Genomic DNA, 72,089 nt, shown 5'->3' on the forward strand with positions numbered 1-72,089 from the left:
CAAATGACAAGTGGACGGGCACCAAATTATGGAAAGCCTCAGCGCCAAGTTTTTGATTAGATGTGCCATTTAATGCAGGTCAGCTGCCCTTAGGTTGGCTGGTTGGTTTGGGTTCTATAATCTTGGCCCCAAAAGAAACAACCACTCTCCAGGCAGGCAATCACTACAAGAAGAGATTCCGAGAAGGTAATGCTGGCTAAGCAGGGACCTGGAGCTAGAGAGTTGGGAAGGTTGTCTTTTTTTTTTAATGTTTATTTTATTTTTGAGAGAGAGCACATGTGGGGGAGGGACGGAGAGAGAGGGGGACAGAGGATCCGAAGCGGGCTCCGATGTGGGGGGCTGGAACTCACGAACTCTGAGATCATGACCTGATCCGAAGTTGGACGCTCAACCGACTGAGCCACCCAGGTGCCCTGGGAGGGTTCAGTGTTGATCTAGGGAGCTAGTGTCCCTCTGGACGCAGGTCAGCAGTGTGAAGAGAGGGGTTCTTTCAGAGACTTCTGGCAGTAGTATTGTGGTAGGTCGAATAATGTACCCCCAAAGATGTCCAGTTCCCAATCCCCAGCATCTGGGGATATGTTATATTACTTGGCAAGGAGGAATTAAGATTGTAGACAGAATTACGGTTGCTAATTAGCTGACTTTGAGATGGGAAGATTATCCTGGATTTATCCAGGTTGGCCCAAAGTAATCACAAGATTATAAGTGAAAGAAGGAGTCAGGGAAGTCTGTGTTGGGGTGATTTGGTATGAGAAAAATTCAACCCATCTTGCTACCTTTGAAGACAGAAGAAGAGGGTCACAAGCCAAGGAATGTGATGGGCTCTAGAAGCTGGAGAAAGCAAGGAAACAGATTCTACCCTGGAACCTCCACAAGGGAATGAAGCTGGGCACCTAAATTGAATCAGCAAAAGTAAATGCAGTAAGGAAGATTCAGAAGATCAAGGGCCTTCCTTTCTCTGGCTTCACATTTCTCATCAGCAAAATGGTGGATTTTTAATAGATCAATGATGTTCAAATCTTTTTTAGTCACTGTGATGGGTAATCGTATGTATTGACTTGACCGGACCCCAGGGTGCCCAGATATTTGGTCAAACACTACTCTGGATGTGGCTGTGAGGATACTTTTGGATGAGATTAACATTTAATTTGGTAGACTGAGTGCTTGCTTCGGCAGCACATATATTAAATCGGTAGACTGATAAAATCGGATTGTCTTCTCTGGTGGGGGTGAACCTCACCCGATCAGCTGACAGCCTGAATAGACCAAAAAGGCTGACCCTTCCCAAGTAAGAGAGAATTCTTCCTACCTAATGGTTTTTGAACTGGGACATTGGCTTTTTCCCTGCCTTCAGACTCAAACTGAAGTAGCTGTTCTTTCTACGCTTCACGCCTGCTGGCCTTTGGGTGAGAAGTATATCATTGGTTCTCCTGGTTCTCAGACCTTTGTACATGTACTGGAACTAAACCATCAGCTCCTGTGGGACTCCACATTGTCAACTCACAGATCTTGGGACCGATGAGCCTCCATATTCATGTGAGCCAATTCCTTATGATAAATCTCTCTCTCGCTGATATTGTGATTTTTTTTATTTTAGAGAGAGTATTGTGCAAGTGGGGGGAGGGGGAAAAGGAGGGGGTGAGAGAGAGAGAGAGAGAGAGGGAGAATCCTAAGCAGGCTCCACACTCAACACGGAGTCTAATGCAGGGCTCCATCCTATGACCCCGGGATCATGACCTGAGCCAAAATCAAGAGTCAGACACTCAACCAACTGAGCCACCCAGATGTCTCTGATATTGTGATTTATAATAAGAAATATATATTTGGTCTTTGTCCCCATTCCTGACACAGGGCTCCTGAAGCTCCTGAGCATTAGTAGTATCTTTTGTTCTAATGAGATGACTCTGGTTGGGGTCCTGGATTAGGACTGGTCACCAGAAAGACCAAGCCAAGATTAGAAGCTTGGAATTTTCAGTCCTGCCCAACTCTACCCCCCACCCCCACATCCTTCAGAGAGGAGAAAGGAGCTGGAAATGGAGTTAATTATTGATCATGGCTACATGAGGAAGCCTCCATAAAATCCCAAGTCAGTGAGCACATCCACATACCAGAAGGGTGACACATCCCAACTCCACAGGGACAGAAGTGCCTGTGCTCAGGACTCTCCCAGACCTGGCCCAATGTATCTCTTCATCCGGCTGTTCCTCTGTGTCCTTTTATCATATCCCTTAATAAACTGGTGAATATAAATGTTTTCTTGAACTCTATGAGCCATTCTAGCACATTAATCAAACCCAAGGAAGGGACTCTTTGGAACCCGCAATTTATAGCCTAGTTGTTAAAAGCACAGTATCTGAAGTGGGATACGAGCAGTCCTGTGAGACTAAGCCCTTAACCTGTGGGATATAATGCCCCATCCAGGTAGATAGTGTCAGAATTGAGTTGAATTGTAGGACACCCAGCTGGTGTCACAGAGAGTTGCTAGGTAGGGGAAAACCCCACCATATCTGGTGTCAGAGGTGTTGTGAATATTCTGGGTGATAGTAAGGAAAGACACAGAAGGAGAAAAGGAAAACTGTAGTTTTGTCCAATTCTCTCTCTCTCCCCCTCTACCTAGAGAACTTGGCCTAATACAGCCACCAAAGCCCAATATAAATAACAGATACCAGTGAAAATGCTTCAGCTCTGACACGGTTGAGTGGGTCTACAGCCCCATCCATTCAGAGCCCCTGTCTCCTTCTGGGCCCCAGAGCTTTGATGAAAACCATTTGTCTCAGGTCACCACTTAGCTCTTTTTTTTTTTTTTTTTTTTTTATTTTTTTTAACTTTTTTTATTTATTTTTGCGACAGAGAGACAGAGCATGAACGGGGGAGGGGCAGAGAGAGAGGGAGACACAGAATCGGAAGCAGGCTCCAGGCTCCGAGCCATCAGCCCAGAGCCCGACGCGGGGCTCGAACTCACGGACTGCGAGATCGTGACCTGAGCCGAAGTCGGCCGCCCAACCGACTGAGCCACCCAGGCGCCCCACCACTTAGCTCTTAAATTTGATGAATGTGTTTCGTTTTCTCTTAAAGAAGGATATAAATCGAAAAGTAAAAATATCCCAGTGTATCCTCTTGCCTTGATGTCCATTTATGTTAGTTTCCTATCACTGTTGTAACAGATTACCACAAACTTGGTGGCTTCAAACAACAATTCATTATCTTATAGTTTTGTAGGTTGGAAATCCAAAATGGCTCTCAATAGACCAAAGTCAAGGTAATGAATTCCTTCTGCAGGCTCTAGGGAGAATCTGTTCGCCTGCCTTTCCTGTTTCTAGAGGCCATTTGCATCCTTTGCTTCGTGGCCTCTTCTTCCATCTTCAAATCTCTCTCACCCTCACTCCCATTCTCCTGTCTCCCTCTTTGACTCATAAGGACTCCTGTGGTTACATTGAGCATGCCTGAAAAATTCAGGATAATCTCCCATCTCAAGGTCATCTGATTAGCGACCTTAATTCCACCTAGAACCTTAACTGCCCCTTGCCATGTACCAAAGCATATTCACAGGTTGTGGGAATGAGGGCATGGACATCTTTGAGGGGACGTTATTTTGCCTACCACACTATTCCTTAACGGTGGCCGTTGATAGTTTTTTTCAGAAACGTTTTATGTATATACAAGTGCTGATTCATGTGCAGTGCTCACAATTCATGCACATATGCAGATGTTTTTAAACGTAACATGGTTCTGTAACTTTATTTTTTCTTTGATTAAAAATATATTTTGAGGGGCGCCTGGGTGGCTCAGTCGGTTAAGCGTCCAACTTCGGCTCAGGTCATGATCTCGCGGTCTGTGGGTTCAAGCCCCGAGTCGGGCTCTGTGCTGACAGCTCAGAGCCTGGAGCCTGCTTCCGATTCTGTGTCTCCCTCTCTCTCTGCCCCTCCCCTGCTCATGCTCTGTCTCTCTCTCTCTGTCAAAAATAAATAAACATTAAAAAAATTTAAAAATATATATATATTTCTTTTGAGTCTGTCGGGTTTTCCATGTATAGTATCATGTCATCTGCAAAAAGTGAAAGCTTGACTTCATCTTTGCCAATTTTGATGCCTTTGATTTCCTTTTGTTGTCTGATTGCTGATGCTAGAACTTCCAACACTGTGTTAAACAACAGCGGTGAGAGTGGACATCCCTGTAGCAACGTGGATGGAACCGGAGAGTGTTATGCTGAGTGAAATAAGTCATACAGAGAAAGACAGACACCATATGTGTTCACTCTTATGTGGATCCTGAGAAACTTAACGGAAGACCATGGGGGATGCGAAGAAAAAAAAAAGAGAGGTTAGAGAGGGAGAGAGCCAAAGCATAAGAGACTCTTAAAAACTGAGAATAAACTGAGGGTTGATGGGGGGTTGGAGGGAGGGGAAAGTGGGTGATGGGCATTGAGGAGGGCACGTGTTAGGATGAGCACTGGGTGTTGTATGGAAACCAATTTGACAATAAATTTCATATATATATATTTTTTTTAATAACATCCTTTATAGAACCACCCAATATTTTTATCCACTTAAACAGAAGAGGGTTACTACTTTTAACCATAAAGGGCATAGGTTACATTAAAATTATCCATCAGAGATGGGTCTCAGCCCATAGTAGCGTCAGCAGGCCATCAGAGTCTCATCCCACAATGCAAAGATGAAAGTTACTCCTCAGGGTGCAGCAAAGCAGAGGAATCAGATGCCGGTACTCTGATGATGCAGTACATCTGACTCCAGTGACTACAACAATTTCTTCTCTGCCACGAATTTTTCTTTTTTTATTTTAACATTTATTTATTTTGGAGAGACAGAGACAGAGCATGAGCAAGAGAGGAGCAGAGAGAGAGGGAGACACAGAATCCGAAGCAGGCTCCAGGCTCTGAGCTGTCAGCACAGGGCCTGACGTGGGACTTGAACCCACGAACCAGGAGATCATGACCTGAGCTGAAGTCTGACGCTCAACCGACTGAGCCACCCAGGCGTCCCTAATTTTTCTTTAAAATTAAAAAGGAGGGGCACCTGGCCAGCTCAGTTGGGGGGGGGGACGTGTGACTCTTGATCTTGGGGTTGTGAGTTTGAGCCCCACTTGGGGTACAGAGATTACTTTAAAAAAAAAACTTGAAAAAATGGATAAAATCAAAAAGGAAATATACACATTGTTAAACTAATTGAGAGTATAAGAGGATGTATATTGAAAAGGAGGTCTCCTTACCACAGGGCCACAAAACTACTGCTACTAATCATACCTTGTATGGCCTTCTGGAAAATTTTAAGCATAGAGAAACACATATCTATGTGTGTATCCTTTTGAGGGCATGAATAGAAAGCGAATCAATCATCCCACACTTATTTCTCTGTGAAATTGGCTTTCCAAAGAACTTTTCACTTTGACTTAATTATAGATTCACTTGTAGTTGTAAGAAATGAACCCAGGTCGGGGCGCCTGGCTGGCTCAGTCGGTAGAGCATGTGGCTTCTGATCTCAGGGTCATGAGTTCAAGCCCCATGTTGGGCACGGAGCCTACTTAAAAAAAAAAAAAAAAATGAACCCAAGTCTGTCTGAACTTCGAAACCACTGTTTCTCAACTTTGGCTGCACAACACTGGCATCTGGAGAGCTTTAAAAAATACTGATGCCTGGGTTCCACTGCCAGAGATTCTGATGGAACCGGCTCAGGTTACAGCCTTGGCATTGGGAGTTTTAAAAGCTCCACAGGTGACGCAAATGTGCAGCCAGGGCAGAGCTCTTAATTTCTACAGTCCCCAGTCTCCAGGGCGGGGAACAGGGTTAGTGCGGGTGAGATGGTGAGAACATCTGTTCCCTGAGCTAACTCAGCCCAAGCAAGAACTTGGAGCCAGAGGTGTATAATTAGGAGAAAAGCAGGTTCTCCTCAGAGTGCCCAGACACATGGTAGGGTCCCTGTGGATGTGGGACAGGGGGTTAAGCCAATTATATGAGAATCTCCCGTGACAGAGTGATCCCAGTTGACATCTGACTTTTACGGACCCCTTGCCCGCCCCAGGCGGTCACGCATTTCCTCTATAACTGCTCTTCGAAAGCCTCGGGCAAGGCCTCCTTTTCCAAAGTGTCAAGCCCGAAGAGCTTGAAATATGGAAATAAAATATTTTAAACTTTCCGTTGAAAACAGGGAGGCATGCTCCATATGAGAATAAGTGGGTCTGGCTCAGGGTGAGGTCCTGCGTCTGTGCAGGAGGGTCGGGAAAGGCAGCGTGGAGGGCAGGGCCCAAAGTACCGACCCGGCCAGTCTCCCCGGAGGTCGTAGGCAGGGTTGTTTCCTCTTTGGAGGGCTTCTGCACCTCCGCCCGGCTCCCAGCCTTCAGGAACCCCCTGCAGGAACGCTGAAGCGGCCCTCCCTCTGCCAGAGACGCACCGAAATAGGAACCTCACCAGCGTGGGCATTAGAGGTGCCACTCTCACAATCACAGGACAGCCCAGGAGAGGCAGCGACAGGGTGACTAGATGCGTACTTTGAGGAGTACAGCTGGCCCACACCGGGGACAGGAGCCACCATTTCTTGACTGTTATGTGCCAGGCGCAAGCGCTTGCCCTTGCGATAGGATACTGTTCCCCGAGGAGACGATTTTCCCTGTCCCCTGGCTTTTTATTTCCCTTTGATTAGGGTATAATTTAGATTCAGTAAAATTCACCCTTTTTAGGTGCACGGTCCCGTGAATTGTATCACAGAATCGCCACCAGAGTAAGATGTGGAATGTTCCATCACCTCCAGAAGTTTCTGCACACCCCTTCCCAGTCAATGCCCTAGCCCCATCTGGAGCCCCTGGAGACCACTGGTCTGATGCCTATATTTCAGGGACCGCAGCTCAGGGCCCAAAACTTGAGGCAAAAGACACTCATTACCCCATATTCTGAGTTCAGAGGACCAGCAGCTGTTAGGACCAGCCACCAGCCCCCCCGATCTCGCTGGGGAGAAACCAGCTCTCTGCCCCAGTGCCCAGCTGATATAAGAGGTCTAATTTGGGGCTTCACAACGTTTTCCTTCCCCAAGCAGAGAGAGGAGACACTCTAAGAGACCTGCTCATAAAAGTAAGGCTTGGAAGTGACCCAGCGTCTCACTAAGACGGGGTTTCCCTGAAACCTGTGAAGAGAACGCGCTGGCACTGTACTTGCTGCTGCCGGGGCAGAGAGGAAGAAGCTTCTGGAGCAGTGGAGGCCTGGGGGACTGGCAGGCAGGGCCAAGAATAGGCCCCTGGATGTCCTGATTCTTGCGTATATGGCTTATGTCTGCAAGGCCAGGAATTGTCCCCAAAGGATAGATCAGATTGACCCATGGTCTGGCCAAAAACCAGCATAGTACGAGGGCAATGAGTTTCACACCTCAACAGAATGTGGTATTATGCCTCCATCAGGGGCACAGCGCAGTTGAGGGCTATCTACTGGGAAATAGGAAATAAATAAAATGAAACCATTTTACATATGAACCCCAGTGAGTTGAGACACCTCAATAAACTGTTACACTTTCTTTTTTAAAAAAAATTTTTTTTTAGGGGCGCCTGGGTGGCTCAGTCGGTTAAGCGTCCGACTTCAGCTCAGGTCACGATCTCGCGGTCCGGGAGTTCGAGCCCCGCGTCGGGCTCTGGGCTGACGGCTCAGAGCCTGGAGCCTGCTTCCAGTTCTGTGTCTCCCTCTCTCTCTGCCCCTCCCCCGTTCATGCTCTGTCTCTCTCTGTCTCAAAAATAAATAAACGTTAAAAAATTTTTTTTTAATGTTTATTTATTCTTGAGAGAGAGAGGTAGAGAGAGATAGAGCATGAGTAGGGTAAGGGAAGAGAGAGAGAGAGAGAGAGAGAGAGAGAGAGAGAATCTGAAGCAGGCTCCAGGCTCTGAGCTGTCAGCACAGAGCCTGATGCAGGGCTCGAACCCACGAACCGTGGGATCATAACCTGAACTGAAGCGGTACGCTTAGCCAACTGAGCCGCCCAGGCATCCCAATCTGTTACACTTTCAATGCCTCTATTAATCCTAAAAACACCTTATAAGGTAAGTATTCTTGTTATTCCTAGTTTATGGATGAAGGAATTGAAGAACAGAGAGGGCACGTAGTGTGTCCAAAGTCACAGAGCAGATAAATAAATGACAGGACCATGACTTGAAGGCAGGTCCACTCAACCCTGAGACCTATGTGCCGTCCATGACATGTGTGTGTCAAGGACGTGGGGAGGAGAAGACGTCATCATGCGGTAACAGTGAGATTCCAGTGGAGACTCAAGGGCGTCCAGTGTAAGTGTTAGGTCTCTGTATCCTTCCCATTTGGTGACTTTCCTCCCTCTTTAGCTACCAGGGGCCTGCTTCTTCAGCATAAATCTGCACAGGCTCTGGTTCATTCCCTGCTTTAAGATTCTGTCAAGATATACTTCCCGGTGCCTGGGTGGTTCAGTAGGTTAAACGTCCCACTTTGGCTCACATCACTATCTTATGATTTGTGAGTTCGAGCCCCACATCGGGCTCTGTGCTGACAGCTCAGAGCCTGGAGCCTGCTTCAGATTCTGTGTCTCCCTCTCTCTCTGCCCCTCCCCTGCTCTCTCTCTCTCTCTCTCTCTCTCAAAAATAAACATTAAAAAAAGATAAACTTCTTGTCACTTCCAGTTGGAACCCCTCAACTCACTCTGACCACACACCCTAACCGAAAGCCACCTCCTTGCTTGGGACTCTACAGCTGTATCCGTCCCTCATGCCTGTTGCCACTCTTTATGGGAAGACTCCAGCTTTACTTCTCAGATCGTCACTGTCTGGGTGGCCCCACTGCAGTAAACTGGGCCTTGGCCCTCAGATCTAACATAAAGGTTTTCCCTTCCGTATGAGGGCATAACTCAGTATGAGTCGACAGGTTGAAAAAAAAAAAAAACACATGTGGTACTCAGTTTATGTACAGCACAAAACTCTCTTCCGTGATAGAAAACAATAATCTTAAAAATATGGTTACGATAGGGGCACCTGGCCGGCTCAGTCGGCAGAGCCTGCGACTCGTGGTCGCAAGACTGTAAGTTCGAGCCCCATGTTGGGTGTAGACATTACTTAAAAATAAAATCTTAGGGGCGCCTGGGTGGCGCAGTCGGTTAAGCGTCCGACTTCAGCCAGGTCACGATCTCGCGGTCCGTGAGTTCGAGCCCCGCGTCGGGCTCTGGGCTGATGGCTCAGAGCCTGGAGCCTGTTTCCGATTCTGTGTCTCCCTCTCTCTCTGCCCCTCCCCCGTTCATGCTCTGTCTCTCTCTGTCCCAAAAATAAATAAACGTTGAAAAAAAAATTTTTTTAAATAAATAAATAAATAAAATAAAATCTTAAAAAATATATATGGTTACTGTAGCCCTAGAAGAAGGGGAAAAAAACTCCACCTTAAGCTCCTCGCTAAGTGCCTGCTGCACGACTTATTAAAGTGTTGCAGGAATCCCATTAATGTCAATATGAAAATTCCTTTCTTCAGAGCATTCGTGTAAGAATAACAACAAACACTCAGCATTCATTTACGAAGATTTTAAGCTGCGAGCAACACCATCCTTTAAGCCAATCCAGTTGCACGGGGGCTCGCAAAGCCATGCTAAGATCGTCTCATCAGGATTCACTAGGCCCGAGGATTTTCTGTGTTAAAAGGTGGGTGCCAGGAAATGCCATAAAACTTTGTTAAGCTGATATGAATTAGCAAAAATGCTGCAGCCACTGTGTATAATCTTTGTTTCTTTGGTGAAGATATTGGCCAAGCCACATCTTGATGCTGTGGGTCTATTTTCTCCAGCTACTTGCATTTTATTTGATTGATTGATTGAGATGGGGCGGGGGGATGAGAGCAAGCAGGAGAGGAGAGGGGCAGAGGGAAAGAGAGAGAGAGAGAGAGAGAGAGAGCGAGCTGGACACGGGGCTCCACCTCACGACCATGAGATCATGACCTGAACCTAAGTCAAGAGTCAGATGCTTAACTGACTGAACCACCCAGGCGCACCACTACTTGCATTTTAAATGAACAAGATGGTTTTATTAAATGATGATACTTTCTAGGCAGTTGAGATATCATAGAATGTGGCATCATTCCAAAAAAAAAAAAACAAACAAACAAACTGTAGAAACAAAAGGACTGCAAATGAGTCAACACTCAAGTTTGTATAGTCCAGGACCCTGGTATTGATAGCGACCAAGAGACCAATGATAGAAAAGAATGTAATCAGACAGCTTTAGACTCAGGAATTCATGCAAATATTTTTTTAAAGTTATCACAAGTCGAGCTTAAACGATCAGGTAACAGAATTGCCAAGAATTACGCGCACTTCTGTGCTGCTGGGTATTAACTGCTTTTGACGCACTGTCTCACCTTGATGTCTGCCTTCTGGATACTCACTGATGATGATTTGTCTGACTCTGAGATAAGTCTTAGTTGGTTCAGGCTGCCATAACAAATACCATAGACCGGGTGGCTTCAACAACAACAAACATGTATTTCTCATTGCTCTGGAACCTGGAAGTCCCAAATCACGGAGACAGCATGACCAGATTCTGGTGGTGATTGGTGAGGGCTCCCTCCCTGGTTATATCCTCACATAGCCATTTCTTGGTCCATGCACTATCACCTTGAAAGTGAAGGCTTCATGGAAACCCATTTGAAAATAAATTTCATATATTGAAAAAATAAAATAAAATAAAATAAATAAAATTAAAAAAAAAAAGAAAGTGAAGGCTTCAAAATATGAATTGTGGGAGGACACAAATATTCAGTCCATGGCAACATACTACTGTCCTGTTTCCACCTACAGCTTCTTTGTTCTCCTCGTCATATGAGTGCTGGCCTTGGTGAGTAACCAGCTTGCTTGAACCTCCTTCCCAGTGTAACTGAAGGTAAATGGACACTGGAACCTTTGGAGAAGCATTGGGGGAATATTCATTACATATGATTTCCATAGCACTGCAGAGTGCTTCCCCAAAGGTACTCATCCTTCCCTTCAATTGCTGGACTCTGGGTCTGTGAACTGACTTAGATCTCGAAACTGGACGAAGGATCATGATTTTCTGTTGCAATGGCTGACACCGGCCTTTTGCTCCCCGCATTGAAATTTCTAGGGCGTGTACAAGTCAACTATCACCCTAGTTGGCCACACTCTCGCTTGTCCCTAAGAATACCATGTCTATTCACCATCACTACAGATTACTGCAGGTCAAGGCATTCTGGTTGCTTCTCCAGTTTTGTGGCCTTTATTAGTCTACTCAGGCTGCCATATTAAAGTACGACACACTGGGTGACTGAACAACAGGAATGTATTTCCTCACAGCTCTGGAGGCTACAAATCTGACATCAAGGCGTCACGAGGTTTGGTTTCATCTGAGGCCTCTCTCCGTGGCTTATAGATGGCTGCTTTCTCCGTGTCTTCACATGTCTTCCCTCTGTGGGTGTCTGTGTCCTGATCTCCTCTTCTTGTAAGGACACCAGATATTGGATTAGGACCCACCTCTATGATCTCATTTTGCCTTAATTATCTTTTCAAAAACACTATTCAAACTGTATCCAAACACAGTCGTTTGAGGTACTAGGGGTTAAGACTTCCACACATGAACTTGGGGAAGACGCAATTCAGCCCACGACAGGGCCTATTTTGATAATGACTTCGATCTTGCCTAGGCCAGTTAAGTATCAATGACTTCGATCTTGCCTAGGCCAGTTAAGTATCGTCATTGGCTCCTGCCAGAACCTTCATTGACGTAAGGGGGCCCAGCTCCACCACAGCATCTCCTACTGTCAGTCCTGGTCTACAGACGACGACAACCACCATTGACCTTCACAGGGAAACTGGTGCCCCTGCTTACTGGTGCCTTCCTGGTGAACGACTGTCTCCTGGGCCCTCCAGGGAACATAGCCAGGTAGCAGATTATCTGGGCTCACATTGTAACTTCACTATAAAATTGCCACATCTGTGACACCTTGAACTTTCTGATTCCTTCCCCAATATGTAATCTGTTCTGGCATGTTCACTTCATTGATTGCAGCCATTGTTTGTCCGCCCCATTCCCCTGTTCTCCAGCTTCAAGCAGGACTGGATCCACAGGTCATTGCCAGGACATTAAACCTTGAACCCTGGGAGAGTGCTCCTATGTCAGTGAGTTCTCTCCTCTCCCCCTTATGTTTCTCCCCCTGGGAAAACCTGACAGTCCTAAGATAGGGGCATCCCCAGGCCCAGACCCGGACCCAGTGCTAACCGTTTCCTGTTACACTCGATGGATAAGGAGAGGTCAGCTGGGAAATCACTATTTATGGAAAACGTGAGGGTCTCCCTGGGCCCCTGAAGAGGAACCATGGACCCCTAAGAACCTGAAGGAGAGGAAGGTGGCCCTTGATATCATGATGATGTAGGACATGTCTGTGAGAAGGCTTTGGTTGCGTGACCGGATTCAGTGGCCTCTGGTCCTTAACTGAGCTCCTTACCTTCCCATTTGCTCCCGTCGGTTCTCTTACTGGTTCCACCACCGGCCCCCAGTTTTGTAGCCTATATTAGAGCACTCGGGGGGAGTGCTCTTCATGCCCACGCTCTTACTGGTGCCTCATAGACAGTCCCCAAATCCGTTCTGCCCTGCTTTCGCTTCAGCGGCTCCCCTCTTCTCCAGCCCCAAGGCACCAGCCCCAATTCCGATCTCCTGCCCCCTCTATCCGGCGATTGCAGGGGCCCCGGCGCAAGTGCCCGGCTGATTCAGGAACCTCTTTTCTCTTCCTGCTGTTGGTGTCTCCTTCTGTCTCGTGGCAGCTGAGAGCATGTTGTCATATAGTCAAAGGTAACAATTAGACTTCCACGGAACCACTCCTTTAGGGCCCAACCGCTTGTCCTACCAAAGGACTTGTGAATCTTGAAAGTTCTGCCTTGGGATTAAAGCCTGCAGTTTTGTCTACTCTCTAATTTGGGTGGATGACGACATTCCTCCCTCGGACTAAAGACAGACGATTACTGAATGAGCCACCAGGGGGCAAAACTGCCTTAGTTTAGTAAATTCTAACTGTCTCCCTCTCTGTCTCTCTCTTTTTTTTTTAATGTCTTGAGAAATATCCACGTTTTTAATTTTTTTAACTTTTATTTATTATTGAGAGACAGAGAGACACGGAGCATGAGCAGGGGAGGGGCAGAGAGAAGGGGAGACGCAGACTCCGAAGCAGGCTCCAGGCTCTGAGCTGTCAGCACAGAGCCCCATGCGGGGCTCGAACCCATGAACAGTGAGATCATGACCTGAGCCGAAGTCGCTTGCCCAACCGACTGAGCCACCTAGGCACCCCACTAACTGTCTCTTTCTTATGACAAAGTATGCAACATTTGGAAAATATAGATAAACCAAGAGTAGAAAATAAAAATCACCTGATAGCCCATACCTCTGATAACCACTCAGAACATTACATTTTGTTTACATTCTTTTTCCCCTTTACCTAAATGTAAATAAAACTTTTTAAATGTACTATTTCTCTACATACTATCTTGTTTCTACTCTGTAACAAAATCTTGTAAAAATCTTTCCTAGGTGTTATATATCCTTCTATGGCATTATTTTCTATTTAATTATCAAAAAAAACACCTATCTAACATCATTGTGGTTAAATTTTTGTACATACAGAAGGGGAGGAAAAATTTTCCCTCTAACTTTCTAGATTATAAGTTCAGAACTCTCCCTGATAATAAAAGATAGAGGGGTGCCTGGGCGGCTCAGGTGGTTAAGCATCCGACTCTTGATTTCAGATCAAGCCCTGATCTCACGGTCTGTGAGTTCAAGCCCCAAGTTGGGCTTTGTAGTGACAGTGTGGACGCTGCTTGGGATTCTCTCTCTCCTTCTCTCTCTCTGCTCCTCCCTTGCTAGTGCTCTCTCTCTCTCAAAACAAATAAATAACCTTAAAAAAATAAAAGATTAACAGAAGAAAAACAATTTAAATAATATGTATATCCAGGAAAATGGACTAATTCCCCCAAATGGCCTAAGCTACCACTTTAAATACTATCTCCAGCTAAAGATAATGATGTTGGAGGCAGGAGGTGCCAGTTATGGGAGGCTATGAGAAAAAGCACAGTAAACAAGGATAAGGTTATTATGCAGATTTAAGTTGCTGTCTTTTCCTTTGGTAAGTTTCTGGAGATTCAGAGTCATACCCTTCCTGGTACAGCGAAGGAGAAACCCATTCAAATGGAGATTTCTAGAGTGCCTGGGTGGCTCAGTTGGTTGAGTGACTCTTGATGTGAGCTCAGGCCTTGATACCAGGGTCGTGGGATCGAGCCCCATGTTGGACTCCACGTTGAGCATGGAGCCTACTTGGAGTTCCCTCTCTTTCTCTCTCTCTCTCCCTCTGTCCCTCTCCCACACACACACGTGCTCCCTCTAAAATGAAAAAAATTTGGGGGCGCCTGGGTGGCTCAGTCGGTTAAGCGTCCGACTCCGGCTCAGGTCATGATCTCACAGTGCGTGGGATCGAGCCCCTTGTCGGGCTCTGCGCTGACATTGCAGGGCCTACGGGCTCTGCGCTGACATTGCAGGGCCTACTTGGGATTCTCTTTCTCCTCTCTCTCTCTCTCTCCCCCTCCCCCTGCTTGTGCTCTCTCTCTCAAAATAAATAAATAAACATTTAGAAATAAGTAAATGTAAATGTCTTTTATGAAGGGGTAACTTCTTTGTTTTCAGAGCCTCTCCTATGTCTGCAGCCTCTCAAAAATAATCAGCCCAAAATAAATATGCCAAAGAGGCAAAATAATTGGGGACAGCAAAGTCTGCTCCCCTTCAACATCATTGATAAGCCCTTCATTGTAAGTTATCGATGACTCTAAGAGGGATTGCCGGCTCAAAGGCAATGCCAGGCTTTTAGGTTCGGGACACACATTGCCAAGTTACTTTCCACAAAGAGGGTGACAGATACTCTTTGCCCTGTCATTTGCAACGCTGTTCCTATTGTTAAAACAACAAAATTCAACCCAGTAAAATTTAAAGATCTAATTGGCTTTATTAAACTACTTATGAATCGGACAGCATTCCATCTAGCAAACAGAAAGGAGATCCAGAGGGCTACGGAACGGGAAAGGTTTTTAAAAGTAAAGAGGGAGCAGGGGAAAAAAGGAAATTATTATAGCAAAGAATCCATTGTTTTAGGCAAGGTCATCCTCCTAAAGGAAACGGAAAGCGTCTATCAGTAAATTTCCTAGTGCTGACCAGGAAATTCCCGTGTTGACTGGCGAAAGGTTACATTCCTAGGATGGTTGAAGCTGCAGTCGGGTTGGGTATTAATCCTGGGTTTACTGACTTGGGGCCTTAGTTTAGTGGCTCCATTATGGCCCTGCGGTTTTCTTTGTAGCACTATCTTTCGAAATCTCTGCCAATGTGACAGGCAACATATTACATCATAGTTGGTTTAAATTGTACCTCTTCAACAATCAGATGTAGAACAAATATTTATTGAGCGTTGATTCGGCCTCACGCTCCGGACACTGGAAACCCAGGGAATAAGACACCAATAAGCCCGCAGATACGGGTTGCAGAGGAAATAAACCGGGTAGTGTGTAATAAATAGAATGTAAGGGGCATGCTCCTTAGCTACTGTTGGGAAGAAAACAAAAATTCCTTTCCACCTCCTAGGTTCTTTGGCTGGTCTATTAATTCAATTGATGTAAAACAGATGTAAAAGTAGATTTCCAAACCGAGCAAGCCAGCCTACCGAAGAGAATCTCTCTTAAAAGAGGGTAGGGAGGCCACGAAGGAGGCAGAATTTATGCGCGTCCTCAGTGGGTGAAACTGTAAACGATAAACTTCTCAAGCCGGGTGCAGCCCTCAGCCTGGACTTAACTCCCTTCACATTCTCCACTGTGAAAGCCAACCCGGGAACAAATTTCAGTCCCACATTTACATATTAACCCAACCAATCCCAGTTAACCTTGTTTCAATCCCTGTTTTGCTTTGAGGACCTACAGGAGAACTAGGATTGGCACTTAGCCGTTGGAACTCGGCCCCCTCTTAATCTTCCTGCGAACACGAATCTAGTGTCTCTACCGGAGTCTGTGTCTCCCAAATTGCAATTTTAGTTGCCCAACTAAATGCCCATTTGCTTATATTCTCAGTGGATTCTTTCTTGGTTGAGACAGATTAGCAGGAGAAAAAACGAAAGTTTAATAACATGTTCTTTAACAAGAAAACCCCAGGCCCAAGTTGGTGTCACGTAGACCGAGTTGCCGAACTGGGGGTGAATACCTAATCTAACTGCAGTTTCAGCCTCCCCCCAGAAATGTGGTCTTAAACAGTCAGGAATTTTTCGGTCAGCACCAAGGAGTCAGCGTCCTGATTCTCCAAAGAAAGGTGAGGTAATCTGCATAAGACCCCTTGCTTCTCCCCCCCTCCCCCCCCCCCGAAAGTAAAGCCACCTTGTCTGGAACAATCTTTTGGGGTTTTTTGGCTTTGTTTTTTCCCTAGTGACTTCTTGCCCCACCCCCCTGTTAAAACCTTCCACTTTGTGGGACTCCTTGAAGCGCCCTCTATTTGCTAGATGGGATGGGGCCCAATTCATGAATCGGTTAATAAAGCCAATTGAATCTTTTAAATGGACTTGGTTTTTTGTTACTAACAATGTGTATCTCTGGTGTATGTGGGAAGAGACCCAGGAAACCAGGGTAACTCTACAAAATGGCTGAAGGCATCACCTTAACTTCCGCCTTCAGCTGAAGACAAAAGGGGGGAGTGCCTGCTGGCTCAGTTACGAGAGCATGTGACTCTTGATCTCAGGGTCGTGAGTTCAAGCCCCACATGGGGTATAGAGATTACTAAAAAAAAAAAGTAAATAAACTAAAAAAGAGGAAGATGTTGGGGGTGGGGAGTCAGTTTGGGGAGGCTAACAATGGGGAAAAGTACGGTGGGCCAGGGTAAGTTTGTTAAGTTTAAGTTATGCAGATTTAAATCGTTACCCTTTCCACTGGTAAAAGTTTCTATAGGTTTCGAGCCATCCCCCTCTTCCTGGAACAGAGGAGGAGACACTCTTACAAATGGAGATTTCTCCTATAAATGGAAATGTCCGATACAAAATGATGAGGGGGATAAGGCAAGCTGATACCCCACAAATGCCACCCCCGCCTTGGGATATGTGTGATATTCCTCAGGCACGCCTGGCTGCCCAAGGACAAAGGAAAGGAAAGAAAACGAATGGTTAACTGATAGAGATCACAGTTCTGCAGGACAGAAATCTCCATCAGTTTACAAATATCTCAGTAAACTACAAGCAAAGGGCAATCTTATCAATAGCCTAATCTCCAGAAATCTGTGGACTCAGTTTCCTGGAGCCCCAACATCACCCTCCCCTCCATAGTGAGGTGGGGAACAAAGGCAAGAAGGAAATGGCAGTCAAATTAAATTTCCTTATAACTTTCAGCCCTTTGACACATCCTTGAGGCAAATACGGAGTGTGACCTTTCTCCGGGAACCCCCTACTGTCTTAATGTTAATGCCTAACTAGAGGGAAAAACAATCTTAGCTTGACAATAGCTAGGCCTCCAGTAGCCTGGGAGTCTTCTTTAGCATATGAAAATCTCTGGAAACTTCCCCTAGGTTTTAGGTCCCCCAACTCCCAACTATAGAACCAGTCTCTCCTCATGGTCCCAGGGCAGCTCTTCCGGCCCACGGGTCCTGTCCCCGTGCTTTCATAAAATCACCTTTTTCGCACCAAAGACGTCTCAAGAATTCTTTTTTTGGCCGTCGGCTCCGAACCAACCCCATCACCCCAAAAACCTCATCACAAAATGGTAACTTATAACTGGGTTTGGGGAGAATAATAAATATGCCAAAGAAGTGTATTTTGGGGTGGCGAAATGTGCTCCCCGTCACTGCTGATGAGGTTAAACGTTGCCTCCCCTTAGGCTCTTCAGCTACCCTGTTTCTTCTATCGTGAACTGGGGTGTGGTGGGGAGTGGGGGTAAAGGGAAGCTGACAAGAAGCTTGCTGCCATGATAAGGATGTCCTACATCTTGGAAAGCACACACTCCACTCCTCGGCCATTCTCTCTGGGCTGCAACAGTGAAATGCCGAGGTGGCCTGCCTCCTGTCTCACCGCAAAAGCAGACACAAGTGCATCAGGCCCAGAATGGGTACACCCCCGACACACACACACACACACACACACACACACACACACACACACACCCAGGGTAAGCCACTGCTTGTGATGAGGGATGGCCAGAAGGAAATGATCACCCCAAGCCCCTGAGCAGAAGCCCCGGGCTCTCTCTTCATCCTCACACGGACTCACAGGTGGGAGGCTTCAAGCCTGAACATTTATAATTTTAACGACAGCGCGTGATGTGGAAAGGTTGGGGTTCAGAGGTCAGGAAAGAATTCTTGAGACATCTTCGGTGCAAACAGGCGGTTTTGATGAGGGAGCATAAGGCAAGCTGATACCCCGCAACCCGCCTCCCCCTGCCCAGGTGGGATATATGTGACTTTCCTCGGGCACTCCTGGCTGCCCAAGAACTAAGGAAAGGGAAAAACCAATAGTTAACTGATAGAGGTCACAGTCCTGCAGGACAAGTCTCCATCCGTTTACAAATGTCTTAGTACATTACAAGAAAAAGGCAATCTTGTCAATAGCTTAATCTCCAGAAACCTACAGACTCCGTTTTCTGGAGCTCCAATATCACCCTCCCCTCCATAGTGATGTGGGGAACAAAGGCAAGAAGGAAATGGCAGTCAAATTCAATTGCTTATAGCCTGCAGCCCATTGACACATCCTTGAGATAGGCAGAGTAACATTTCTCCAGAACTGCCTACTGTCTTAATGTTAATACCTTACCACCCAGAAAACAACCTTAGCTTCTGGACAATAGCAAGGCCTCTGGCATCTTAGGAGTCCTCTTTAGCATATCAAAGCCTTCTGGAGGCCTCTCTTTTACCTTCCTCTCTCCCAATTCCTTAGTATATAATCAGTCCCTCCTCACAACCCCAGTACAGCTCTTTCTGCCCCTGGGTCCTATCCCCGTGCTTTAGTAAGATCACCTTTTTGCACCAGAGACGTCTCCAAAATTCTTTTTGGCTCTCAGCTCCTGACCCCCACCACTCCAAAACCCCATCAGTTTTATTAAAGTACAGGCACAGGACTTGTGGGCAGAAAGAGCTGTACTGGGGTTGTGAGGCATGGCTGATTATATACTTGCAAGTTGGGAGGGAGTTAGGGATAGCCTAAGTCTTTAAGGAATTTGGAAGCAAGGTTTCCAGGACCTTGAGGGGTCATTTACTAGTGTCTAGTAAACTGTTAGTCATGAGACCCTTCAGATATATGTCAGTGGGCCGTATGCTTGGAGGATAATTGTTCACATATATGGGGGGGGCGTGTAGAGATAAAGGAAGTTTCCAAAGGGTTTTTATATATTATGGGGCACCTGGGTGGCTCAGTCGGTTAAGTGTCCGACTTCGGCTCAGGTCATGATCTCACAGTTCGTGGGTTCAAGCCCCGCATCGGACTCTGTGCTGACAGCTCAGAACCTGCAGCCTGCTTCGGATTCTGTATCTCCCTCTCTCTGCTCCTCTCCTGCTCGATCTCTCTCTCTCTCTCTCTCTCTCTCTCAAAGATAAATAAACATTTTTTTAAAAATTAAAAAAAAAGAAGACTTAACAGGATCCTGGAGGTCAGGATAATGTTAAGCTAAGATTGCCTTTCGCCCTTAGCAAAGTGTCAACATCGAGCAGTCTGCCTGTTTCAAGGACTTGTCAGTGGGCTGTAAGTAGTAAGGAAAGTGAATTTTTTGTCTTGCCTTTGTTTCCCACATCAGTGCACACTCCAACTGTGGAAAACTCCACTGGGTACCATAGTCCTCCCTCTGCTCCTGTGGTTTTAGTGGGATCACTGTATGAGTTTCAGGTGGACAGCATAAAGGCTTGGCCTACATATATTGCGAAATGATTACCACAATAGGTTTAGTTAACATCCATCATCTCATATAGATACAATAGAAAGAAATGGAGAAAAAAATGTTTTCTTTGTGACGACAGAACTCTCAGTGTTAGCGAGCCCTCCTGCTCATCTGTAGACCCCAACAGTTACAATCAAAAAGAGACAAGACCGCTTAACTCATGCTTCAACTAGAACCCATTGCGCTTATTTCTTATTGCATTTTCTTGGGGCATTGACAATGACTGGAACATTCCAACCGCCAGACCAGAAAAGCCCCGACAGCAGCGGAATGGATGCCTAGAAGACCACACCCAACACATCCCCTTCCCTGCCCTCGATCATGGGCTGAATACATACGGACCGCACCCCCACCCCCATACCTCCCTCCCACCCGCCGATGTTGGCACCTGAAATACATTTCTCTCTTTCTCTTTTCCAAACCTTTGTCTCTTGAGTTAGTTGGCTTCTCTCGTGACGAACTTGCCAGAGTTTGGCAACAATTTGGCAAACTCCACCAGGAGCTGTGGTCTCGATTTGTCCAGCACCCTCAGGATTCTCTGGGCCAGAGCAGTTGGCCCCACAGCGCAAGGGCTCACCTGTTCCATTTCCAGAGTTAGTAGCCATGATGGACCAGTCGGTAAAATTAGGATTCACTCTCTTAACAACTTCCCTATCGCACAGCTGTGTTAGCTGTAGTCATCATGTTGTATATTACATCCCTGGTACTTACTTGTCTTATACCTGGAAGTTTGCACCTCTTGAGCACCTTCCCCAAGGGCACCTCCCTGCCACCACCCCTGCCCCTGGTAACTACAAGTGTGATCTCTTTTTCTGGAACTTGAGTACCTTAGTTCTTGATCCCTGTCTTCTGGGTGGGCAGAGGAAGGGTTGTTACCATGACAGTAGGACAGCAAGCCATGGAGCCCTGCATAGAAGTGACTATGACTATGGTGGCTGATTCAAAGGGGTCACCGAAGTCGAAATACAGTGTCAGAACCAAGGATGAACAGGTAGGTAGGTAGGTAGGTAATGAAAAACATCAGATGTTCATTTGTTGAGCCCAAGTGGGCAGCCATTCAGAATCGGAAGCTTGGCTTACTGTTGCAGACCTCTGTCTCCCTCCACACCCCCGGATGACTGCTTCCTCCTCCACCAGGATTTCAGCTGCTTTATAAAGGGGTACGGAGGGGAACTTGCAGGGGGGAGGACTTCAGCTTTTATGACTGTTGGCAACAAGCATCCGAGTCCCCAGCAAAGGGCGCTGGTCACAGACGTGGCCAAGGGCTTGAGGTGTCCGTGTGTGAGGAGACACAGGGGGAGGAGAGAGATGTGCAGGTACCTCTTGGGGCTAGGAGAGGAAGGAGGAAAAGCCTCCAGCCCTTTCCCTCATGCTGACCTCCTCCAGTCCTGTCCCCTCCCCATTCCCTCCTCCCAGGCAGAGAAATGCCCAGAGCTGCTGAATTTAACTGATTAGGGTTTGAGTAAAGCTGCTGAATTTAACTGATTAGGGTCTGGGTCAAGCTCTCAGTGAAGAAAAGCACTTCAAGTGACCCTGTGGATGGGGCCCTCTGTACCGATTCAATCCACTGTTGTGAAAACGTATAAGGACAGTGATGTGTTCCAGGCTTGTACTACAAATGCTCATAAAGCATCAGAAGAGAATCTCCCGCTCAGGGCACTGACACAAGTCGACAAATTCCCCTGTGATTTATTACAGTGCGTGTGAGGGGGTGGCTGTCAGTATTTAGCGTGATCAACTCCCTGGCTCCACACTCCCGCTCCATGGGCAGGACTCGGCTGCTCTCACAAGTTCGGCCAATCCTTCTTCCCTTGATGAAACCTGTTATATTTTTACCGACCCTGGGGCTGTTGTTGATGGCCTAGCCATTTAATCTGCCAGTTGAAAGAGTCAGACTGGCAGATTAAAGACACCTTTCGGGGCACCTGGGTGGCTCGGTCACTTAAGTGTCCAACTTCAGCTCAGGTCGTGATCTCGTGGTTGGTGCGTTTGAGCCCCACGTCGGGCTCTGTGCTGACAGTGCAGAGCCTGCCTGGGATTCTCTCTCCCTCTCTCTCTGCCTCTCCCTCACTTGAGCTCGCTATCTCTCTCTCTCTCTCTCTCCCCGCCTCAAAATAAATACATAAGCTTTATTTTTTAAAAAGACACCTTTCTTGGGGCACCTGGCTGGTTCGGTTGGAAAACCATGTGACTCCGGATCTCTGGGTTGTGAGTACGAGCCCCACTTTGGGTGTAGAGACTACTTAAAAAAAAAAAAGACACCTCTCTTTGGAGTCACAGAGTGTGGAAACCGACTACGGATGCTTATGGGACTGTCTGGGTCACTCACAGAGATGCCCACAGTAAAGGGCCGTTCTCCAATGAGACCAACTAAAATCAAGCTGCTGATCAAGCCTGCACTACCCAGATTGCCATCAGACGTGGCGGCACATCTACCGTCAGGGACTGGGCACAAAGTACAGGACCCTATGTTTCTGATGCAGAAGCCACTGCGACAGGCCACATTTGTGACTCTTGCAACGAAGGAGACCACGTGGCACTCGGCATTGACCCTGCTCGCTCCCGACAGGTTGACTACATCAGACCTCGGACTGTGTGTACCTCTCGGTGCTACCAATGGTCTCACCACTTTTGATACGTTTTCAGGTCACAGGTTGCCGTTCCGGTCTGATCAGTGACTCCCAGCACAGTGTTGCGGCTTCCATCAGTCTTATCTGTGGCGTGCTTTCCGCTCTCCAATCCACTTGCAGCCTGACAAACGGTGCGTCTTTTTTCCTCAGGCGTCACCCCGGAACGGGCCAATAGTCAAAACGGTTTGATGCACTTTCCGCACTGCATTAGTATCTGCTATCGTGGAGCTCTGGAACGCTACCTGCCTCTGCTTCCTCTGGGTCCTCACACCTTGGTGGGGCAATTTGGTCACTGAACGCAGGTCCCCAGCGAGGGATCTCTTGGCAACGCTTGGGATGAAAACAGCAGGGGCTGATTGAAGGTAAGACGAAGTTACAGGTGTTTGTACGGGACATAGCGGCTGTGTGGCGGTGGAGGAAAAGTGCCAACGCTAGGAGCTTGGGAGAGAATTCCGTTAGACCTCTGAAGGATAGGGGACAATCAATACTGCTCTTGTTCCCTGGGTCCGGCGTTGCCACTGGAGTCAAACGGCAGCTGCACTGGCACTCCGACCTGCTGCTGAGTCTGTAGTCCCCTTCCACGTGCTATGAAAACAGAAAAACTCGTGTGCATATGCTGGCCGGAGACTATTTTATTCCTGACGCCATGAATGGGAGCTCCTGAAAAGTCACACGTGTCAACACGGGATGCAGTACAATTCCTATGCTTGTGACACTTGGGTGGCCCTGGGTTATGTGTGATGGCTAACAGTCTGGCCTTGGACTATATCCTTACAGTTTCAAAGAAGACTTAGTCCCCGGGGACTTTTTCAGAGTTGGGTGAGACCAGGACTCTGGGAGGCAGGGATGAAAATCGTTTATAAGACAAATTAAGCAGATTTGACCCCACCCGCTGGTGTTCTGATGAATCAGTGGCATGCTCATGTAAAAATTCAAATTTGGCTAAGAATGTGATGGGCTAAAGGGTGCAGTGTTGGGGGAGGCAATCCACCACGGGCCGGGCCGTCGGTGCCTTCGCACATTTTTTTGCCGGGCGGGCCAAGACTGGAAGGCCCTGACTGCTCTTCACCTGGCTTTTCTCGAGATTGTTTTTGCGTCACGGCAAACAGCCTTGAGGGATGAGGTGATGTCTCCCCCCACACAGACAAGGCTTGTTTCCACTTGCTGTCCTACACTGGAGTCCACTGCGTGCGCCAACACCCATGATAAGTCTCCTGCATCACCTCCGTGGGACTTCGGGAGCGTGGGAAACCAGCACGGGCACTCGGCAGATCCCCTGGAAGTGCTTTGCTGGGAGCAATAAGGTCATTTTCTCAGACTCGGGAATCTTGTGTCTTTTGCCAATATCGGCGAAGCAGTAACCAGTTAACTTTTTAGCCTATACCTATGGTAAGCTCTCAGAGCTGGTAGAATTCTTGACATCACCCTGTCTTTTCATTTCCTTACCAGCGACTTCCAAAGAGCACAGGTTTTTCATTTTGATAAAGTCTAATCTACCAATTGTTTCTTTTGTGGATCATACTTTTATGTCATGTATAAAAACTCTTTGCTCAATCCCAGGGCACACACAGCTTTTCCTGTGCTTTCTTCTGAGAATGTTTGCAGCTTTATGTTTTACATTTAGATTTGTAATCCAGTTTGGATGAATTTTTGAATAAGGTGTTATTTTTTAGGTCAAGGCACAATTTTTCTTTTTCTTTCTTTCTTTCTTTCTTTTGTTTTTGTTTTTTTTTTTTTTTGACTATTGACGTTCAATTATTTCAACATGTTTGCTGAAAGGCAAAAAAGCTTTGAGATGCTTCTTCATCTTTGTAAAGTATCAGCTAGCCATATATGTGTAAGTCGATTTCTGGACTCTATTTTGTTCCATTGATACGTGTGTTTATCTCTTCTTCAATACCACGCTGTTACATTATGGTATGGTAGTTTACAAAATAAAATAGATAAAATGCAAACATAAGACTTCGTCCTATTTATGTTACAGAATGTGTTTCCTTCAGTGTGGAAGGAGAATATAATTCACATTGCACACTGTATGAAATCGCCATGAAATATTAAATAATTAGACGGTTGGGTTATAAATGCTTTATATTATGCAGAAACCTTTGGTGTTTTAGTGATATTTGGGAAAATTGTTTTGGATGAGATGAGAAGCATTATTATTTTTCCCATTTAAATGAACAAAAGAGGGGTGCCTGGGTGGCTCAGTCGGTTAATCGTCCGACTTCAGCTCGGGGCATGATCTCACGGTCCGTGAGTTCGAGCCCCGCGTCGGGCTCTGTGCCGACAGCTCGGAGCCTGGAGCCTGCTTCGGATTCTGTGTCTCCCTCTCTCTCTGCCCCTCCCCTCCTCACACTCTGTCTCTCTCTGTCTCAAAGATAAATAAAAACATTAAAAAAATTAAAAAAAATAAATGAACAAAAGATAGAATTCTGCCATCCAAAAATGTGACATCCAACATATTTCCAGTAATAGATTAGTTTCAAATAATGAGGAGTGCCTATACAGTCTTTTTCCACACTTAAAATTCTAAATAAAACAAACAGCAACAACAATGTTGGGGTTCAGAGGTGCCTGGCTGACTCAGTTGGTAGAGCATGTGACCCTTGACCTTGGGGTTGTGAGTTCAAGTCCCATGTTGGGTGTAGAGATTACTTTTTTTAAAAAAAGGTGGGGTTCAGGGCAGTCTGCCCTAAAATATGCCACTTTGGCATATTGATTATTGTGAATTAAAGTTACTTAAGAGAGGGGTATGGGCTCCATGTTGGGCGTGAAAACCCAGTGAAAAAAAAAGAGGACATAGGCAGGGGAGGTGGGAGGGAAGAAATAATAAAGTCACTTAAGAAAGAGCCAGTGCGAGAAGGACACTCTGACCCCCCTCTGCCCCCCTGAAAACAGGAAATTAATTTCCCATGTGAAAGGTACCATCCCTGTGCCAGGAGAGTAGAAGGCATCCTTATCACCAGAAGTAGGGAATTCAGAGCCAAGAAGGCTTTATAAACAAACTCTGTTACTTCACCAATTCACTACCCTAATCCCAAACTTCTTTGTCTCATCAGGTTCTTCACAAATGTATTGTTTCTTTGTTTAAAAGGTATAAAAGCTGCCTGCGTTGGTCATTTCTTGAGTCTTGTGTTTTTATGAGCTCCCGTATGTATGAAATGAAATTTGTTTTTCTCTTGTTAATCTGTCTTATGTCAATTTAATTATTAGACCAGCCCAGGAATCTAGAAGGGAAGAAGGGAAAACTTTTCCTCTCCTACAATCACATGCTCCCACTTCGCATTGTACAACTATGCTTTGTACAAAACAAATCCCACTCAACTTCTTCTCAAAAGTCTCACACGTGATCACATCCAGTTCTGAATTCAAGACTGTTGAGGGGCGCCTGGCTGGGTCAGTAAGTAGAGCATGTGACTCTTGATCTTGGGGTCCAGAGTTCAAGCCCCACATTGGCCATAGAGCTTATTCAGAAAAAGAAAATGTAAAAATGTAAAAATGATAGCTGAACAATGTTCATCCTTCTTTAAGTTTGTCACAATCGTGTACTGATATTCTGTCATTTGTGGGCTAAACTGTAAATTTCAACTACCGTCAACACACCCTATATAAGGGGCAGGGCAAAGAGAATACATTAACATACCAACAACACGCGCGTGCGCGCGCACGCACACACACACACACACACACACACACACACTCCAAAATAAGGAAAGAAAAACATATGAACAACCACTTCCATTTTGTTTCTGAAACTAGTTACAAGGCCATAGTTGATATTTATAACTTTTCTTCTACTACCCATTCTGTTTTCTCTTGCCCTCAACCAGTCTCTCAGCTAGCAAGTTCTCTTTGCCTGGTGGACTGAGGTAAAGCTTCATTTCTGAGAGATATGAGCCCTTTGTAGTCCTGCCTATATGGTGTTGCTGTAATCTTTCATCAACTTTTACCACTGAACATTGCAGTATTGGGGGGGGGCGCACCTTCAGGCTTAATCCTCCCTGCCTGCATTGCATAAAAGCGACCAAACATCCCTTGATAATCAGGATCAATCACACCAGTCAAAGTCCTATTTTTCCCGTTGGTCCAGTGACATGTGTAGCTTAAATAGCTCGGCTGCAGTCTCAACATTCATTCAGTTCAATGGAGTCTTGTAGTTTCTACTGGTAGACTAATAATCAGACCCCGAAATCAGCAGAGGCTAAAATCAAGGGAACAGATAGAAACTACCTGCAAATGGATGTTGAACAGGCAATCCACCATTCCAGATGATGAAAAATAAGACATGGCCGGGATAAGGTACGACCAGTGTGAATTCTCTTGAGCTCTTTCTTGCCTTATTTTGCTGTAAAATGAGTTCTGTCATCAGAAGCAGTGTTGTATGGGATATCATGATTGTGCGTAGGCCCACAAACGTGGTATCTGTTGAGGTGTTGTAGGCATGGAAGATAAATCCACACTGCAGCACCCTCCATGATGGAAGGGGCCCATTGTAATCATCCTCCCAGCAGATGGCTGATTGGAGCCTCCTCCCGCCAAAAGAAAATGGTACATTTGGAGGAGGTGGGGGGTGGTCAGCGTTGGCCTCTGCTCTTGGCAGGTTGGAATTGGACACTCAATTGTTCTGATAGCTAGATCAGACTTGGTGAGGGGAAGTCCATATAACTGAGCCCATGGAAAGCCTCTGTCTCTGCAACCATGACCACTTTTTACATGGCCCCTGAGCGAGCCATATTGTTCACATGATAATTGTGAGTCCTCGAGAACAGTTCATGACCTCTGGTGGGCATTTATATGGAACACAAATGTGTTCATACCCTGTGGCCATTAGAGGGCCCACCACATATGACTTTTTATTGGTTAAATTTTTAGGGAACCCTGACTAATACAACTGGTTATAGAGAGGTCCCTGTATCAGCAGGCTAGGGTGGCCATAACAAAGTACCACATGCCGGGTGGCTTAAAAAGCAGAAATTTATCTTCTCATAGTTCTGGAAGCTTAGAAGTCAGAGATCAAGATATCGGCAGAGTTGATTTCTTCTGAAGCCCTCTTTCCTTGGCTGGTTTCTTCATGTATCTTCACACAGTCTTCCCTCTGGGCCTATGTCCTAATCTCCTCTTCTTATAAGAACACCAGTCACGTTGGATTATCACTTACCTTGATGACCTCGTTTCACCTTAATTACCTGTTTAAAGGCCTTATCTCTAAATATAGTCACATTCTGTGATACTGGAGGTTAGGACTTCAACGCACGAATGCGGCAGGGACACAATTCTGTCCGCTGGAGTCCCCATGAAACCATAGTGTGGGTCGAGAAAAGGAAGGCAGTGTGGCAAAGACATACGAGGAGTGTGAACCATTGCTCATGAACCTTACGTGTGCCCCTAGAACCAGCTGAAGGCCAAGTCATATATACCACTTCTTTTCAGGATCCTCCTGTATCCTCCACTAGCCAAACAAGTACATCCATCAGGGATGTGATGGGGATCACTACCGTGGAATTTTTAGTCTCGATGGTAGCCCTAATTTCTGGGAGTCCCCCATGCATATAGTATTGGTTTTGGTCTGCTCTTTGGAGAGGACAGCATAGTGGTTAAGAGCATGGATTCTGGTTTAGATTCTGGTTCCACCAATTACAAACAACCTTGGGCCAGTTGCTTAAACTTTCAATGCCTTGATTTCATTTTCTGTAAAATGTGTATAATAGTGTCTACTTCGTAATGTTCTTGTTGTTGTTGTTGTTTTGGTAACGTTGTTCTGAGGAATGAAATGTTAGTATACGTAAAGGGTTTGGAAGACCGACTGACACAAAATAATGTATGTTTGCTATTACTGCTAGGATTGTAAAGGAGAGTGAGTTCCAGCCTTCCATCTGGCCCTTCCTAACAGAAAAATTCTCACCCCACAGGTCAGGAGGCCAGTTGGGGTGTTTTGCCAGTTGCTGGTTACCTCTGTTACAACTGAAAACCCGGGAACTTGAGGGGTGCCTGCGTGGCTCGGCCAGTTAAGCGTCCAACTTCGGCTGGGGTCATGATCTTGCGGTTCGTGAATTTGAGCCCTGAGTTGGGCTTGCGGCTGTCAGGGGGGAGCAACCTTTGGATGCTCTGTCCCCCTCTCTTTGCCCCTCCCCCACTCATGCTCTCTTTCTCTCAAAAACAAATAAACATTAAAAAAAAAAAAAAGAAAACCCAGGAACTTGGGAAATTACTACAGAGTAAATTTGTACGCCCCCTAGGCCCACTATGAGTTGGATTTAAGCCAAAACTCCATTTATCACTTGCCCTCCTTTAGCCCTTGCTCTGTGGGCAATAGTGTTGCTCTGAGTCCCCTGGATTAGTGCTAGCTCAGAGCCATAGTCCAATAATCCCTGGACAGTATGGATTTTTATTTCTCCACTGAACAGTTACCTTGGGAAATCACTGCAGGTCCTTTGGGGGATAGTTAGGAAGATTTACAGTACATAATTATGATGTTACCATAGCAGCCTTCCTTGTGGTACCTGGCCTCCACTTCATCCTAGGGACTCTGGGGATATGACCTGCGGGGTTGGTGACCCAACTTTCTGTTTGCCAGAATTCTTTTCATTAAATGGGCCATGCTTCTGTTTCAGTCCTAGGGCTCCCATGATCTAGTAACCACCACCAAAGATCACTGTTGACCAAACCATTTTGATTGACGCTCTGCCCTGTAGCTCTCTTCCCGAGCATGGCTATCAGTTAGCTTTTGCTATGAAAACAACGCCTCAAAGTTTAGAGGCTTAAAACAACCATTCATTTACTTAACAAGTAGTTGGTGACTGACAGCTTGGGCTGGGCTACTCTGCTCGTGTTGGCTGGACTGTCACGTGTCTGTGGTCAGTTGCTGCTGGTGGTCTTGGTGACACGACCCCTAGGGGTTGGTTGGCCATCAGTTGGGGCTACAGGGATGATTGGGGCATAAGGCTCATCTGCTTTGATCACGTGGCGCCGGGGTTCCAAGACTAGCAAGAGTACATGCCCCAGCGGGTAAACACCTTCCTCGCTTTTGCTTGCACTGTCTTTGCCAAGGTCCTATGGACCAAAACAAGTCATATAGCGGATTCAAGAAAAAAAGACACAGGCCACCTCTTGATGTAAGGATCTGCAAGGTCAATGCAAAGTTAGGGGATTCAGGGAGGGGAAACATTTGTCTCTATTTTTACTCTCTGCCACAGTCACCAATTCCACCCCCCCCAACCCCACCCCACCCCATTCCAGAGCCCTTGCCCTTTTAAACACATCACTCAATTTCTTTTTTTGTATGTTTATTTATTTATTCGCCGTCCATTTTCATCCAGGAGATAAACTCCTCCACTAGGTGGGGGGCAGTGGAGGGGAGGTGGTGGAAATGCCCTTATTCAGCATAAACAGCTCCCTTAATGCCATCCTCCCACTTCAACCCTCCATACCTGGCAAAGTGAGGGTGCTTCTTCCATGAAACCGACTTCTGCTCCTGCCCCACCCAGGCTTTGCCTGAGATTCGCTGGGCTGTGGTGCCCTCCACCAGGACTGAGTCTTCAGATTGAGCCAATCCGCATTCATCTGGGGAATTTCTCAAACTCTTGGTCCTTTATCCTCACCCCTTTCGTTAATTTTATGAATCAGTTTACTTTGCACTTCTTTCTAATGGTTTCTATTTGATTTGGAGGGGTAAACACCTGCGTTCAATTCAGTGCCTTCTGCTACAAAAGCCTCTGATTACATTTAAATCTATTACCTCTAGACCAATATAGCAGTTAATGTGTTCTTTCCACATACGTTAAGAGTGGGTGATTCAGAGAGAAGAATTAAGGCATATGCCCTCTATTGTGGGTAAGAAGAACCAGGAGACTTGTATAATTTCCTAAAGACAATAATTTTGGCCCATTGCTACTATTTCATATTTAGTGTGTGGTGTGAGGGAGGAGGCATTTTGCTTAATGCATCACCTGAGGGTATTTTGTCTACTCTGGTTTTTCATAGGGCTATGGTTGAGATTTTATCATGATCAGTGTGCTTGTGCTGTCCTGCCTGCCTTGGGAAAAAATTTAATATAAAAATAAACAAAGGGGTCACGACCTGGGCAGCCTGTGGGGCAGGGAGACAAGGGAAAGGGAGGACAAGCCTGCCTAACTGTCACCCCTGCCCCTGAGGTCTCCGGGATCCATTAGCCTGAGCGTTCATTGGTACAACCTTTTTACTGGGGAGTGGGAAATACTGAATAAAATTAAGCCTGCAAAACTCTGACACGGTGATTCCTTTTATGCAAACATGCAAGGATATATGCACATATAATGTTTAACCTTGCCAGTAATCACAATATGCAAATGAAAACAGGGAGATATCTTTTTACCTATCAGGATATCAGTGATTTGAAAGAAAGTGAATGCCCATTATTAGGAAAGTTGAAAGTTTTCATAGGTAGATTAGTACAAGCTGTGTGGAAGGCAGTTCTAACAACATGTATCAGAATCCATAAACAGATGAAAACCTTTATTTGTTTATTTATTATTTTATTTATTATTATTATTATTTTTAATTTACATCCAAGTTAGTTAGCACATAGTGCAACAATGATTTCAGGAGTAGATTCCTTAATGCCCCTTATCCATTTAGCCCATCCCCCCTCCCACAATCCCTCCAGTAACCCTCTGTTTCTTCTCCATATTTAAGAGTCTCTTATTGAAAACCTTTTTGTAAAGATTTTATTTTTAAGTAATCTCTATACCCAACATGGGTCTCAAACTCACAGCCCCGAGATCAAGAGTGGCCTGGTCTACCGAGTCAGCCAGGCACCCCAGATGAAAACCTTTTGATCCAAGAATTCCACCTCTAGGAATGTAATCCAGGGAAATATCAGAGAAGCATACAAAAATGTGCACGCAAAAATATTAATCTCAACATTGTTTATGCTAGTGAAAAATTTGAAACCATCCAAATATCGATCAGTTAATTATTGGCCATCCATAAGGAATAATACACAGTTGCCATAGGTATCAACATGGAAAGATATGTAAGATACATCGTTACGTTTAAAAACAATTGTCAGGGGGCGCCTGGGTGGCGCAGTCGGTTAAGCGTCCGACTTCAGCCAGGTCACGATCTCGCGGTCCGTGAGTTCGAGCCCCGCGTCAGGCTCTGGGCTGATGGCTCGGAGCCTGGAGCCTGTTTCCGATTCTGTGTCTCCCTCTCTCTCTGCCCCTCCCCCATTCATGCTCTGTCTCTCTCTGTCCCAAAAATAAATAAACGTTGAAAAAAAAATTTTTAAAAACAATTGTCAGGGCAGTATGTTTATGATTCCATTTCTTGTTTTGTGATTTGTGTGTGATATATATATATATATATGCCTTGCTATTAATATATGTAAATAATTGATAAAACATATACCAATCTGTTAATAGTCTTTCTGGGGGTCGTGATCTGAAGAATTGTACTTTTCTCATAATACATATTTACAATGTTTTAATGTTTTACAAGCAATGAGTAAAATAATACTGAAAGATTAAGAAGTTTAGAAAATTTGCTCAGCTTCACTGATAATTAAATGAATGCAAATTAGAGGAGCAATGAGACATAATTATTGCCTTTCATATTGGCAGAAACAATTCCAATTCAATGTTTCGTAGAGCCCGGGTTTCTAAACTTCTTTGATCAAGCACATATATTAAAAAATAAAACTTTTTGACCTTGAGCACTCTCTCTCTCTCTCTCTATATATATATATGTTTATATGATTTTTTTTATAAATAAAGATGGGCTTATATTCCTCATTCTCTTCTGCCACTTGAAAATTCATGCATACAATGATGCATACCGCATAAGAAAAACTGGAAACATTCAGAATGTTCCTTCAATAGGGGACTGGTTAAATAAATTATTGAACATTATTAGTCAGCATATATATTGGGGTAGTGATCAGTCGTCCAAGAGAGTGAGGTACTTATATATTATTGACATGGTAAGAGCACTATATGAACATATCAGGTTTGAAAGTATATACAGAAAACCCAACCGGAGTTCATGGAGGGGGCAGGGTGAGGAATGTGCAATTTAGCAGGGACTGTGATTTCCATTGTTCTAATTGTGCTGTTGAAAACCTCTAGCAACTTGTTTGTATAACTTTTCCCATTAGAAGAATAGTAAAGATTTAAAACAAAATTTTCCAAAGTCACTTGAATCATTAAAACAGAATGTACACATTTTACAGTGGAGAAAATGGGTAGGTTTTGTGTGTTCGTACTCGCTCCCAGTTGAGGATTGAAAAAATTCCTAAAGGGATTTGAGGCAACAGAAAACGGGTTCACGCTTCTAAGCTATTCAAGATCACGTTTATGAAGGAAATTTTCTAACGTTTTGAGCAAGTTTTGTTTTGCTTCCGTTGAAATTTAAAACACTTAAAAAAAAAAAGGGACCCACCGGGAGGTGGAAGCTGGGTCTCCCGGGAAAGCCGCGCGCCCCTCCCCCTCCCTCCCCCGCCTCCCCCAGCTCGAGTCCCCCCTTCCCCGTCCCCCTCCCCTCCGCGTCCAGGGGCTCGCGATCTCCGGCGCTCCGCCCGCCTCGAGGCAGCTCAGCTTGGTGGCCCTCGCGGAGGACTGACGATCGCGGATCGCCGCGGCCCGAACGCGGCGGGGAAGGAGGGCGTCCGCCGGGCAGCGCGGCTGACATCTGCGGTCACGGGGTCGGCCTCCCGCGCGGAGAGCGGCCCCGTGCGTCCCTCCGTGAGTCGATCGGTGGGTCCGTGCAGCCGGCTCAAAGCCCTGGGCTCCCGGCACCAAATGGGAGGCTACACCAGACCGATGGCGGCGGCGGCGGCCCTGTCGGGCCCGGGGGTGCGGCTGTCGCCCTCGGCGGCGGCCCGCGGCTCGTACGGCGCCTTCTGCAAGGGGCTCACGCGCACCCTCATCACCTTCTTCGACCTGGCCTGGCGGCTGCGTACGAACTTCCCCTACTTCTACGTGGTGGCCTCGGTGATTCTCAACGTCCGCCTGCAGGTACATATTTAGAGCAACTAACTTTGTGGCATTCGGGGTGGGGGGCCCGGCGGGATGGCTGGCTTCCACCCACCGGCTCGCCAGCCCTAGAGCAAAGCGGCCAGTTCGACTCTCCCGCACGCAGACTTGCCGGTCTGCCTTTCCACTGCCTTATCTTTTAATGTAAATGGGCGGCTAGAAATCATCGTTTGCCCCAAGCCCACAGTACAACCAGGAAAGCCTAAGATAGAATGAAAAGGTGATTCTCTAGGAAATAGATAATTCAAGGAACAAGGAAAGAACTTTAAACTCGGAAAATCCTCACAAATACTTGAGAGGCTCTTGCATCCATAAAAACACAAAACAGCCCAAGCGGTAGGAAATGACAATGGTCACAGGATGCCCGAAGGGGGAAAACAAGAGGAAAGGTTGCTAAGAACTTAAAGGCAAACTAACCGTACCATAGTGGTGCAACCAGGAGGCAAATCTTCCAAACGAGAAAAAGGGGTGAACAGACTTTCAACGGAAGGGAATGAATTCTGAGCAATAGATGGGTTGAGTTAGACGCTGGAGGAAATGCATATGATCTGGAAGGCATACATTTCTTCATCCCCAAAGAGAAGCCAGTGGCGAACGGAAACTGCAGAGGAGAACGAACCTTTCAGACTGTACAAGGAAGGCATGCTTCAAATATAAAGCAACCTCGGACGGGGCCTGGTTTTGAACACTTGCCAGGAGTGGAAGAAAGGGAATCCGCTTGGACACTGATTGGCACGTGCACCATGACTCTGCGGTCACAGAGGAGACCAGTCACCCGGTTCAACTCAGCTCTTCAGTGAACGATATCGGAATAATCATTTCAGTGGAAATATACGTTACGGTTTTCCGTTTTTAGACTGAATCTGTCAGCTAAGAAGGGAAGACAGTTATGGTTGTAGAACCAGACGGCAATGTTAGCCACTCGGACAGTGTGGGAGTCCAGGCAATAAGCAGGCAGGCAGAGAGGAGGAAATGAACAGTGGTGTTATTCTCAGAAAGCAGGAAGTCCAGATTCTGTCTCTAGTTGAAAGAATAAGGCAGGTTTGGGGATTGTATTATTAAAGTCAACAAAGTAGCTAACAGGAGATTTAAAAATAGTGATTCAGCCATTTTGAGCGGGTAGGAGGTTCTGGGAGGGCAGGAAGTCAAAAAATTCCTCCTGTTATCAAGTCAAAAAATAGTAACAAAAGCATATTCTCCAGGAAGAAAAAAGGTAACCACTAAACAGACGTGTAAACGTTTTTGCTGCTGGCTGGGGGGAACTGCGTTGAACAGGATGGGTGGGGATTTACTACTTTTCATTATATGCCTTTTTTATTATTTGATTTTTTGAAAACTGTGTATGGATTGCTTTCATTCAAAATTAAAACTTATTGGGGCGTCTGGGTGGTTCAGTCGGTTGAGCATCCAACTCTCCGATTTCAGCTCAGGTCATGATCCCAGGGTCAAGGGATGGAGCCCTGTGTCCGGCCCATGCTGAGGGTGAAGCCTGCTTAAGATTCTCTCTCTCCCTCTGCCCCTCTCCCCTGCTCACTCTCTCTCTAAAGTAAAAAAAAAAAAAAAAAATTGCAGATCTTCAGTCCCCTAAATCAGAACCTGCATTTAAAAAAAACTAAAACTTATGAAAAACTGCATTTACTGCAATTAGAAGGAAATTTGGGGGAGGGGGAGCTGGCAGACCCCCAAGGCAAAACTTTAAAACTAAAAATGGCCAGTAATCTTCAGGTAGCCCAGAGCTTCCTCACTCTCTGAAACTGCACAGGCAAATTTCTGCAGTGTCGCAGTTAAGGTAAAAAAAAAAAAAAAAAAAAAAAGCACGCGCGAGAGAGATTTATTTTATAAAACTTATAATTTTTCAAAACTGTTTTCCGGTTTTGTTGAGATATAAGTGAACATCTAACATTGTGTAAATGTAAGCTGTGTAGTGCGTTGATTTGATACCCTCCTATAGCTGACACCTCTATCACATCACATAATTACTGTTTTTGTGGTGAAAACATTCCGGATTAGTCTCTTCTCAACCTTCAAGTATATGACAGAATATTGTTAACTGTAATCACAACTCTTAGCTCCCTAAAGTTCGTTCATCTTCTAACTGGGAGTTCGTGTTTTTGGACCAACACGGAGGTCCTCACTTTCCCCGCCCCCAGTAAACACCATCCCATTCTGCTTCTGTGGGTTTGGCTGTTTTAGATTCCCCATTTGAGTGCGGTCATACAGAATGTTGATGGACATTTGGACGAGTGCCTCAAGATGTTTAGACCAGATGCCTACATTTTAGTGTTGGTCATAATAGCGAGACAGTGGAAATTAACGAAATGTCCACCATTAGTGTAGGGGCACAGGGCAGGCCGCCCCAAGATGGGCCGCTTTGGCATGAACATTATTTTGAGTCAAAAGCAATCCAAACCCAGCACATGCAGGAAAAACTCTTCACCTCCCCCTCAACTGCCTGTCTTTACCGGGAAGAGAGCTGGGAACAGAGATTCCTTTTTACTTAAGAAACTTCTCTGCATAACAGGGCGACCTTTGTTTTCCAAACATCTCCTCCCCGCTTCCAGCTAATGGTCTTTCTCCCCTTTTATTTTTAGGCCCTACCCCTCTTCTTAGCTCCTATAAGCCTCATGTTGCCTCACTGTTTTTGTAATCTCAGGTGTGTGTGGATTCCCCATATGTCTGCTATTAAATTTGATTTTCTGTTAACCTGTCTTCTATCGATTTGATTCTTCGTCTGGCAAGAAGGACCTCGAAGGGCAGAGGAACTTCCCAACTGTAAGCTCGGTTGAATAAAAATAGCACAACTATATAATGGAGTACTGTGTAGCCATCAAAAATAAGGGATTCTAGGGGCGCCTGGGTGGCTCAGTCGGTTAAGCATCTGACTCTTGATTTCAGCTCAAGTCATGATCTCAAGTTCCTAAGTTCGAGTCCCACATCAGGCTCTGCACTGACAGCGTGAAACCTGCTTGGGATTCTCTCCCTCTCCCTCTCTCTCTGCCCCTCCTCTGCTCATGCTCGCAATCTCTCTCACAAAATAAATAAACTTAAAAAAAATAAAGAATTCTATTTTATAGAAGTGGAATGAATTTAATAGATGGGAAGTCATGTCACAAATGGCTTATGATTGAACCAGAGGGGGGAAGTGCACACACGCACACACACACACACACACACACACATGTATATATGTGTGTATATTTGCGTGCTCCGCTTATATAGAAATAAGAATACTTGGGGGGCGCCTGGGTGGCTCAGTCATTTAAGTGTCTGACTTCGGCCCAGGTCATGATCTCGCAGTCTGTGAGTTCGAGCCCGGCTTCGAGCTTTGTGCTGAAAGCTCAGAGCCTGGAGCCTGCTTCGGATTCTGTGTCTCCCTCTCTCTGCCCCTCCCCCACTCACACTCTGTCTCTCCCTCTCTCAAAAACAAAATAAACATTAAAAAAGCATTCTTTACAGCAGATATTCAAATGAAAGCAAATTGGTTTCAATGTAGAAAGTGTAACTAGTTATATACCACTTCTCAGAAAACACATCTTTTTGCCCATTATCAAAGATCAAATATGCACATTTCTAAATAGTCACAGTTTAAAATTTTAACTTGCAAAGAGCAGGGGCTTTTGGTTTCACGTTTCAAATTATTTCTAATTCACTGCAGGGATAATTTCTCTCATCCCACAGATTAAAAAAAAAAAAACGAGTGTAAGGACAGCATCCTCCAATTTATTAACCTCTTTCCATGCTCCTCAGACCTTCAAGAGCTGAATATCTCTGGCATCGTTTAGCATAGGCTTGTTGTAGAGTTAGATGCAGTTCTCTTGAGCTCTGCTAACACTACCCTAGAGCAACAGAAAATATCCTTTAACCCAAACTTTCTATGCAATTCTCTGAAAGCACCAGATGGGAGGGAGTGCCTCTCTTAATGCCCACGATTTTCTACTCTGACTCTATCATTTCCCCCCTTCCACGTCCTCTCCTGATAAGACCGAGCATCTGACTTTACAGACACAGATGGCAGACTCCAGACCCTGGACTTCTTCAGCCTGGGCTTTCTTTTGTGACCCTTGAACCCCCTTTTCCTTGGATGCAGTTCCATGACTGCCTTCAGACTCACACTGGATTTGGTCATTTGAATGACTACTAGCATTGACACTCTTCTCCAGCAACTCAAAGACACTGTCTCTAGAACCCTTGTCTCCAGTGTAGGGTGGAAATAGTTGGAGAGTTGTAAGCATTGTCTTCCAAGTTATGACTTACCGTAAGTCCCCCTTTGGGTGTTTTTACTGCAAATCTAAGAGCTTCACTTCAAATCCTCCCTGAAAAGTGCTTGAGAACCTGGAGGTCGGGTTTATAAAGCCAAATTTTGTTGAACCAAAGAATCTAAATGATCCTGGGTAAGGTAACCAAAGTCTCATAAGGTGGAGGCTCCAGGACGAGCAAGGATATCCAATATTCCAGGGCTTTACTGGATGCTAACGTCTTTCCATCACCTGTATTTCTACCCCAAATACTCCTGTGGTGTGGGGTACTGAATCCCAGTGATTTCTGGTAGTTCCCAAAAGGTGGGGAGGTTAAGTAGAAAAATAATGTAGACAGTAATAACCTTCTACTCCTTGGATTCTTAGCATGTACAAACACCCTTCTTCCATTCAGAGGAGTCCAAAAATACTCCCTCCTGGCATAACTTAATTACTCCATGTACAACCAAGAACTACCCATACAAACATTTTTAGTTGTAGGTGAGGTCATGGGGCCTCCGTTTATAGTTCAGTTTCTCCCGGTGATGACTCTTCTCTAGCTCTCTCATTATCCCAACTGGATATTGACATTCTGCAATTCTATGGCCAAATGGTGAATTCATCACCACCACTCTATCCTATTTGCAAGACTAAATAAGAGGTGAGAGAGTTGAAAAAGCAAATAATCATCAGTGAAATACAGGTAGAGGGTAATCATTAGGGAAATACAGGTAGAGAGTGAAGTCCTCAGTTCTGCGGTGGCCACGAGGTCCTGTCATTTATGATTTCTCTATCAATCTCACGTTATTTTTGTCTTTCTTATGGGGGAAGCTCAGTCCTTCATTCCTGAGGAGTCTGAGCCCTTGATGGCCCTTGGTAGGGTTGCAATGCATGTAGGGACTCCCTGAGTCTCATCCATATTCCTCCTCGTCCTCATTCTATAGCATGAACACCATGATCACCTGTTTTGAGTGGCTTCAGGAGCTAAGAGTGGCTTCAAATTTGGTGGAACCATGGTTTCATAGCATATTGGGTGTGTTTCTTCTAGGGAACTAAAACCTCTAAACTAGCAGAGTTGTAGGAGCTAGAAGTAAAATGTTGCAGATGGGTCAGGTGTAATGACCTTTATTTCCACCCCCTCATTCCCCGGCTTGCAAATCTTGGTAGCGGGAGAAACAGCACTATATATTGGCGGCTGGTTCATACTATTTATTACCTCCTTGCAGTCTCTGCTGTGATTCTCCTATCAGGGCGTGTCACAGGCTCCATACAACATACTGACTTACCCCCAAACATTTTGGGCACCATTGGATCAGCTAGATGATAAAGGCCAAGGTGCAGACTTACTGGCATGGTAGCCTACACCAGCTTGGAGAGCCTGTGTTAGCTGTCGGCCCACATTAGCCTCCGGGTGGTAGGGCTAACATCTGTTTAAGTCTGGGATGGTGGCAAAAATCTCTGCAATTCCCGTAAGGATTAGCTATCAATTTTACTTGCTCTGTTCATAAGGAGGTGGAGCTCTAATGGATTCCATTTGCCCCTTCTTCCCCTATACCCCCTTCTCCAGGGGCCAGGTAACCAATGTGGCAGTATATAGGAGGCAGGCACTGGTCTCTGGCTGGAGATTTCTGAAGTCAGGAGACTTGCTGGAGCCACCTGTACCAGCGGGGTGAATAGGAAGAAAAGGGTGGGACAATCCTCCCCTCCATGCCTCTGCAACCCTCAGGGGGTGCAGAAGATAACTTTAGTATTTTCCGTGACACCATGTGCTGTAGCATGGAGGTCAGAAGAACCAACAGAACCTCAGGGTAACCCTGACAGCTACCAGCCAGAGAAGGAACACTCACTCCATCTGGAGAGAGGACTGGGGGACTTGGTCTGGTGGGTTCCAAAGGACACCCGGGGCACCTGGCTGGCGGCTGGTTCAGTTGGTAAAGCATGTGACTCTTGCTCTCAGGGTTGTGAGTTCAAGCTCCACGTTGGGCATAGAGCTTAAACAAACAAACAAACAAACAAACACCAAAATGTACCCCCTCTGAGAGGGTTCTCAGCCACAGTAGGGGGTGAGGGGCATGCCCTGAGGTCGAACATCAACAACAACAATAACAGAAAGTATGGACTCAGAAATGTGTAAATGCTGCCTGATGCTAAGTATACCCAGGAACTGGTAGAATCATCCCAGAGGAGGCGTACAGAGTCTCACTCGGCCTGCTGAGTGGCAGACCCAGGGAAGAACTCCATTTTCCCCTAACCTCCATCAGCACCCCCTCTACTCTGTGGTAGGTACCACTGCAGGGGTTCTCTGGGTCCCGTGACACTAGCATTGACTTAAAGGAAGTTACATTAGCCTCTGAAAGGTTTGGGACTGTCCTGCTCCCAGTTGCAAGTTGCCAAGGTCAGTGGGTACAGGCACTTTCAGGGCAAAGCCAAGGGAAACGTTCACAAGTGTGATAACAAATTTCTTGCACCTGACTGTCTCCCCATTCTAAGGATTCTGGATCTGTGTAATTATGATTCATGCATGGGAATTGTATGTGAGCTATTCCTCTAGCTGTTAGGCTGGTATGGCGACTCAAATACTAGACACTTCTGCTGGCCAGACTTAAGAAACTTTCTGGTTATACAAATCAACTAAGGCCTTGGCGGAATGTCTATAGATTTCATTCCTGGGAACTCCAAGCTTAGTTACCCATAGTCAGAGATCTCTGCGTGGGTAGTAGTCTCTTCAGGCTGCCATAACAAAATATCACAGCCTGGGTAGCTTAAACAGCAAACATTTATTTTCTCATACCCCTCTTGGACAGAAAGTCCAAGATCAAAGTGCCAGCAAGTTCGTTTCTGGTGAGGCCTCTCTTTCTGTTACAGAAACTGAAGGCAGGCCATCCCAAGATGGGCCACCCTGGTATGAAGATTATTCTAAGCTGAAGGCAGTCAAGACCCTGGGGGCTCAAGAGAAATTCTTGTCCCTCCTTTAACTACACAGAAGAATCTAAATTGGGGGTCTTTCCCACAATGAGGGTTATTACCAGGGATGATTATTATCTGAGTGACCCATCTGTATGGCAGGCAAACATCTAATTACCAACATCTGCTGTTCTTATCGCCCTGTGAAGTGCGTTGCTTCTCTCTGAAGTCCCAGACCCCTGCCCCTTCTCCTTAGTTCAGGATCACATGTATACCTCATTTTGCCTGACTGTCTTTGGAATTTCCATGTCTGTGTGGATTCCCCATTCATATTTCTATTCAATTTGATTTTCTCCTGTCAATCTGTCTCTTGTTAATTTGATTCTTAATCCATCTAGAAAGACCCTTGAAGGAGAGAAAAATTCTTCCCAACGCGATCTTATAGACAGCTGCCTTCTTATTGTGTCCTTACATGGTGTTGTTTTTTTTTTTATGTGTGTGTAGACAGGGATCTCTGGTGTCTCTTCCTCTTCTTATAAGGACACCAGTCCTATAGGATTAGGGCCCCACCCTTATAACCTCAATTTAACCTAATTACCCCCTTGGAGTCCCTATCTCTGAATAGAGTCACATTGGGAGTTAGGGCTTCAACATTCACACTGAGGGGGCCAGAGGGACACAATTCAGTGTATAACAGCATGGCAGAAGACTCCCGGATGTCTGTTAGGGTAACAATACCCACTTTGCTGCTGATGTTAACTGCCACCTCCTAGACTCTATTCCTGGCTCTAACACACTACAAACCAGAGAGCCCATTTTAATGGCACCTACTTTTCGCTGGCATCCTCAGTCTAGAGAGGACAGCCAGCAGAAGTGCTTTTGAAAGCTTCTGATGCTTCACTTATTCACTAGTTTCTTGAGGCCAAGGTTACAGGACAGACACATTTCTTTGGAGGGCAAAGCCAGGGAGTGAATGGGTAGATGCTCATGGGACCCAATACTGCAGTCTCATGTTCAGAAGTTTTGAATTTCTTCCCCTACATGATGCCAGTGAGTCCTAGCCCCTCAATGCCATATATCACAGGTAGCATCTGGTCCAGATTGGCATTAGACAGCCCAGAAAATAGAATCACAGCCTGCTGCTTAAGCCCATCACAGCGAACAAAATTCATGAATGTCCACCACTCATTCTGCATTTAACTCTGTTCCTTGACTGACACTGTATCTCACTTCCGACCCCTGGATGACATGCCTTGAGTCAATCTAGAAAGATGACAGAATCTTTGGATCGTGAGTAATTATATTCTCCATAAGGTGGCTCCTCCCTCTCCACACACAAACACAGAACAGACAGCAATTACTGACTGACATCGTGAATTAAATGACCATTTAATCCTGGGGGGGGGCGGGGTTGGAACAACCCTGTCCAAACCTTGTCCTGGTTACAAGTAGTTGACTTCAATATCCATTGTCCCCCCAACACACACAATGATTAATGCAAGCTAATAATGATTCTTCCATTCCCTTTGTCAGAAGATGGAAAAAAGCCCCCACTGATCCAATCAGGACCAGTGAAATGTGAAAAGTGCACTACGGTGCTACCAAGAAAGCTTTCCTCTCTCCTAAGAAGTAAATGCAAGGAGGCATGGTTTCCACACCCCCCCACGCCCCCGCTGCGGACATCATTAGATCTGAATATGGCCCCTGGGAACTGCCGTAGCCATCTTGCTAAGAGACGACAACGGAACCCAGTCCTGGAGGGTGACAGATCCAAAGGAATGGCAAAGAGCTAGAGCTGGAGCTCTGTGTCTGGAGCCTGCTATACTTCTGGAATAATTCCCTGATGATACTAAAAAAAGAGAAGCTCTTACTAAGTGTGTAAGATGAGTGTGTGTGAGATGCTGGATCTTGCCCAACACGAATTATTTGAGTTGCTGAAGTTGAAACCAGCATTCAGATTGTCACTGATTTATTGAAGGCGTTTAATGAAAATAAACAGGATGATGAAACTGAGGCTGAGGAAGGGGAAGTGACTTGCCCAACGTCACTTTGGAAGTTAGCAGCTAGATGAGAATCCTGCTATTGGCCTGGGAGAGTCTGAAACTCTCCAAATATCTTAGGATTCTAATGACGAACGGTAGGGATGAGAGAAAAGGTTTCTTGAAATGACAGGATTTCAGAAAGCATCTCTCTAAATAGTTCTTCATCAGATATAGTTTTCAAAGTAGTCCTTCTCGAAGAATGTATCAACTGGTGGGTGGTCTGGGAAAACCCGGCTGTCTTGGCTTGACATATCTCTGTGCCCGTCAGTCAGGTCTGAGGAGACGGTGCCGTGGGGAGAGTAGTTGGCTTCATGGCCGCAAGAGGCTCCATGGGAAAAGGATGGCTGCCCTCTCCCCTCTCCCCTCCCTGGTTACACATCATTTTCCCTCAGATCTCCACTTCCCAGGCTGGAAAACTGGCCTGTGAGGAGTACACAGAAACAGCCCAGGAACTCCCTGGTCCAAGGCAACATATCATGAAGGACACTCATTTGACTAGACTGTGTACTACCACACTCAAGTTCATCCAGTAACTGTTCAACTTTTCTACCTTCAAGCACTGACTAAACCAAGAAATAGACTGCCATCTTGAGGTCGTTTATAGCAGAGGAAAAAGGGTTCAAGCATTTGCTGTGTTCACACTTAGGCAAATCATTTTCCCTATTCAAACCTAAATTTCCTTGCCCATAAAATAAGGGTGTGGTCCTAGATCATTGGTTCCCAAACTCACCCCCACAAGGCATCTATTCCTTTAGTGGTTTGTAATTAGGTTGCTCATCAGAATTACCTATGATCTTTGAAAATATATATATATATGTCCATGCTTTACCCCTAAATATTCTGGTTCACTAAGCATGGGGCAGAGTCAGGGCCTGGACACATGTGTAAAACAAAAACAAAAAACATTCCACAGGTGCTTCCAAAGTACTCCTATGTTAGAAATCTGTGATGTACATGGTAATAGGTGCTTCTCCAACAATGCCAACCATATTTCCTCGGTCTTGGGCTCTGGAAACCTTTACTCTTCGAATGTACACTGTGGATTTCCAATAGGTGTTAATGGTATGCAGAATTCTCAAAGGTGTTTGACCACAGAACCAACACCTACTAATAGTTCAGACACACCAGTGTTTCTCAGACCACAGGAAAACCCTAGATTAGGTGTCTTGGTGACCTCGGGCTGCCAAAACAAAATACCATAGATTGGGTGGCTTAAACAACAGAAATCTACTTCTCACAGTTGTGGAGGCTAGAAGTCCAAGATCAAGGTGCTGGCCAAATCAGTTCCTGTTGATAGCCCTCTTCCTAGCTGGTAGATGACTGTTTTCTAGCTATGTTCTCTATGGCTTTTCCTCCATGTGTGTGAGCTGAGAGAGAGAGAGAGAGAGAGATCTTCCTCTTCTTTAAAAAATTATTTTAAGTGTTTATTTTTTGAGAGAGATAGAGTGCAAGTGGAGGAGGGACAGAGAGGGAGGGAGACAAGAATCTGAAGCAGGCTCCAGGCTCTGAGCTGTCAGCACAGAGCCCGATGCGGGGCTTGAACCCACGAACTGCGGGATCATGACCTGAGCTGAAGTTGTACGCTTAACCAACTGAGCCAACCAGGTGCCCCTCTCTTCCTCTTCTTATAAGAACACCAGTCCCATCTGATTAGGACAGCACCCTCATGACCTCATATAACCTCAATTCCCTCCTAAAAGCCTTATCTCCAAATACAATCATGTTGGGGTTAGAGCTTCAACATATGAAATTGGGGGTGGGGACACAAGTCAGGCTATAGTAGTAGGAGATATCCAAGGCTACTCGGAGTCTCCAGTTTAGGATTCTCAGTGAACTATTATGTTTTGATGAATCATTGTTCCTGATATTAAGGAACTTCCCATGGGAAAATAGCATACACTGACCCCACAGGAGTGTATTTTCAGTGTTCTCATTGCCTCTGATGAAGGATATTGCCAAAGAACAACGTATTACTGTGATGACCAACAGGAACCAATATTCTAAGCCCACTCGGAGTGCTAGGTCCATATCCCATTTTCACTTCTAACCTAGATGGAGCCAAGCCATGCCTTATTTATCATCACAAAGCAACAAGTTTTACTGATCCCAGACAGTGGTCTAAAACCCTATTTGTGGGGCACCAGGGTGGCTGAGTCAGTTATGCATCTGACTTCGGCTCAGGTCATGATTTCATGGTTTGTGGGTTCGAGCCCCGTGTCGGGCTCTGTGCTGACAGCTAAGAGCCCGAAGCCTGCTTTGGACTCTGTCTCTCCCTCTCTTTCTGCCTGTCCCCTGCTAGCACTCTGTCTCTCTCTCTCAAAAATAAACATCGAGAAAATTTTTGTAAATAGTAAAAATTAAAAAAAAATAAAACCCCATTCCTGCATCTGAACTTTGCACAACATTCAAGTTGTGGGCTAAATATTCGTTTTCCCTTCCGCTCTCCTGGAGGATAGACAGGAGATTCCCTTTATTTTTTCTTCCTTTTTGGGTCCAAAGAGAAAAGACCGAGCTGAAATTCCAACTCCTTGCAAATTCACAGATGGTTCCTTTACATCCAGTTTTTTATTCCATTTTCACCCACAGAAGGGATCCACACACCTTGAGTAAGCTCATATCCCACACACAGACATTGTTCTTATGTATTAGCTCATGTCCTTTCGTGAGTCCACATTCTGCTTTTGAGACTCTGCGTTAGGTATTGGCTCATATTTCCATACACAGACTGTGGTAGATTGATCACAAAGGCCACAGCAGTCCCTCCCATCCTTGGGAGTGCACAGCACTGGGACTTCACCACTCCTTCCATTGGGAAGTGGAATCTATTTCTCCACCTTCTTGAATCTGGGGTGGCCTGTGACTTCCTCGACCTATAGAAGGCAGTGGAAGGGGCACTGTGGGATTTCGGAGCTTCATCAAGGAGACTTTGAAGCTTCCATTCTTGTTCTCCTGGAGCCCCAAGACCTCAATGTTAAGAAGCCTGGGAGCCTAAATCTCCTGGGAGCTGTGAAATATATACAGTCCTGAGCCACGGTGCGACTGGAGCTACTGAGCACAAGGCCAGGCCAGGCATGTTCACCCATGACACCCACCCCCACCCCCCGTCTAAAGCTACCCTGGAAAATACTGACTTGCTATCTGGATCTGACACAAAGGGCCAATGGCTCTTGGCCCTGTGTTCTCCAGGGCCCCATATTGCTGGCAGCTGGGCAGTGACTCAGAGTTTTCCGGGAGGGCAGAGAGAAGTCCCTGATCCCCACCTTCATAGAAGCAGTCCACAAACCCTCCTCAGGGCGAGGTGCAGAGCTGGGGCCGGGCTCTCTCCAATACACATTTTTCAGGCTGCCCGTTGCTGTTTTCTGGATTATTGCTATCAAAGCTGTCCTGCAGGTTTACTATCACCAGAAATCCATTGTATAAATGTGTGCGTGAGTAGGCAGGGCGGAGAGGAAAGAAGGAGTACACATGGTGGTCAGCCTGGGCTCTGCCCTCCCTGAAACTAGGCCTTGACCCTAACATTCCAGAAGAGGCAGCCCTACCCATCTTGGCTCACAGGACCTGATCTGCTCTGTTTTCTGGTCTGGAACGCCTCATGCTCTACCACCAATGGCTGCATACACATCTTCTAGATGCCAATGTGCCATCCCAATGGCACAAGGAAATCATGTCCCAAATAGAAAGGACTGAGGAAAAATGAATCCACTTGATGCATTGATGACGTGGGATCGTGGTCGGGTTTTCTTCCTCACCAATTCCTGTTCTCCTTACTGTGAAGCTAAACTGAAAATAGGAGTATTAACTGACCCAACAAATGGGGAACCTGACTGGCAGTATCTACCAAAGCTAAACACAAGGATCCCTCGTGACCCAGCAAGTGTAACTCTAAGTTCTTTACCGTGCAGAATTATGTACAGGTATTCAGCAAAACATGAGTGCAAGAACTGACTATGCAGAGCACAAAAAGAAGCAGAGAGACCAGTAAGGAGGCTACTAGAAGAATCCAGGAGAGTGGTAAAGGGAGTCTGAACAAGGGTAGTAACAGTGCAGGTGTAAGAAAGTGGTCAGATTCTGGTTGCGTGTTGAAGGCAGAGCTGAGGATTTGCTGATGGGCATGAAAGAAACAGAGCCAAGTAAGATACCGAAGTGTTGGTCTTGAGCAATAGAAAGGAAGGAGTTACCATTTACCAAGAAGGGAAAACAGAAAGAGCAAGCATGGGAGGGAAGAAAACAGAGCGTTGGATAAAACTATCACACATACTAAATAATTCAACTTACTTTAAAAAGTAAGCCTATGAAATCAGTGAAACTAAGTTTCCCTTAAATGTTCCAATATGCAAGCAATATCAAAACTTAGTAAGAGTTCTACTTAAAATTCCAACTCCAAACCCATAATTCGATTGCATAGTTTAAGTTGGAACATCAGGAACCACACACATCATGTTTGGGCCAAGCTGTTTGGGCAGCGGGGAAGGGGCAGGACCTGTAGCATTATCTCATAAAAGCACATGATTTCTGAAGGACACTGGAGTGTCACGGCCCTAATTAAATGAGTTATGTGCATACATGTGATTATGATGTTAGAGAAGGTAATGACATCATCAGAGTGCTGATTCAATGTTGTGGTGTTGCTAATGTACTAAAAGCAAATGCCGCTCGTAAAATCATATAATCCCTCTTTTTATCTTTTCGACATCGGTGGAGGTGACATGATTAGTTTCTCCTGATCTCACCATATAGCAAATTCAGCGATTTCTTAACATCTAATCCTCCATTCGTCCCCTCATCATGGTGCATCACTCTTTGAATGTGCCGCTCTGGATTCTGTTGGCTGATAATTTGGGGTGTATGTTGCCTAACATGGGGGTTAATACTGCAGGCAACATCTGCAGCCTGGTGCCAAGAACCGCTGGCTGAGAGACACGTGAATAAGCAGGCAAAGGTGGTCTCAGAACCTCACGCAAGGGGCGTCCAGAGGCCGAGAGTCAGCTAAGAAATTAGAAAGGCTGAGACAACAGCAGGGACACCCCAGCTCCAGAGGTTTGGGACCTCCCCCTCTCCAGGTGTAGCAGGCTCCGCCACATCCCGGAAGACCCAGGGCCCGAGGCTCCTCCCCCAGCCCCGCCCCTCGCTGGCCGTCCAACGCGGGGGGGACCCTCGGCGGCCCCTCGATTCCGAACCCGCCTCCTCTCGCGAGCCTTAGGCGCCCCCGCCCCGGTATCTCTGGCCCTGGCGCACCTCCCTCCTGTTGCGCCTGCGCGGCGCGCTAGCTGTCTTGTGGGCAGAGCCTGCGCAGACGTCGGGTACCGCCCATAACCCTTCCCCCCGCTCCTGCCCTGGTCCCGAGTCCGCGGAATGCACTTTTGCTGGTGCCTAGCAATGTAGTGCTGTACTAACGGGACGTCATGGTGTGTGGTAAGGTAAGAGTGAATAAATGCCTCAGGTAAAATCATACCCTCCACCTGAAATAGGACCAATGGGGATTGGGTCCCAACCTAATGTGAGGCTCATTATGTAACACAAGAGAGGATCTTACAAGGGGTATAAAGTTCAGCTGCAGTTGGAGAAAAGGAGAAGTGATTTAAATTCCGCGTACTGCTGAACCTCTCAGGCAGGACAGTGAGACATTGCAGCTTGGGCCCCTCTGGATGGCAGGAACAGAGCTGCTGACACCTGCACCCAAACAAAGTCTTTATGAAACCCTAGGGAGACACGTGTGCCCAACCACCCAGTGTATTTACAGGCAGAACAGACTGCCCGGGTCTCGATCCCCTTTCCCTTGGGAGATTTTAACGACCACGATGATGTGTTGAGGTTTTTAAAAAAGATTTTATTTTCGAGTAATCTTGACACCCAACGTGGGGCTACAGACTGAGCCAGCCAGGCGCCCCGCAGAGATGTTTCAGCCGTGGTAAGCTGTGTGGGAGACACGCAATGTTAGCTACTGGAAATTTTATACAAGAACTGGAAAAGGTGCATGTGTTTAAAGAACAAGCTGCCAAAAAACGTTACTACCCACTTAACTAATTTAACTCTGCGTTGACAAAGCCTTTATAAGTAAGACCCATCATGAAAGATGCCCCAGATGCAAGGGACCAAGATTCTACTGCTGGCTTCGCCAGGCATTCACTGTGTGCTTGCTGCTTCTAGTTTTGGTCCTACTGATTTCTGGACCGACCTTCTGTACAACCATGCTGGTCCTGCTCCTTCTGACTTACCCTTGGGAGTATCAGCAAATTCCCCCACAACTGCCACAATCCCCACATACGTGCTTATGGCCTTCGTGAAGTGCCCGAAAGGGTCACTTTTCCTAGGGAGGTAGTAGATTACCTAATCGCTTGAGGGGACTACTTGCATGAACGAAGGGGAGACCTTAACAAAGACAGGGAACTTCCACTGTGGCCTGGAGACCCTGTTCCCCTGGCACCAAGTCCCTGTTGTTAATGCATCAAATTCCACACTTCAGAGCTCTGCCCTGGTTCAGGCGATGCACACAGCAGAGCTACAGACTCTGTGACCATGCTGGCGTTCATGTGAGTAATAAAAGAATTCTACAAGAGAGATTTTCTGAAGCACATACATTTTATTGGAAGAACACAAGAATTTTACAAAATGCAAGATACTTAAGCAAGAAATACATTGTAAAGACAGAAGTGAGCATAGCTCAGGGAAACTCAACAGTATGTCTTCTCAATGATATTGCTTGCAGTGAAAGGATATTAACTAGCCTTTTCAAGATATCACTCATTCGTGGGGTGCCTGAGTGGCTCAGTCGGTTAAGCGTCCGACTTCGGCTCCGGTCATGATCTCACAGTCCGTGAGTTCGAGCCCCGCGTCGGGCTCTGCGCTGACAGCTCAGAGCCTGGAGCCTGCTTCTGATTCTGTGTCTCCCTCTCTCTCTCTGACCCTCCCCCGTTCATGCTCTATCTCTCTCTGTCTCAAAAATAAATAAATAAACATTAAAAAAATTTAAAAAATGTTATCACTCATTCTTTTTTTATAACGATATTTGTTTATTTATTTACTTAATTTAAGCTTCATGCCCAGAGTGGAGGCCAAACTGGGGCATGAACTCACAACCCTGAGATCAAGACCCTGAGATCAAGAATTGACCTCAGATCAAGACTTGGACGCTCAACCGACTGAGTGACCCGGGTGCCCCTGTAATAATTTCTTTTTTAAGTAATCCCCACACCCAATGGGGGCTCGAACTTAACCCCAAGATCCACAGTCACGTGCTCTACTGACTGAGCCAGAGAGGCACCCCCACGATATCACACATTCTTGGGGTCTAGTCCCAAACTCTAAATACAACAAAAGTATCATTGGCTCAACTATGCTAGGTGAAAAGCATCAAAGCAAGTAGCTGTGGCAGGGGAACTGGGTCATACAGTAGACAGAAGGGTGTGGGACACGCTCAGAGAAAACATGCCGACTGGAAAGACCAATCACCCTGAAACTACGGCCCTCCACCCTGTAGGAGAAAAGTACACTGTACATCCATGGTTTGACATGTTCTCATATGCAAAATAGTTTGCAAGATTACTTGCACAAGCACAAAAACACAAATTGTAAACAATGACAACATACCAAACGCACGCCAATACCAAAATCACATTAACCCAGTGTCCATGTCTTGTCATATGACAAATTGCTGATGTCACAGGGCCACTCCTTGAGTCCAAGTCCTCCAGGGGAAGTTCATGGCTTCTGTAGCACTGCTGCAAGTCAATGAAATTTAAAACCCTATGGACAATAAAGGTCACCCTTGTACATCGCCAATACAAATGCGACATATAAAGGGAACAAGCAAGGAAAAACAATAAGAAAGGAGCAGTAATCTCCCTTTTCCCTGTATAGACACTTCCTTCCCCTTCAGTTTGAAAATCTAAAACCATTTGAAGAGAACACTCATCTGTACTCATGGGAGGCTCTTTTTTTATTGTTTCTTCAACCACTTTACTGAGGTATGGAGACGTACGAGTGACATACGATAAGCTGTACATAGTTGATGTATACAACCTAATGAGTTGAGGGATCAGTATACATCCATGTATCAACCATCACCATCAATTATGTCATAAGCATAACTGCCCCCTCCAATGTTACATTTCACCCTCACTAGTCAGTATTTTTCTTTGTAATAAGAAGACAACCAAAGGCAGAAGACCTACCCTAAGAGGGCAACTGTTTCCATATGCATTTACTCTGAGCTCTGGAGGAGAACTGCTGGTGTCTCCTTGCGGCTTTAACCATATCCCACATCCTACGGGTCGGCACCCTAACGGCACAACCCGTCATCTACCCGGAGGGTAGAGTGGCATCTACACCAGGCCTTTCGGCATTCTGTGAGGCCGCTGTGTCTGACCGATGGGGGAGACTGAGGCAGTCAGTGAGTCTCCTCCAGAGTCACTGACCTCAGCCCACTGATGTTCTTTTCCGAAGCTGGAAAGAAGCCTTACAGTGGGTCTGCATATGAATGAGAAGAGACCAGGCAAGCTCAGAAGGCCAACCCCAATCTCACCCGGCAGGTGGTCTGCTTGGGAGGGGTCCAATCCATATATGGTGCTCCTTGAGTGGGCACAATGGATGGGGGGTAAGCTCAAATGCAGACGGGCTAGATGCCACCACGTAAACTGTACAGGAATGCACACGATTTAAAGTACCTCCCGCCCATTTCGAGAGGCCTGCGCACTAAGTATCCATCACACAGGCTCCGAGTCCTCCCCTCCTACCAAGTATTCTCTCAGGTCCTGTGTGCCACAAGAGACAGATCCTCAGCTCCTCCAGGGCACGCGAGAAAGAGAGGCCGCGAGAGGAAAAGTACAGCTCAACTTCCAGCGGACCACTGACACAAGCATAGTGACTCAAATCCTCCCTTAACAAGGTTTCTACTTTCCTTGCTCATTGCAGTTGACTCTCGGGATCACAAACAAGCCCCCTGAGGGCACAGGCACGGGCAGGAACAGAAGCAGGCCAGAGCACAAGCTACTCATGCATGTTAACATTCAGGTAAAGGTACTCTTGGCACAGATTGCTCTAGAGGAAGCTCTATACACAGGCCTAACGTTGGCCACTACGCGGGGCTCACCAGTTGGGGTTGGCGTGCAGGTACCAAGGGGCCCTGGTCTCTCTTGGGAGCATGGCAGAGGGGCAAAGAAAATAATAAACAAGAGCTAAACTATCCCCATTGAAAAAGGGGACACGACCTCCCCCTTCCCTTCTCTGGGAACATGGACTTTGGAAAACTTGTCATTGTGCGCTCTCAGCCACTTCGCAAACCTTTTGAAAAGCTAAACAAGTCTCTTGCCAGTTTTAAAACCCAGCTTCCTGACACATGGAGGGGGAAGCAAACACCACAAGCAGTGCCCAAGAGCCAACAGACATCCGGGACAATGGAAGAAAATGTCCCTGGAGGATAAAAGAGGCATAAGCAACAGCAGCTCCTTCTCAGAAGGGCCTCAGGTTATCGTCACCTGCAACAAGACAGCAGGGGGAAGGACGACCCACCCTACCCCGTGGCCTCCTTCACAGGCCCATGGTACCACAGAGTAAGGATGAAACAGCAGAGCCGTGCCTGCTAGAAAACCCACACTCCACGGGGAACGTGGAAAACAACACCGTGTTCTCCTAATGAACGTGTCAACGCAACAAGACAGGCATAGTTTCTCATGTCACATCCACCAATGTCCATTGTCTTCTCGCCCCCAGTAATGCTGACCCCAGGGTAGTGCATGAGAAGGGACAAAGGCAGGAGACACACCACTGAACCCACAATGCCTACCATACTTTCACACTAGGACACTCTACCCACCCCCTTGCAAGTTTCTTTCCACTCCCAGAGTTTACTCATATATCCCTTCTGGACCCTAGGTTTCACTAATCGCGAGAAATGAAGGGCCCGAAATGGCGTATAGAAACAAAGGCCCAAGGATGAATCCTCCACCATGGACACCTGACCCAGGAGACTCCCGGACATCCAGCTCATCAACTCATGTCCGTGAGAATCTACAGGTCCCCTGCCTCATGGAAGGTTCATTGACAGCACCCACACGCCGCTCCTCTTCCCGCCATGTGCAGAGTATGGTCAGCAGATGAGTGCAGAAAGCTTAGACGCAAACGCTTGGATACAATTCCAACCACATTCCCATCCACAAAATGAGGATTCCTAACGATTCCTAGGAGGCCATTGCTCTGTATGGTAGACAAACTCTTTCAGCTTCTTTGTATCGGAAGCCTGAGAACCAGACATGACCCATTTCTTCCCTGGGACCTAATATCTGTCATGCCCCAGAGGCTGCCATTGCCCCTGAACCTACAATGCCTACCACACGTTCACATGAAGACCCTCGACCCCCGCTGTCAAGTTTCAGTAAATACTCATATCCCTTCTAGACCCCAGGTTTCATTAATCAAGAGAAATCGAGAGCCTGAAACGGCACAAGGAAACAAAATAGGAAGGATTAATCCTCTAACCTGGACACCTGACCCAGGAGCTTCCCGGACATCCAGAAACATCTGCACATGTCCATGAGAATCGAAACATCCCCTGCCTCATGGAAGGTTCATTGACAGCACCCAGCAGGTGCAGGTACCAAGGGCGCAGGTCCCAAGGGATGCAGGTCCCAATGGGGCCTGGTCTCTCATGGGAGCATGGCATCAGGGCAAAGAAAATACGAAACAAGAGCTAAACCATCCCCATTGAAAAGGGGGACACGACCTGCCCCTTCCCTTCTCTGGGAACATGGACTTTGGAAAACTTGTCATTGTGCGCTCTCTGCCTCTTCGCAAACCTTTTGAAAAGCTAAACAAGCCTCTTGCCAGTTTTAAAACCCAGCCTCCTGACACACGGAGGGGGAAGCAAACACCACAAGCAGTGCCCAAGAGCCAACAGACATCCGGGACAATGGAAGAAAATGTCCCTGGAGGATAAAAGAGGCATAAGCATCAGCAGTTCCTTCTCAGAAGGGCCTCAGGTTATTGTCACCTGCAACAAGACAGCAGGGGGAAGGACGACCCACCCTACCCCGTGGCCTTCCTTCACAGGCCCATGGTACCACAGAGTAAGGATGAGACAGCAGAGCCGTGCCTGCTGGCAAAGCCACACTCCACGGGGAACGTGGAAAACAACACCCTGTTCTCCTAATGAACGTGTCAACGCAACAAGACAGGCATAGTTTCTCATGTCACATCCACCAACGTCCATTGTCTTCTCGCCCCCAGTTATGCTGACCCCAGGGTAGTGCGTGAGAAGGGACAAAGGCAGGGGACACACCCCTGAACCCACAATGCCTACCACAACTTTCACTCCAAGTCCCTCGGCCCACCCAAGGTCAAGATTCCTTCTCTTCCCAGGGTGTCCTCAGAGCCTTTGTGGGCCCCAGAGTTCACTAATCAAGTGAAATCAAGAGCCTGGAAATGGACGTTGATAACCACAAAGGCTCATCAGCAAATGTCCTTGATATTCTAAAGGTCCCCTGCCTCATGGAAGGTTCATTGACAGCACCCACACGCCGCTCCTCTTCCCCCCATGTGCAGAGCATGGTCAGAAGAGTGCAGAAAGCTTAGATAGAAACGCTTGGATACAATTGCAACCACATTCCCATCCACAAAATGAGGATTCCTAACGATTCCTAGGAGGCCATTGACCTCCATGGTAGACATACTCTTAGTTTCTCTGCATTGGAGGCCAGAGGACCAGACATGACCCATTTCTTCCCTGGGAATTAATATCTGCCCAGTCGCCAGGTGCTGCCATTGCCTCTGAACCCACAATGCCTACCACACTTTCACACTAGGACACTCTACCCACCCCCTTGCAAGTTTCTTTACACTCCCAGAGTTTACTCATATATCCCTTCTGGACCCTAGGTTTCACTAATCGCGAGAAATGAAGGGCCCGAAATGGCGTATAGAAACAAAGGCCCAAGGATGAATCCTCCACCATGGACACCTGACCCAGGAGACTCCCGGACATCCAGCTCATCAACTCATGTCCGTGAGAATCTACAGGTCCCCTGCCTCATGGAAGGTTCATTGACAGCACCCACACGCCGCTCCTCTTCCCGCCATGTGCAGAGTATGGTCAGCAGATGAGTGCAGAAAGCTTAGACGCAAACGCTTGGATACAATTCCAACCACATTCCCATCCACAAAATGAGGATTCCTAACGATTCCTAGGAGGCCATTGCTCTGTATGGTAGACAAACTCTTTCAGCTTCTTTGTATCGGAAGCCTGAGAACCAGACATGACCCATTTCTTCCCTGGGACCTAATATCTGTCATGCCCCAGAGGCTGCCATTGCCCCTGAACCTACAATGCCTACCACACGTTCACATGAAGACCCTCGACCCCCGCTGTCAAGTTTCAGTAAATACTCATATCCCCTCTAGACCCCAGGTTTCATTAATCAAGAGAAATCGAGAGCCTGAAACGGCACAAGGAAACAAAATAGGAAGGATTAATCCTTTAACCTGGACACCTGACCCAGGAGCTTCCCGGACATCCAGAAACATCTGCACATGTCCATGAGAATCGAAACATCCCCTGCCTCATGGAAGGTTCATTGACAGCACCCAGCAGGTGCAGGTACCAAGGGCGCAGGTCCCAAGGGGTGCAGGTCCCAATGGGGCCTGGTCTCTCATGGGAGCATGGCATCAGGGCAAAGAAAATACGAAACAAGAGCTAAACCATCCCCATTGAAAAGGGGGACACGACCTGCCCCTTCCCTTCTCTGGGAACATGGACTTTGGAAAACTTGTCATTGTGCGCTCTCTGCCTCTTCGCAAACCTTTTGAAAAGCTAAACAAGCCTCTTGCCAGTTTTAAAACCCAGCCTCCTGACACATGGAGGGGGAAGCAAACACCACAAGCAGTGCCCAAGAGCCAACAGACATCCGGGACAATGGAAGAAAATGTCCCTGGAGGATAAAAGAGGCATAAGCATCAGCAGTTCCTTCTCAGAAGGGCCTCAGGTTATTGTCACCTGCAACAAGACAGCAGGGGGAAGGACGACCCACCCTACCCCGTGGCCTTCCTTCACAGGCCCATGGTACCACAGAGTAAGGATGAGACAGCAGAGCCGTGCCTGCTGGCAAAACCACACTCCACGGGGAACGTGGAAAACAACACCCTGTTCTCCTAATGAACGTGTCAACGCAACAAGACAGGCATAGTTTCTCATGTCACATCCACCAACGTCCATTGTCTTCTCGCCCCCAGTTATGCTGACCCCAGGGTAGTGCGTGAGAAGGGACAAAGGCAGGGGACACACCCCTGAACCCACAATGCCTACCACAACTTTCACTCCAAGTCCCTCGGCCCACCCAAGGTCAAGATTCCTTCTCTTCCCAGGGTGTCCTCAGAGCCTTTGTGGGCCCCAGAGTTCACTAATCAAGTGAAATCAAGAGCCTGGAAATGGACGTTGATAACCACAAAGGCTCATCAGCAAATGTCCTTGATATTCTAAAGGTCCCCTGCCTCATGGAAGGTTCATTGACAGCACCCACACGCCGCTCCTCTTCCCCCCATGTGCAGAGTATGGTCAGGAGAAGAGTGCAGAAAGCTTAGATAGAAACGCTTGGATACAATTGCAACCACATTCCCATCCACAAAATGAGGATTCCTAACGATTCCTAGGAGGCCATTGACCTCCATGGTAGACATACTCTTAGTTTCTCTGCATTGGAGGCCAGAGGACCAGACATGACCCATTTCTTCCCTGGGAATTAATATCTGCCCAGTCGCCAGGTGCTGCCATTGCCTCTGAACCCACAATGCCTACCACACTTTCACACTAGGACACTCTACGCACCCCCTTGCAAGTTTCTTTACACTCCCAGAGTTTACTCATATATCCCTTCTGGACCCTAGGTTTCACTAATCGCGAGAAATGAAGGGCCCGAAATGGCGTATAGAAACAAAGGCCCAAGGATGAATCCTCCACCATGGACACCTGACCCAGGAGACTCCCGGACATCCAGCTCATCAACTCATGTCCGTGAGAATCTAAAGGTCCCCTGCCTCATGGAAGGTTCATTGACAGCACCCACACGCCGCTCCTCTTCCCGCCATGTGCAGAGTATGGTCAGCAGATGAGTGCAGAAAGCTTAGACGCAAACGCTTGGATACAATTCCAACCACATTCCCATCCACAAAATGAGGATTCCTAACGATTCCTAGGAGGCCATTGCTCTGTATGGTAGACAAACTCTTTCAGCTTCTTTGTATCGGAAGCCTGAGAACCAGACATGACCCATTTCTTCCCTGGGACCTAATATCTGTCATGCCCCAGAGGCTGCCATTGCCCCTGAACCTACAATGCCTACCACACGTTCACATGAAGACCCTCGACCCCCGCTGTCAAGTTTCAGTAAATACTCATATCCCTTCTAGACCCCAGGTTTCATTAATCAAGAGAAATCGAGAGCCTGAAACGGCACAAGGAAACAAAATAGGAAGGATTAATCCTCTAACCTGGACACCTGACCCAGGAGCTTCCCGGACATCCAGAAACATCTGCACATGTCCATGAGAATCGAAACATCCCCTGCCTCATGGAAGGTTCATTGACAGCACCCAGCAGGTGCAGGTACCAAGGGTGCAGGTCCCAAGGGGTGCAGGTACCAATGGGGCCTGGTCTCTCATGGGAGCATGGCATCAGGGCAAAGAAAATACGAAACAAGAGCTAAACCATCCCCATTGAAAAGGGGGACACGACCTGCCCCTTCCCTTCTCTGGGAACATGGACTTTGGAAAACTTGTCATTGTGCGCTCTCTGCCTCTTCGCAAACCTTTTGAAAAGCTAAACAAGCCTCTTGCCAGTTTTAAAACCCAGCCTCCTGACACATGGAGGGGGAAGCAAACACCACAAGCAGTGCCCAAGAGCCAACAGACATCCGGGACAATGGAAGAAAATGTCCCTGGAGGATAAAAGAGGCATAAGCATCAGCAGTTCCTTCTCAGAAGGGCCTCAGGTTATTGTCACCTGCAACAAGACAGCAGGGGGAAGGACGACCCACCCTACCCCGTGGCCTTCCTTCACAGGCCCATGGTACCACAGAGTAAGGATGAGACAGCAGAGCCGTGCCTGCTGGCAAAGCCACACTCCACGGGGAACGTGGAAAACAACACCCTGTTCTCCTAATGAACGTGTCAACGCAACAAGACAGGCATAGTTTCTCATGTCACATCCACCAACGTCCATTGTCTTCTCGCCCCCAGTTATGCTGACCCCAGGGTAGTGCGTGAGAAGGGACAAAGGCAGGGGACACACCCCTGAACCCACAATGCCTACCACAACTTTCACTCCAAGTCCCTCGGCCCACCCAAGGTCAAGATTCCTTCTCTTCCCAGGGTGTCCTCAGAGCCTTTGTGGGCCCCAGAGTTCACTAATCAAGTGAAATCAAGAGCCTGGAAATGGACGTTGATAACCACAAAGGCTCATCAGCAAATGTCCTTGATATTCTAAAGGTCCCCTGCCTCATGGAAGGTTCATTGACAGCACCCACACGCCGCTCCTCTTCCCCCCATGTGCAGAGTATGGTCAGGAGAAGAGTGCAGAAAGCTTAGATAGAAACGCTTGGATACAATTGCAACCACATTCCCATCCACAAAATGAGGATTCCTAACGATTCCTAGGAGGCCATTGACCTCCATGGTAGACATACTCTTAGTTTCTCTGCATTGGAGGCCAGAGGACCAGACATGACCCATTTCTTCCCTGGGAATTAATATCTGCCCAGTCGCCAGGTGCTGCCATTGCCTCTGAACCCACAATGCCTACCACACTTTCACACTAGGACACTCTACGCACCCCCTTGCAAGTTTCTTTACACTCCCAGAGTTTACTCATATAACCCTTCTGGACCCTAGGTTTCACTAATCGCGAGAAATGAAGGGCCCGAAATGGCGTATAGAAACAAAGGCCCAAGGATGAATCCTCCACCATGGACACCTGACCCAGGAGACTCCCGGACATCCAGCTCATCAACTCATGTCCGTGAGAATCTAAAGGTCCCCTGCCTCATGGAAGGTTCATTGACAGCACCCACACGCCGCTCCTCTTCCCGCCATGTGCAGAGTATGGTCAGCAGATGAGTGCAGAAAGCTTAGACGCAAACGCTTGGATACAATTCCAACCACATTCCCATCCACAAAATGAGGATTCCTAACGATTCCTAGGAGGCCATTGCTCTGTATGGTAGACAAACTCTTTCAGCTTCTTTGTATCGGAAGCCTGAGAACCAGACATGACCCATTTCTTCCCTGGGACCTAATATCTGTCATGCCCCAGAGGCTGCCATTGCCCCTGAACCTACAATGCCTACCACACGTTCACATGAAGACCCTCGACCCCCGCTGTCAAGTTTCAGTAAATACTCATATCCCTTCTAGACCCCAGGTTTCATTAATCAAGAGAAATCGAGAGCCTGAAACGGCACAAGGAAACAAAATAGGAAGGATTAATCCTCTAACCTGGACACCTGACCCAGGAGCTTCCCGGACATCCAGAAACATCTGCACATGTCCATGAGAATCGAAACATCCCCTGCCTCATGGAAGGTTCATTGACAGCACCCAGCAGGTGCAGGTACCAAGGGCGCAGGTCCCAAGGGATGCAGGTCCCAATGGGGCCTGGTCTCTCATGGGAGCATGGCATCAGGGCAAAGAAAATACGAAACAAGAGCTAAACCATCCCCATTGAAAAGGGGGACACGACCTGCCCCTTCCCTTCTCTGGGAACATGGACTTTGGAAAACTTGTCATTGTGCGCTCTCTGCCTCTTCGCAAACCTTTTGAAAAGCTAAACAAGCCTCTTGCCAGTTTTAAAACCCAGCCTCCTGACACACGGAGGGGGAAGCAAACACCACAAGCAGTGCCCAAGAGCCAACAGACATCCGGGACAATGGAAGAAAATGTCCCTGGAGGATAAAAGAGGCATAAGCATCAGCAGTTCCTTCTCAGAAGGGCCTCAGGTTATTGTCACCTGCAACAAGACAGCAGGGGGAAGGACGACCCACCCTACCCCGTGGCCTTCCTTCACAGGCCCATGGTACCACAGAGTAAGGATGAGACAGCAGAGCCGTGCCTGCTGGCAAAGCCACACTCCACGGGGAACGTGGAAAACAACACCCTGTTCTCCTAATGAACGTGTCAACGCAACAAGACAGGCATAGTTTCTCATGTCACATCCACCAACGTCCATTGTCTTCTCGCCCCCAGTTATGCTGACCCCAGGGTAGTGCGTGAGAAGGGACAAAGGCAGGGGACACACCCCTGAACCCACAATGCCTACCACAACTTTCACTCCAAGTCCCTCGGCCCACCCAAGGTCAAGATTCCTTCTCTTCCCAGGGTGTCCTCAGAGCCTTTGTGGGCCCCAGAGTTCACTAATCAAGTGAAATCAAGAGCCTGGAAATGGACGTTGATAACCACAAAGGCTCATCAGCAAATGTCCTTGATATTCTAAAGGTCCCCTGCCTCATGGAAGGTTCATTGACAGCACCCACACGCCGCTCCTCTTCCCCCCATGTGCAGAGTATGGTCAGGAGAAGAGTGCAGAAAGCTTAGATAGAAACGCTTGGATACAATTGCAACCACATTCCCATCCACAAAATGAGGATTCCTAACGATTCCTAGGAGGCCATTGACCTCCATGGTAGACATACTCTTAGTTTCTCTGCATTGGAGGCCAGAGGACCAGACATGACCCATTTCTTCCCTGGGAATTAATATCTGCCCAGTCGCCAGGTGCTGCCATTGCCTCTGAACCCACAATGCCTACCACACTTTCACACTAGGACACTCTACGCACCCCCTTGCAAGTTTCTTTACACTCCCAGAGTTTACTCATATATCCCTTCTGGACCCTAGGTTTCACTAATCGCGAGAAATGAAGGGCCCGAAATGGCGTATAGAAACAAAGGCCCAAGGATGAATCCTCCACCATGGACACCTGACCCAGGAGACTCCCGGACATCCAGCTCATCAACTCATGTCCGTGAGAATCTAAAGGTCCCCTGCCTCATGGAAGGTTCATTGACAGCACCCACACGCCGCTCCTCTTCCCGCCATGTGCAGAGTATGGTCAGCAGATGAGTGCAGAAAGCTTAGACGCAAACGCTTGGATACAATTCCAACCACATTCCCATCCACAAAATGAGGATTCCTAACGATTCCTAGGAGGCCATTGCTCTGTATGGTAGACAAACTCTTTCAGCTTCTTTGTATCGGAAGCCTGAGAACCAGACATGACCCATTTCTTCCCTGGGACCTAATATCTGTCATGCCCCAGAGGCTGCCATTGCCCCTGAACCTACAATGCCTACCACACGTTCACATGAAGACCCTCGACCCCCGCTGTCAAGTTTCAGTAAATACTCATATCCCTTCTAGACCCCAGGTTTCATTAATCAAGAGAAATCGAGAGCCTGAAACGGCACAAGGAAACAAAATAGGAAGGATTAATCCTCTAACCTGGACACCTGACCCAGGAGCTTCCCGGACATCCAGAAACATCTGCACATGTCCATGAGAATCGAAACATCCCCTGCCTCATGGAAGGTTCATTGACAGCACCCAGCAGGTGCAGGTACCAAGGGTGCAGGTCCCAAGGGGTGCAGGTACCAATGGGGCCTGGTCTCTCATGGGAGCATGGCATCAGGGCAAAGAAAATACGAAACAAGAGCTAAACCATCCCCATTGAAAAGGGGGACACGACCTGCCCCTTCCCTTCTCTGGGAACATGGACTTTGGAAAACTTGTCATTGTGCGCTCTCTGCCTCTTCGCAAACCTTTTGAAAAGCTAAACAAGCCTCTTGCCAGTTTTAAAACCCAGCCTCCTGACACATGGAGGGGGAAGCAAACACCACAAGCAGTGCCCAAGAGCCAACAGACATCCGGGACAATGGAAGAAAATGTCCCTGGAGGATAAAAGAGGCATAAGCATCAGCAGTTCCTTCTCAGAAGGGCCTCAGGTTATTGTCACCTGCAACAAGACAGCAGGGGGAAGGACGACCCACCCTACCCCGTGGCCTTCCTTCACAGGCCCATGGTACCACAGAGTAAGGATGAGACAGCAGAGCCGTGCCTGCTGGCAAAGCCACACTCCACGGGGAACGTGGAAAACAACACCCTGTTCTCCTAATGAACGTGTCAACGCAACAAGACAGGCATAGTTTCTCATGTCACATCCACCAACGTCCATTGTCTTCTCGCCCCCAGTTATGCTGACCCCAGGGTAGTGCGTGAGAAGGGACAAAGGCAGGGGACACACCCCTGAACCCACAATGCCTACCACAACTTTCACTCCAAGTCCCTCGGCCCACCCAAGGTCAAGATTCCTTCTCTTCCCAGGGTGTCCTCAGAGCCTTTGTGGGCCCCAGAGTTCACTAATCAAGTGAAATCAAGAGCCTGGAAATGGACGTTGATAACCACAAAGGCTCATCAGCAAATGTCCTTGATATTCTAAAGGTCCCCTGCCTCATGGAAGGTTCATTGACAGCACCCACACGCCGCTCCTCTTCCCCCCATGTGCAGAGTATGGTCAGGAGAAGAGTGCAGAAAGCTTAGATAGAAACGCTTGGATACAATTGCAACCACATTCCCATCCACAAAATGAGGATTCCTAACGATTCCTAGGAGGCCATTGACCTCCATGGTAGACATACTCTTAGTTTCTCTGCATTGGAGGCCAGAGGACCAGACATGACCCATTTCTTCCCTGGGAATTAATATCTGCCCAGTCGCCAGGTGCTGCCATTGCCTCTGAACCCACAATGCCTACCACACTTTCACACTAGGACACTCTACGCACCCCCTTGCAAGTTTCTTTACACTCCCAGAGTTTACTCATATAACCCTTCTGGACCCTAGGTTTCACTAATCGCGAGAAATGAAGGGCCCGAAATGGCGTATAGAAACAAAGGCCCAAGGATGAATCCTCCACCATGGACACCTGACCCAGGAGACTCCCGGACATCCAGCTTATCAACTCATGTCCGTGAGAATCTAAAGGTCCCCTGCCTCATGGAAGGTTCATTGACAGCACCCACACGCCGCTCCTCTTCCCGCCATGTGCAGAGTATGGTCAGCAGATGAGTGCAGAAAGCTTAGACGCAAACGCTTGGATACAATTCCAACCACATTCCCATCCACAAAATGAGGATTCCTAACGATTCCTAGGAGGCCATTGCTCTGTATGGTAGACAAACTCTTTCAGCTTCTTTGTATCGGAAGCCTGAGAACCAGACATGACCCATTTCTTCCCTGGGACCTAATATCTGTCATGCCCCAGAGGCTGCCATTGCCCCTGAACCTACAATGCCTACCACACGTTCACATGAAGACCCTCGACCCCCGCTGTCAAGTTTCAGTAAATACTCATATCCCTTCTAGACCCCAGGTTTCATTAATCAAGAGAAATCGAGAGCCTGAAACGGCACAAGGAAACAAAATAGGAAGGATTAATCCTCTAACCTGGACACCTGACCCAGGAGCTTCCCGGACATCCAGAAACATCTGCACATGTCCATGAGAATCGAAACATCCCCTGCCTCATGGAAGGTTCATTGACAGCACCCAGCAGGTGCAGGTACCAAGGGCGCAGGTCCCAAGGGATGCAGGTCCCAATGGGGCCTGGTCTCTCATGGGAGCATGGCATCAGGGCAAAGAAAATACGAAACAAGAGCTAAACCATCCCCATTGAAAAGGGGGACACGACCTGCCCCTTCCCTTCTCTGGGAACATGGACTTTGGAAAACTTGTCATTGTGCGCTCTCTGCCTCTTCGCAAACCTTTTGAAAAGCTAAACAAGCCTCTTGCCAGTTTTAAAACCCAGCCTCCTGACACACGGAGGGGGAAGCAAACACCACAAGCAGTGCCCAAGAGCCAACAGACATCCGGGACAATGGAAGAAAATGTCCCTGGAGGATAAAAGAGGCATAAGCATCAGCAGTTCCTTCTCAGAAGGGCCTCAGGTTATTGTCACCTGCAACAAGACAGCAGGGGGAAGGACGACCCACCCTACCCCGTGGCCTTCCTTCACAGGCCCATGGTACCACAGAGTAAGGATGAGACAGCAGAGCCGTGCCTGCTGGCAAAGCCACACTCCACGGGGAACGTGGAAAACAACACCCTGTTCTCCTAATGAACGTGTCAACGCAACAAGACAGGCATAGTTTCTCATGTCACATCCACCAACGTCCATTGTCTTCTCGCCCCCAGTTATGCTGACCCCAGGGTAGTGCGTGAGAAGGGACAAAGGCAGGGGACACACCCCTGAACCCACAATGCCTACCACAACTTTCACTCCAAGTCCCTCGGCCCACCCAAGGTCAAGATTCCTTCTCTTCCCAGGGTGTCCTCAGAGCCTTTGTGGGCCCCAGAGTTCACTAATCAAGTGAAATCAAGAGCCTGGAAATGGACGTTGATAACCACAAAGGCTCATCAGCAAATGTCCTTGATATTCTAAAGGTCCCCTGCCTCATGGAAGGTTCATTGACAGCACCCACACGCCGCTCCTCTTCCCCCCATGTGCAGAGTATGGTCAGGAGAAGAGTGCAGAAAGCTTAGATAGAAACGCTTGGATACAATTGCAACCACATTCCCATCCACAAAATGAGGATTCCTAACGATTCCTAGGAGGCCATTGACCTCCATGGTAGACATACTCTTAGTTTCTCTGCATTGGAGGCCAGAGGACCAGACATGACCCATTTCTTCCCTGGGAATTAATATCTGCCCAGTCGCCAGGTGCTGCCATTGCCTCTGAACCCACAATGCCTACCACACTTTCACACTAGGACACTCTACGCACCCCCTTGCAAGTTTCTTTACACTCCCAGAGTTTACTCATATATCCCTTCTGGACCCTAGGTTTCACTAATCGCGAGAAATGAAGGGCCCGAAATGGCGTATAGAAACAAAGGCCCAAGGATGAATCCTCCACCATGGACACCTGACCCAGGAGACTCCCGGACATCCAGCTCATCAACTCATGTCCGTGAGAATCTAAAGGTCCCCTGCCTCATGGAAGGTTCATTGACAGCACCCACACGCCGCTCCTCTTCCCGCCATGTGCAGAGTATGGTCAGCAGATGAGTGCAGAAAGCTTAGACGCAAACGCTTGGATACAATTCCAACCACATTCCCATCCACAAAATGAGGATTCCTAACGATTCCTAGGAGGCCATTGCTCTGTATGGTAGACAAACTCTTTCAGCTTCTTTGTATCGGAAGCCTGAGAACCAGACATGACCCATTTCTTCCCTGGGACCTAATATCTGTCATGCCCCAGAGGCTGCCATTGCCCCTGAACCTACAATGCCTACCACACGTTCACATGAAGACCCTCGACCCCCGCTGTCAAGTTTCAGTAAATACTCATATCCCTTCTAGACCCCAGGTTTCATTAATCAAGAGAAATCGAGAGCCTGAAACGGCACAAGGAAACAAAATAGGAAGGATTAATCCTCTAACCTGGACACCTGACCCAGGAGCTTCCCGGACATCCAGAAACATCTGCACATGTCCATGAGAATCGAAACATCCCCTGCCTCATGGAAGGTTCATTGACAGCACCCAGCAGGTGCAGGTACCAAGGGCGCAGGTCCCAAGGGATGCAGGTCCCAATGGGGCCTGGTCTCTCATGGGAGCATGGCATCAGGGCAAAGAAAATACGAAACAAGAGCTAAACCATCCCCATTGAAAAGGGGGACACGACCTGCCCCTTCCCTTCTCTGGGAACATGGACTTTGGAAAACTTGTCATTGTGCGCTCTCTGCCTCTTCGCAAACCTTTTGAAAAGCTAAACAAGCCTCTTGCCAGTTTTAAAACCCAGCCTCCTGACACACGGAGGGGGAAGCAAACACCACAAGCAGTGCCCAAGAGCCAACAGACATCCGGGACAATGGAAGAAAATGTCCCTGGAGGATAAAAGAGGCATAAGCATCAGCAGTTCCTTCTCAGAAGGGCCTCAGGTTATTGTCACCTGCAACAAGACAGCAGGGGGAAGGACGACCCACCCTACCCCGTGGCCTTCCTTCACAGGCCCATGGTACCACAGAGTAAGGATGAGACAGCAGAGCCGTGCCTGCTGGCAAAGCCACACTCCACGGGGAACGTGGAAAACAACACCCTGTTCTCCTAATGAACGTGTCAACGCAACAAGACAGGCATAGTTTCTCATGTCACATCCACCAACGTCCATTGTCTTCTCGCCCCCAGTTATGCTGACCCCAGGGTAGTGCGTGAGAAGGGACAAAGGCAGGGGACACACCCCTGAACCCACAATGCCTACCACAACTTTCACTCCAAGTCCCTCGGCCCACCCAAGGTCAAGATTCCTTCTCTTCCCAGGGTGTCCTCAGAGCCTTTGTGGGCCCCAGAGTTCACTAATCAAGTGAAATCAAGAGCCTGGAAATGGACGTTGATAACCACAAAGGCTCATCAGCAAATGTCCTTGATATTCTAAAGGTCCCCTGCCTCATGGAAGGTTCATTGACAGCACCCACACGCCGCTCCTCTTCCCCCCATGTGCAGAGTATGGTCAGGAGAAGAGTGCAGAAAGCTTAGATAGAAACGCTTGGATACAATTGCAACCACATTCCCATCCACAAAATGAGGATTCCTAACGATTCCTAGGAGGCCATTGACCTCCATGGTAGACATACTCTTAGTTTCTCTGCATTGGAGGCCAGAGGACCAGACATGACCCATTTCTTCCCTGGGAATTAATATCTGCCCAGTCGCCAGGTGCTGCCATTGCCTCTGAACCCACAATGCCTACCACACTTTCACACTAGGACACTCTACGCACCCCCTTGCAAGTTTCTTTACACTCCCAGAGTTTACTCATATATCCCTTCTGGACCCTAGGTTTCACTAATCGCGAGAAATGAAGGGCCCGAAATGGCGTATAGAAACAAAGGCCCAAGGATGAATCCTCCACCATGGACACCTGACCCAGGAGACTCCCGGACATCCAGCTCATCAACTCATGTCCGTGAGAATCTAAAGGTCCCCTGCCTCATGGAAGGTTCATTGACAGCACCCACACGCCGCTCCTCTTCCCGCCATGTGCAGAGTATGGTCAGCAGATGAGTGCAGAAAGCTTAGACGCAAACGCTTGGATACAATTCCAACCACATTCCCATCCACAAAATGAGGATTCCTAACGATTCCTAGGAGGCCATTGCTCTGTATGGTAGACAAACTCTTTCAGCTTCTTTGTATCGGAAGCCTGAGAACCAGACATGACCCATTTCTTCCCTGGGACCTAATATCTGTCATGCCCCAGAGGCTGCCATTGCCCCTGAACCTACAATGCCTACCACACGTTCACATGAAGACCCTCGACCCCCGCTGTCAAGTTTCAGTAAATACTCATATCCCTTCTAGACCCCAGGTTTCATTAATCAAGAGAAATCGAGAGCCTGAAACGGCACAAGGAAACAAAATAGGAAGGATTAATCCTCTAACCTGGACACCTGACCCAGGAGCTTCCCGGACATCCAGAAACATCTGCACATGTCCATGAGAATCGAAACATCCCCTGCCTCATGGAAGGTTCATTGACAGCACCCAGCAGGTGCAGGTACCAAGGGCGCAGGTCCCAAGGGGTGCAGGTCCCAATGGGGCCTGGTCTCTCATGGGAGCATGGCATCAGGGCAAAGAAAATACGAAACAAGAGCTAAACCATCCCCATTGAAAAGGGGGACACGACCTGCCCCTTCCCTTGTCTGGGAACATGGACTTTGGAAAACTTGTCATTGTGCGCTCTCTGCCTCTTCGCAAACCTTTTGAAAAGCTAAACAAGCCTCTTGCCAGTTTTAAAACCCAGCCTCCTGACACACGGAGGGGGAAGCAAACACCACAAGCAGTGCCCAAGAGCCAACAGACATCCGGGACAATGGAAGAAAATGTCCCTGGAGGATAAAAGAGGCATAAGCATCAGCAGTTCCTTCTCAGAAGGGCCTCAGGTTATTGTCACCTGCAACAAGACAGCAGGGGGAAGGACGACCCACCCTACCCCGTGGCCTTCCTTCACAGGCCCATGGTACCACAGAGTAAGGATGAGACAGCAGAGCCGTGCCTGCTGGCAAAACCACACTCCACGGGGAACGTGGAAAACAACACCCTGTTCTCCTAATGAACGTGTCAACGCAACAAGACAGGCATAGTTTCTCATGTCACATCCACCAACGTCCATTGTCTTCTCGCCCCCAGTTATGCTGACCCCAGGGTAGTGCGTGAGAAGGGACAAAGGCAGGGGACACACCCCTGAACCCACAATGCCTACCACAACTTTCACTCCAAGTCCCTCGGCCCACCCAAGGTCAAGATTCCTTCTCTTCCCAGGGTGTCCTCAGAGCCTTTGTGGGCCCCAGAGTTCACTAATCAAGTGAAATCAAGAGCCTGGAAATGGACGTTGATAACCACAAAGGCTCATCAGCAAATGTCCTTGATATTCTAAAGGTCCCCTGCCTCATGGAAGGTTCATTGACAGCACCCACACGCCGCTCCTCTTCCCCCCATGTGCAGAGTATGGTCAGGAGAAGAGTGCAGAAAGCTTAGATAGAAACGCTTGGATACAATTGCAACCACATTCCCATCCACAAAATGAGGATTCCTAACGATTCCTAGGAGGCCATTGACCTCCATGGTAGACATACTCTTAGTTTCTCTGCATTGGAGGCCAGAGGACCAGACATGACCCATTTCTTCCCTGGGAATTAATATCTGCCCAGTCGCCAGGTGCTGCCATTGCCTCTGAACCCACAATGCCTACCACACTTTCACACTAGGACACTCTACGCACCCCCTTGCAAGTTTCTTTACACTCCCAGAGTTTACTCATATATCCCTTCTGGACCCTAGGTTTCACTAATCGCGAGAAATGAAGGGCCCGAAATGGCGTATAGAAACAAAGGCCCAAGGATGAATCCTCCACCATGGACACCTGACCCAGGAGACTCCCGGACATCCAGCTCATCAACTCATGTCCGTGAGAATCTAAAGGTCCCCTGCCTCATGGAAGGTTCATTGACAGCACCCACACGCCGCTCCTCTTCCCGCCATGTGCAGAGTATGGTCAGCAGATGAGTGCAGAAAGCTTAGACGCAAACGCTTGGATACAATTCCAACCACATTCCCATCCACAAAATGAGGATTCCTAACGATTCCTAGGAGGCCATTGCTCTGTATGGTAGACAAACTCTTTCAGCTTCTTTGTATCGGAAGCCTGAGAACCAGACATGACCCATTTCTTCCCTGGGACCTAATATCTGTCATGCCCCAGAGGCTGCCATTGCCCCTGAACCTACAATGCCTACCACACGTTCACATGAAGACCCTCGACCCCCGCTGTCAAGTTTCAGTAAATACTCATATCCCTTCTAGACCCCAGGTTTCATTAATCAAGAGAAATCGAGAGCCTGAAACGGCACAAGGAAACAAAATAGGAAGGATTAATCCTCTAACCTGGACACCTGACCCAGGAGCTTCCCGGACATCCAGAAACATCTGCACATGTCCATGAGAATCGAAACATCCCCTGCCTCATGGAAGGTTCATTGACAGCACCCAGCAGGTGCAGGTACCAAGGGTGCAGGTCCCAAGGGGTGCAGGTACCAATGGGGCCTGGTCTCTCATGGGAGCATGGCATCAGGGCAAAGAAAATACGAAACAAGAGCTAAACCATCCCCATTGAAAAGGGGGACACGACCTGCCCCTTCCCTTCTCTGGGAACATGGACTTTGGAAAACTTGTCATTGTGCGCTCTCTGCCTCTTCGCAAACCTTTTGAAAAGCTAAACAAGCCTCTTGCCAGTTTTAAAACCCAGCCTCCTGACACATGGAGGGGGAAGCAAACACCACAAGCAGTGCCCAAGAGCCAACAGACATCCGGGACAATGGAAGAAAATGTCCCTGGAGGATAAAAGAGGCATAAGCATCAGCAGTTCCTTCTCAGAAGGGCCTCAGGTTATTGTCACCTGCAACAAGACAGCAGGGGGAAGGACGACCCACCCTACCCCGTGGCCTTCCTTCACAGGCCCATGGTACCACAGAGTAAGGATGAGACAGCAGAGCCGTGCCTGCTGGCAAAGCCACACTCCACGGGGAACGTGGAAAACAACACCCTGTTCTCCTAATGAACGTGTCAACGCAACAAGACAGGCATAGTTTCTCATGTCACATCCACCAACGTCCATTGTCTTCTCGCCCCCAGTTATGCTGACCCCAGGGTAGTGCGTGAGAAGGGACAAAGGCAGGGGACACACCCCTGAACCCACAATGCCTACCACAACTTTCACTCCAAGTCCCTCGGCCCACCCAAGGTCAAGATTCCTTCTCTTCCCAGGGTGTCCTCAGAGCCTTTGTGGGCCCCAGAGTTCACTAATCAAGTGAAATCAAGAGCCTGGAAATGGACGTTGATAACCACAAAGGCTCATCAGCAAATGTCCTTGATATTCTAAAGGTCCCCTGCCTCATGGAAGGTTCATTGACAGCACCCACACGCCGCTCCTCTTCCCCCCATGTGCAGAGTATGGTCAGGAGAAGAGTGCAGAAAGCTTAGATAGAAACGCTTGGATACAATTGCAACCACATTCCCATCCACAAAATGAGGATTCCTAACGATTCCTAGGAGGCCATTGACCTCCATGGTAGACATACTCTTAGTTTCTCTGCATTGGAGGCCAGAGGACCAGACATGACCCATTTCTTCCCTGGGAATTAATATCTGCCCAGTCGCCAGGTGCTGCCATTGCCTCTGAACCCACAATGCCTACCACACTTTCACACTAGGACACTCTACGCACCCCCTTGCAAGTTTCTTTACACTCCCAGAGTTTACTCATATAACCCTTCTGGACCCTAGGTTTCACTAATCGCGAGAAATGAAGGGCCCGAAATGGCGTATAGAAACAAAGGCCCAAGGATGAATCCTCCACCATGGACACCTGACCCAGGAGACTCCCGGACATCCAGCTCATCAACTCATGTCCGTGAGAATCTAAAGGTCCCCTGCCTCATGGAAGGTTCATTGACAGCACCCACACGCCGCTCCTCTTCCCGCCATGTGCAGAGTATGGTCAGCAGATGAGTGCAGAAAGCTTAGACGCAAACGCTTGGATACAATTCCAACCACATTCCCATCCACAAAATGAGGATTCCTAACGATTCCTAGGAGGCCATTGCTCTGTATGGTAGACAAACTCTTTCAGCTTCTTTGTATCGGAAGCCTGAGAACCAGACATGACCCATTTCTTCCCTGGGACCTAATATCTGTCATGCCCCAGAGGCTGCCATTGCCCCTGAACCTACAATGCCTACCACACGTTCACATGAAGACCCTCGACCCCCGCTGTCAAGTTTCAGTAAATACTCATATCCCTTCTAGACCCCAGGTTTCATTAATCAAGAGAAATCGAGAGCCTGAAACGGCACAAGGAAACAAAATAGGAAGGATTAATCCTCTAACCTGGACACCTGACCCAGGAGCTTCCCGGACATCCAGAAACATCTGCACATGTCCATGAGAATCGAAACATCCCCTGCCTCATGGAAGGTTCATTGACAGCACCCAGCAGGTGCAGGTACCAAGGGTGCAGGTCCCAAGGGGTGCAGGTACCAATGGGGCCTGGTCTCTCATGGGAGCATGGCATCAGGGCAAAGAAAATACGAAACAAGAGCTAAACCATCCCCATTGAAAAGGGGGACACGACCTGCCCCTTCCCTTCTCTGGGAACATGGACTTTGGAAAACTTGTCATTGTGCGCTCTCTGCCTCTTCGCAAACCTTTTGAAAAGCTAAACAAGCCTCTTGCCAGTTTTAAAACCCAGCCTCCTGACACATGGAGGGGGAAGCAAACACCACAAGCAGTGCCCAAGAGCCAACAGACATCCGGGACAATGGAAGAAAATGTCCCTGGAGGATAAAAGAGGCATAAGCATCAGCAGTTCCTTCTCAGAAGGGCCTCAGGTTATTGTCACCTGCAACAAGACAGCAGGGGGAAGGACGACCCACCCTACCCCGTGGCCTTCCTTCACAGGCCCATGGTACCACAGAGTAAGGATGAGACAGCAGAGCCGTGCCTGCTGGCAAAGCCACACTCCACGGGGAACGTGGAAAACAACACCCTGTTCTCCTAATGAACGTGTCAACGCAACAAGACAGGCATAGTTTCTCATGTCACATCCACCAACGTCCATTGTCTTCTCGCCCCCAGTTATGCTGACCCCAGGGTAGTGCGTGAGAAGGGACAAAGGCAGGGGACACACCCCTGAACCCACAATGCCTACCACAACTTTCACTCCAAGTCCCTCGGCCCACCCAAGGTCAAGATT

At 47.5% G+C, this 72,089-nt stretch overlaps 1 protein-coding gene and 1 non-coding gene across 2 annotated transcripts; both read left to right on the forward strand.

Annotated features, from left to right (window-relative positions):
- Nucleotides 1-5,458: 5,458 nt before the first annotated feature.
- Nucleotides 5,459-5,531, forward strand: TRNAR-UCU (transfer RNA arginine (anticodon UCU)). The gene has a single exon. It is a non-coding gene; the product is annotated as a tRNA-Arg (tRNA).
- Nucleotides 5,532-33,181: 27,650 nt separating this feature from the next.
- On the forward strand, nt 33,182-34,906 carry LOC124513985 (small integral membrane protein 10-like protein 2A). The gene has a single exon (XM_047082082.1). It carries the CDS (start codon nt 33,331-33,333, stop codon nt 33,556-33,558), a length of 228 nt encoding a protein of 75 aa, XP_046938038.1. The 5' UTR covers nt 33,182-33,330; the 3' UTR covers nt 33,559-34,906.
- Nucleotides 34,907-72,089: the final 37,183 nt, after the last annotated feature.

Source organism: Lynx rufus, unplaced genomic scaffold (genome assembly GCF_022079265.1).
Source record: "Lynx rufus isolate CCGP_SWC_20201006 ecotype Redwood Valley unplaced genomic scaffold, mLynRuf1.p SCAF_19, whole genome shotgun sequence".
In the NCBI taxonomy this organism is placed as follows: domain Eukaryota; kingdom Metazoa; phylum Chordata; class Mammalia; order Carnivora; family Felidae; genus Lynx; species Lynx rufus.

Coding starts and splice junctions, on each gene's coding strand:
- LOC124513985 (XM_047082082.1), top strand. CDS start 33,331: ATGGGAGGCTACACCAGACCGATGGCGGCGGCGGCGGCCCTGTCGGGC.